General features: G+C 40.1%; 4 protein-coding genes and 2 non-coding genes across 11 annotated transcripts in view; 2 read left to right on the top strand and 4 right to left on the bottom strand.

Annotated features, from left to right (window-relative positions):
- atf4a (activating transcription factor 4a) overlaps positions 1-1,092 on the top strand; it is a 4,542-nt gene extending 3,450 nt beyond the window's left edge. For both annotated transcript variants that reach the window (XM_084932013.1, XM_084932012.1), the window contains exon 4: positions 1-1,092. This exon is cut by the window's left edge. In XM_084932013.1, coding sequence (XP_084788139.1) covers positions 1-340 — 340 coding nt within the window. In that variant the 3' untranslated portion in view covers positions 341-1,092.
- A 13,802-nt stretch (positions 1,093-14,894) lies between these two features.
- Positions 14,895-17,372, top strand: LOC146386000 (uncharacterized). 2 transcript variants are annotated; one of them, XM_084932010.1, is made up of 3 exons: positions 14,895-15,122; positions 15,768-16,032; positions 16,189-17,372. In XM_084932010.1, exons 2-3 carry the CDS (start codon positions 15,769-15,771, stop codon positions 16,858-16,860), a joined length of 936 nt encoding a protein of 311 aa, XP_084788136.1. In that variant the 5' UTR covers positions 14,895-15,122; position 15,768; the 3' UTR covers positions 16,861-17,372. The 2 variants fall into 2 exon arrangements, with proteins under 2 accessions (XP_084788136.1, XP_084788135.1); XM_084932009.1 differs by having other exon boundaries at positions 14,895-15,184.
- A 1,504-nt stretch (positions 17,373-18,876) lies between these two features.
- LOC146385999 (G-protein coupled receptor 4) lies at positions 18,877-19,651 on the bottom strand. Its single transcript, XM_084932011.1, has one exon. It carries the CDS (start codon positions 19,640-19,642, stop codon positions 19,076-19,078), a length of 567 nt encoding a protein of 188 aa, XP_084788137.1. The 5' UTR covers positions 19,643-19,651; the 3' UTR covers positions 18,877-19,075.
- A 4,853-nt stretch (positions 19,652-24,504) lies between these two features.
- On the bottom strand, positions 24,505-42,563 carry sun2 (Sad1 and UNC84 domain containing 2). 4 transcript variants are annotated; one of them, XM_084932006.1, is made up of 17 exons: positions 42,256-42,562; positions 36,233-36,294; positions 33,708-33,822; positions 33,486-33,589; positions 32,848-33,228; positions 32,705-32,764; positions 32,449-32,523; positions 31,934-32,073; positions 30,592-30,642; positions 30,352-30,390; positions 29,683-29,877; positions 29,438-29,575; positions 29,237-29,333; positions 28,745-28,860; positions 28,448-28,621; positions 26,907-26,996; positions 24,505-26,714 (listed from the first exon to the last, which is right to left on the bottom strand). In XM_084932006.1, exons 3-17 carry the CDS (start codon positions 33,818-33,820, stop codon positions 26,598-26,600), a joined length of 1,890 nt encoding a protein of 629 aa, XP_084788132.1. In that variant the 5' UTR covers positions 33,821-33,822; positions 36,233-36,294; positions 42,256-42,562; the 3' UTR covers positions 24,505-26,597. The 4 variants fall into 4 exon arrangements, with proteins under 4 accessions (XP_084788132.1, XP_084788131.1, XP_084788133.1 ...); XM_084932005.1 differs by lacking the exon at positions 36,233-36,294; XM_084932007.1 differs by lacking the exons at positions 36,233-36,294; positions 42,256-42,562 and adding an exon at positions 35,711-36,203.
- Positions 42,564-64,975: 22,412 nt separating this feature from the next.
- trnac-gca (transfer RNA cysteine (anticodon GCA)) lies at positions 64,976-65,047 on the bottom strand. The gene has a single exon. It is a non-coding gene; the product is annotated as a tRNA-Cys (tRNA).
- A 2,592-nt stretch (positions 65,048-67,639) lies between these two features.
- trnac-gca (transfer RNA cysteine (anticodon GCA)) lies at positions 67,640-67,711 on the bottom strand. The gene has a single exon. It is a non-coding gene; the product is annotated as a tRNA-Cys (tRNA).
- Positions 67,712-71,774: the final 4,063 nt, after the last annotated feature.

Genomic DNA, 71,774 nt, shown 5'->3' with positions numbered 1-71,774 from the left:
CCCACCCCCTGCAGCTGGTTCCTCTAGGACCAAACCCTACTCCAAATCTGAAGCTTCCACCTCTCCCAAGACCTCCAAGGTCAAATCAGTGTCTGGTGCTCCCAGAGGGGTGGAGAAGAAGCTCAAGAAAATGGAACAGAACAAGACAGCAGCCACACGTTATCGGCAGAAGAAAAGGGTTGAGCAGGAGGAGCTGCACAAAGAGTGCGAAGAGCTGGAGAAGAAGAACCACGAGCTGGCGGAAAAAGCAGAGTCCATCAGCCGAGAGATCCAGTACCTCAAGGACCTGATGGAAGAGGTTCGAAAGCACCGCCGTGTAAAGACCAACTCAGTGGCTTAAAAAGAAAGTAGTGAGAGAGTGGTGTTCCTGCTTCAGTGATCACATGCTTAAAGGGAATCCAAACTAGTAATTGAAGAAAATTGTAAAAGAGCTGCGCGTGAAACCTGCCACTTGGTGGAATAGAATGAATAGCCAGATAAAAAGTCAAACTCGTATAGAAGTTATAGTAGTGTAGATTAGGGGGCTGGGAGTTTGTGAGGTGAAGCATCTGTACATGCTTGTCTCTCAGTCCCCTGTCTTATTCCTGGTACAAAAAACAGGGTGTAAGTTTGTCTTTGTAGACTAGGCATGCAAAGCACGAGTCACCGTAGCTCCTGGTATTGTTGTAGACCTGTAACTCATTGACAGAGATCCCCTTGCTCCAGCACCACTTCATCACCAGACGTCGAATGGGCTTAAATACATTTAGTCAGTAAAATTAAACACCACTTCTACCCCGTTCCTACTACCTTCTAACCCCATGCAACCCTATTTTGACCTTCTTCTTAACATCTTGACTTCCAGTAAGGGGCCTCAGCCTACTTATGAATCCGTGATATTACACTCGACTCACTTTTATGTATATAGTTTCTCCTCATTTGCTTGCAGATTGTGGGTATTTTTCCCTTTTTTTTTGTTTTTTATTTTTTTTATTATTATTTAATGCTGGATAAAATCTTAGCACATCTTTGGTAGCTCTGTCTCCTAGCACTGGTGTTTGGCTTGTAAAAAATGCTTTGCTGGTCTTTTTTTCTATTAAATATCTATCAGTACTCCAGTGATAATCTGTGTCTTTTTTAAATTTATTTATTTTTGAGTACATTTGATAGTTAAGTCTGTCAGGCTTTTCTGGAAAATTGATACGACAGACTGTAAAACACACATTGGGTAGAAAAAAATGAGATTTTTAAGATGAACCAGTTTCAGTGACAAAAATAAAATCTTAACACAGATCCTTTGTATTTATGTTTATAAAAATGCTGAGTCATTTGCAGAAGGCAATGAGACGATGAAAAATTAGTCGTGTAAGGATCGATTACTAAGCCAGAGACTAGGACTTGAACTTATAACTCAAGGTTATGAAAGTGACTGTTGTTATTAATAAACATGGTGCCTTGTATTGGTAAAAGTTGTGCACAAATGTATATTTAGAAATTTTCCTTTCTGGGTACATTTGTACCATACCTGGTTTGTATTGCCTTGTCACAGACCAGATCTGCTAATGACTCAAACCTTTGGAATGAAAGCAAATCTCTTTCCACAGAGCTGCGTTACAGTAGTATTTACATATTCTGTGTTAGTCAGAGTTCCTCTTAATGTTATTGTGTTAAAGAAGTCTGGCTGGTTTACTACTCAGTAGAAATATGTGAAGAAGAGTGAGGGCAACACATTTTATCAGTTGAAGGCCACGATGCATCGTGTTCAACATAAACCCCATGTTTGAGCAGAGGTAAAAATTGCTTTATACAAAGAGTGAGTGTGTGCAACCTTCCCTTGACTTAACCTGCTAAATAAGTTTAATCACAAAAACTGAAACTCGTGTCACCATCTGGAGCTGCAAAAGCAGCTTTTCTATCTGGAAATGAGACAAGAACAGAGAAAGAAACAGATGGGCCAAGGTTGTATGGGAAAGTCCTTGTAAGTGTGAAACTAGACAACACGCCCCAGGCATGGTGTCAGAGTGACTCGGGGGGGGGGGTTTGCACAGTTTGTTCCAAAAGAGTGTGTGTGTGTTAGGGGCCACATTTGGAAACTTTTTAATTTGATCATACCTTGTGTGTTAAGCATGAATTAGTATTTGAACTTACAGTTAAGTCGGTGTAAAGTGTGTGTGGTTTAAAGCCAACTCAGTGTGCTGACTTGTGTTGACCAGCTGTGTAAATTTAGTCTTGTCAGTAAAACCCCTCAGGCGCACACACAGACGCACACATGCACACTCCTCCTTAACAGATTCCTCAGTAGCAAGGCCTTGCCCTCCTGCGAAGATAGCGATAAGAAGAGTGGCTACGCTGGAAGGAAAGACAAGAAAAGAGATGAGGAAAAAGATCTGCTTTGGGATTATGTGGACCCTGCAGTCCTTGTTAAGGATTTGCTCTCTGATGTGTTTAATTGTTACAGTTAGGCTTTTACCTGAAAACTTTCAAAGGGCCTTTATGTCGCTGTTGTAGGCTGTTATAGAGTCATTCTTAAAACATCTATCAGTGCTTCCCACTGAGTCGCTCAGAATCAGCGCTTTTCTGTCTACAGTAACCTTTGCATATTTAATGAAGTTAGGCAAACCTGTACCATCAGAGTATGAATACTTTTCTAGTTACATTTTATTTTTATTTATGAGACAAATAATAAACTGAATTCACATTTTTATGCCCAAATTTGAGCCCACACACTGGCATTGGTAAATAAGTGTCACTTATCAAAACATAACAATAATGTGTTTTCCCTGTTCGTTGTGTCTCTTTGCTTAATGGTAAATTTCAAAATGAACGGTGGACAACAATAATTAAAATTTAGCATTAAAATATCATTTCAGTTAAAGAGCTTCTGCATGCAGGTGGATTAACTAGTACAGAAACAAAGCAGTGTATTTAAAACTTAAAAACTAGAACCAAATCAATTTGACAACTCAAATCTAAGCATCACAACCCACAACCAAATTGTTGTTTTTATCACTTGTGGAGGTCACATGCACCTCACCTCTCTGCTAACACACATGAAGAATGAGGCATCACCACATTCCTACCATGCACATGCTGAAAAGCAACTTTGATTTAGTATGCGATATGACCCATCTAGTGAGCATTTACACACAAAATTCAATTCAATTCAATTTTATTTATATAGCGCCAAATCACAACAAAAGTCGCCTCAAGGCGCTTCATAGATACAGAGAAAAACCCAACAATCATATGACCCCCTATGAGCAAGCACTTTGGCGACAGTGGGAAGGAAAAACTCCCTTTTAACAGGAAGAAACCTCCAGCAGAACCAGGCTCAGGGAGGGGCGGCCATCTGCTGCGACCAGCTGGGGTGAGAGAAGGAAGACAGGATAAAGACATGCTGTGGAAGAGAGACGGGGATTAATAACAGATATGATTCAATGCAGAGAGGTCTATTAATACATAGTGAGTGAGAAAGGTGACTGGAAAGGAAAAACTCAATGCATCATAGGAATCCCCCGGCAGCCTACGTCTATTGCAGCATAACAAAGGGAGGATTCAGGGTCACCTAATCCAGCCCTAACTATATGCTTTAGCAAAAAGGAAAGTTTTAAGCCTAATCTTGAAAGTAGAGATAGTGTCTGTCTCCCGAATCCAAACTGGAAGCTGGTTCCACAGAAGTGAAGCCTGAAAACTGAAGGCTCTGCCTCCCATTCTACTTTTAAATACTCTAGGAACAACAAGTAGGCCTGCAGAGCGAGAGCGAAGTGCTCTAATAGGGTGATATGGTACTACAAGGTCATTAAGATAAGATGGGGCCTGATTATTTAAGACCTTGTATGTGAGGAGCAGGATTTTGAATTCAATTCTGGATTTAACAGGAAGCCAATGAAGGGAAACCAAAACAGGAGAAATATGCTCTCTCTTTCTAGTCCCTGTCAGTACTCTTGCTGCAGCATTTTGGATTAACTGAAGGCTTTTCAGGGAGTTTTTAGGACATCCTGATAATAATGAATTACAGTAGTCCAGCCTGGAAGTAATAAATGCATGAACTAGTTTTTCAGCATCACTGAGTGACAGGATATTTCTAACTTTAGAGATGTTGCGCAAAGCAGTCTTACATATTTGTTTAATATATGCGTTGAAGGACATATCCTGGTCAAAAATGACTCCAAGTTTCCTTACAGCGTTACTGGAGGCCAAGGTAATGCCATCCAGAGTAGGAATCTGGTTAGATACCATATTTCTAAGATTTTCAGAGCCAAGTACAATAACCTCAGTTTTATCTGAATTAAGAAGCAGAAAGTCAGCGGCCATCCAGGTCTTTATGTCTTTAAGACATTCCTGCAGTTTAACTAATTGGTGTGTGTTATCTTGCTTCATGGACAGATAGAGCTGGGTGTCATCTGCATAGCAGTGAAAATGTACTATGTCTTCTAATGATGCTGCCTAAGGGAAGCATGTATAATGTAAACAGAATTGGTCCTAGCACTGAACCCTGTGGAACTCCATAATTAACCTCAGTGTGTGAAGAGGACTCTCCATTTACATGCACAAATTGGACTCTATTAGATAGATATGATACAAACCACTGCAGTGCAGTACCTGTAACACCTGTTCTAATCGCTCTAATAGGATATTATGGTCAACAGTATCGAACGCAGCACTGAGGTCTAGCAGGACAAGCACAGAGATGAGTCCACTGTCAGAGGCCATAAGAAGATCATTTGTAACCTTCACTAAAGCTGTTTCTGTGCTGTGATGAGCTCTGAAACCTGACTGAAACTCTTCAAATAAACCATTCCTCTGCAGATGATCTGTTAGCTGTTTGACAACTACTCTTTCAAGGATTTTTGATATGAAAGGAAGGTTGGAGATTGGCCTATAATTAGCTAAGACTGCTGGGTCTAGAGATGACTTTTTGAGTAAAGGTTTAACTACAGCCAGCTTGAAGGCCTGTGGTACATAGCCGATTATTAGAGATGAGTTGATCATATTTAAGATCGAAGAATTAATTAATGGCAGGACTTCTTTGAGCAGTTTTGTAGGAATGGGGTCTAAAAGACACGTTGATGGTTTGGAGGAAGTAATTATTGAAGTTAACTCAGAAAGATCAACTGGAGAAAAAGAGTCTAACTTAACATCAATGGTACTAAAAGTAGCTGTAGATAATATTACATCTGTGGGATGATTATTGGTCATTTTTTCTCTAATGATAAAAATTTTATTTGTGAAGAAGTTCATGAAGTCATTACTAGTTAACGTTAAAGGGATGGTTGGCTCAAAAGAGCTCTGACTTTTTGTCAGCCTGGCTACAGTGCTGAAGAGAAACCTGGGGTTGTTCTTAATGTCTTCAATCAGTGATGAATAGTAAGATGTTCTGGCTTTGCGGAGGGCTTTCTTATAAAGCAGCAAACTATTTCTCCAGACTAAATGATGATCCTCTAAATTTGTGACACGCCATTTCCTCTCCAGCTTACGAGTCATCTGCTTTAGGCTACGTGTTTGAGAATTATACCACTGAGTCAGGTACTTCTGATTAGAGACCTTGGTTTTCACAGGAGCTACAGTATCCAGAGTCGTACGTAGTGAGGAGGTGAAATTATTAACAAGATAATCAACCTCTGTTGGGGTAGCGTTCAGATAGCTGCTCTGCTCTGTGTTGGTACAGGGCATTGAAGATGATAACAGTGGGTGGATTATATTCTTAAACTTAGTTACAGCGCTTTCAGAAAGACATCTACTTTGATAAATAAATAAATAAATACATTTTTATTTATATAGCACCTTTCAAGACAGAATCACAAAGTGCTACACATAAGATTACAAGTCATAAAAAGATTTAAAAAGAGAAAATTAAACAGGCAAAAAATAAAGTCTACTCTCCACTGCTGTGTAATCAATTATTGTAAATGTAAATGTTATCAGGAAATGATCAGACAGGAGAGGGTTTTCAGGAAACACTGTTAAATGTTCAGTTTCTATGCCATATGTTAACACAAGATCTAGAGTGTGATTAAAGTGGTGGGTGGGTTCTTTTACATTTTGAGAGAAGCCAATTGAGTCTAATAACAGATTAAATGCCATGTTGAGGCTGTCATTTTTAGCATCTACATGGATGTTAAAATCACCCACAATAATTATTTTATCTGAGCTCAGAACTAAATTAGATATAAAGTCTGAGAAATCAGACAGAAACTCTGTGTAAGGCCCAGGTGGACGATAGATGATAGCAAATAAGACTGGTTTCTGAGTTTTACAGCTGGGGTGGACGAGGTTAAGCATCAGGCTTTCAAATGAATTAAAAGTCTGTCTTGGTCTTTCATTAATTAATAGGCTGGTGTGAAAAATTGCTGCCACACCGCCCCCTCGGCCTGTGCTTCGAGATTTCTGGTAGTTAGAATGACTCGGGGGTGTTGATTCATTTAAACTAACATGATCATCCTGCTGCAACCAGGTTTCTGTAAGGCAGAGTAAATCAATTTGTTGATCAATTATTAAGTCATGTACTAACAGAGACTTGGAGGAGAGAGACCTAATATTTAATAATCCACATTTCACTGTTTTACTCTTTGGTTCAGATGTGGATACTGTATTGTTCTTTCTTTTTGATTGTTTATGTTTAAGTTGTTTATTGCTGGTTTTTAGTTTGTTTTTTGTCTTTTTGGGAGCTGACACAGTCTCTATGGAGATGGGTTTTTGGGGGGGTAGCAGGGGTAGCAAAATCAGGTCAGTGCAAATGACAAGGATATACCGAGCATGGCATGGTCTATTGGTTAGCTGTGAACATGCTAAAAATCTGTTAGGGACTGATATACTTTAATGCTATAAAGAAAGTTTAAGAGTTATTAAGACTTTCCTTTGTATTTTCCACTATTCCTGCTTGTTTAACAACAGCTGAAAAAAAGAAGACATCACTGGTCCAGCTAAGAGGGATTTTTATGTGAGCAGTAGCAGGAGCAAAGCTTTGCGCAGCCCCTTCTTGGTGTTCTGGAGACAGAAGTTACCATATTTGGACGACAGGTTGGAGTGCTAAGTTATCTGCTTGGCTGGCAAGTTTGGTTAACAAGCTGCATTCATAAATCGTATGGTTGGAATGAATATTGGGTGTTATCTAGATATCTGGATACCGCACACCTGACGTACATGCGGAAATTCAAGAATGCTGATTTATTTACTTCTTTTATCTTATTTCTCTTTATTTTTTCACCTTTGGTTTAAAACTCTTATTCCTTTAGTTTTTATCTTGTGAAAGCTTGTGATTTGTATTCCTCTCGTTCAACTTTTCATTGTAATGTTGACCCTGTGCTGACTTTCATGTGACAAAAAATCAAACTGATCCTGAACTCAAACTTATTGGATGGTCTGTAGCAAACAGCAAGCTTATTATTTGTAAGACAATCCCATTACAAAAGCTTCAGAAGGTGCCCACAGCAGATAAGAAGGAGAGAGTTCCAGTTCAGTGACTCCAATTAGCGGAGGTGAAGCCTAGCAGATGGTGTTAGGAAACCTGTCACTAAAGGATGACCATGCTCTGAACTCCATTATCTGGGTGGATGTGTTATAAAAACACATTTATTTATTTATTTATGAATAAGCTTTTTAATGCATTTGGACATTTCTCTGTCCAATAGCATTGGCTTATTTGTCTGATGTTGGACAATTGGACGCTATCCAAAACATGACCTTAAGAATCCAGACCTGAACTTCATATTTGCATGTGGTCCAGATAAGAAGGGTGGCTGAGCTGAAAGGAAAGACAAGAAGAGACGTGTTGATTCAACGTCATACTGTGAGGTAAAACTTCTGAAATGATAAACAAAGGTTACGATAGAAACATTTGTTTTCTATAAGCAGGTGATAGCTGTACTGGCTCTGAGCAGAGCACTGGCCTATATTCCTCTGTTCCAGTTTCAGTTTTATCGCTGTCATCTTGCTGTTTCCCAGACTAACAGAGTCAGATCAGAATCCGTGCAGTCATGTGTCTCCATTTGCGAGATTTTCATGCCCGAGCTGGTCTGAACTGAGGCCTTGTTTTACATATGTCATGCCACAGGTTGTAGATGGGAAAAGGACATACACTGGAACTTATATACAATCGTTAAATAGATGCTGATATCTCATACTGTGGGCCTTGTTTTTGTTTGTTTGTTTGTTTTGCACAATCATATTTTCGTGCACACTTATCAATCGGACTAATGAGAATATGGCCTTGCGTGGTAATCTGTGATACTGTTGCAAGCCCGGATAAAATGTGACACAACAAAATCTTTTGCAATGTTCTATTTTCTATTGCAAAAGACAAAGACAGAGCAGGAAAGCTGCTCTGTCTTTGTCTTTTCCTTTATTACTAACCCGGGCAGGTTGCCAAAGTGGCCTTTTTTTTCCTCTGTTAGCCCAGACTCTCAGTTTGGTAGTTTAAGCTTTTACAAAACATTGTCACATTCATGTTTTATCATCAATGCTTGCATGTGTCAACTGATATGATACACTTAAATACACTTAAATAAACTGATTATGTATGTCTGGACGCTCCTTTTTTGTTACCAGTTTGAGCCAAACTGATAACATATTTGCACATACAAGGACGGCTGCAGACACCAGATGTCATGGCTGTGTGCAGGCAGGCAGGGAGAGAGGACCCAAAATGCAGGACTCACAGAGGCAAACGTAACTCAAAACAGCCAGCTTTATTGCTGGAAGGCAACTGAACAGAAAACTAACTAAACTGAGAATACAAAAGCAAACAAAACACACAGTGAAAGTGAGGGTACAAGAGGACACTGACACAGAGAAACACGGGGCTGAAATACACTGAGGCGTAATCAGGGAATGGGAAACAGGAGGGAGACACAGCTGGGAGAGATTAGGGCTAACCAGACAGAATGCACTCACAAGAGACATGGGCCTTCACAATAAAACAGGAAACAAGAAACTAAATGACTTGACTAGCTATAGTAAACACGAGGTTACAAGAACAAGAAACAAAGACTAAGAATAATAATAATCAATCAAACAAGAGATTAAGAATATAACCCATAATAAAAAAATCTAACCAAAACATAAAAAACTCAAAATGCCGGGTCAAAATGACCCAGAACAGTGACACCAGAGGAGACAAAACTTTGGCTGCAAAGGCTAATCCTTGACAGTCCAAAATATGAAAAGTAAAAGTCCAAAGAGGCAAAATGAGGGAAAAACTGAAAGAATAAACCCAGACTGAACAGACATCACGAAAAGGGTAATGTCTGATTGAGTTACAAAATAATGAGGGCAGGAGAAAGGAAATGAGGAAAGCAGAAAACACAGACAACCACATAAGGAACCTCCAAAGTAAGTCAGTAAGTACACATTGACTAAGTGTACACAAGAAGTGGGCGGGTGAGTTTCCAAACACTCCTCCAGTGTCTTCTTAGCCCCGAGGCCTGAAACTGCAACACAAAAAAGACACTTCTGACCTGGACATTTATACAGCCCGCACTTTGAATGTTAAAGTGCAGGTAACTCTATTTCACATTGTATCACAAGACTTCATGGTATCTGGCTGACCAAAGGCATGAAACCTAGTAAGGGTTTAAGGCTATTCATAGTTTGACTGTAAGTCAGTGACAGCCAAGCAAACTGACACATTCGTTCACGGCCCTATTTATGGATTATTACTCCGCTCTGAACTCCTGCAGATATTTGGATTATAAAATGAAATCTGAAGGTGATCTGATTTGGAGCAGTTGCTGTAAAGCATTAAAATGTTTTTTTTTCTTTTAGATATGAGAACCAAGCAAAACAAACTGAAATCCAGAACAAAGGATTAAAATTCAGTTTTGTTTTCTTTTCACTTCAATACATTTCAAATTCATTTAATTTATGTAGCACCAAATCACAACAGTCACCTCAAAGCACTTAATGGTGTAAGGTAAAGACCCTACAATAATACAGAGAAAGCCCCTTCAATTAGATGATCCCCACTGTGATCAAGCACTTGGTGACAGAGGAAGGAAAAACTCTCTTTTAAAAGGAAGAAGCCTCCTCAGAAGCAGGCTCAGGGCGGGGCAGCCAAAGGTGACAGGACAAAAGAAGCAGATATTAATATTAATCAGTGATTAACCTGAAAGTCATGTACAAACATAGAGAGTGAAAAGATGACATTTCCATTAGTCAACACATAAGCAGACAATATGACAGACTCACTTTCCTTATCGCCAACAGGAAAAACATCCAGCAGTGGAACGTGTCAGCGAGGCGACTCCACCATTATATCTTCCCCCGAACCTGAGGGTTGTTTTCAGGATACAGTTCATTGCAGTTTACAGTAAATAAAGTCTAACTGGCCAACCACTTGACACTTACCTCTTACCACTATCCATACAGTTTTGCTGTTGACTAAAAGTTTAACCAATCAAAAACAGAAGATGGCTTAGAAACCAGAGGTCCTGGAAGCTGTATTTTTTATCTTGTGCACACAGGCTAACATGTGCACGCAGGTGAATGCCCAGTGACATATGATCCACATAACTTACAAAGAGGCCTCATCCTAATTTTCAGTTTCTGCTGTTTTTGCATGTGTACACAGGGTGATCACGAGCCAGAAGCACTTCCTGCGCAGCTGTGCATCATGCAGTTTTAAATGCTGTCCTTCAGTATGCACAGGTGATGGTGGCAAAGGGCAAGAGCAGCAAGAATAGATGAATTTATACTAAATTATCGTTGTTGTTCTTGTTGAAACAAATATATATATATATATATAAATCACTTTTTGACACTTCGTGTACGGGGGGGGATCCTAAGAGGACAAATGCACTGCAACCTAGGAAAACACTGACAAACAGAAAAATACAGAATAAACCAAAGTGGTAATAAAAACAACATCTGCATTACCTCACAAGACAGACTAATCCTCTGCTTTTTAAAAAAAAGTGTGTCTCTGTGCAGTCCTCCACATGTTTTGTGTATCTGTGTAGCTGGTCCATTAAATTGTGTGTCTCCAAAAGCACTTTTATTGTGTTTTATGGCCTTTTACCCTACTTTTGTTGTTTCTTATTTAACTTCTGTTGTGCTTTTCATGTTTTTCTACTTGCTGGTGTTTTCTTAAGTTGCAGTGCATTTGACCTCTCAGGGCCACCGTATCCAAGGACTTTGTAAATTCATGTAACATAACCATAAGTAAAATCTATACCTTAAGATTATATAGTTTTGCTTGGCTTGAAAACAAAATGTTGCCACATTGTTTTATTATTGTACATTTACAAATTCTTAATTCAAAAGTAGTCTGATTTTACGGCCCACACTAAAGACTTATCTTATCTTATTATCTTAAAGCTCACTGATCTACACTCTGCAGAAATGTTTTATGTAACTCTCTTATTTTACCATATTTTTTACATTGACATCAAAATTAAAAATGGGATGTTAACTGTGAAGTGGGGAAACAGTTGGTAGCGTGACAGCTACACTGCGTGTGATGGAGCCTCACGCTTTAGCTCCTGCCATTTGTGAGCAGGACCAACACAGCTGAATACACACACAAACCACATGTGGGTAAATCATTAAACATGTCAATAAATTGCAGTTACAACTGAAAACAGTACTGTGCAAAAGTCTTGAGCCACCGCTCATTTCTCCATATTAAGTTTCCAAGGAGCCGAACTTTCTTGGTTTAAAGTGGTCTTAAGCAACATTTCTCCAGAATTTCTGAGGCCTGTTCAAAAGCTTTTGTTGGCCACTGTCTGCTTTTACACTTTTTCAGTCCAGTCCTTGTACCTGACCATTTGCTGAGGAATGTCAGCACGGTGGTTAGCACTGTTGCCACACAGCAAGAAGGTCCTTAGTTCAAGTTCCACCATCAGGCCGGGTCTGTCTTTGTAGAGTTTCCATGTTCTCTCTGACATATCTCTCTCTAAGACACCAAGATAGGCTCCAGCCCCCCAGTGATTTTGGAATCTTGTCAAAATCAAGGGAATTATGAACACAGAAAAATGCCATTGGATTGGACCATAAAACAACTGAAACCGTGTTTTTTCATCTTGACAGAAAAAAGCACAAAAGGCAGCCAGCATCCAAAGAAGAGTTTTGAATGTCCTTCCAGAAGCCTGGAGAACTATTCCTAAAGACTAATTAAAAGAAAGCTGCCTAAGAGACCTCAGGCTGTGTTGAAGAATAAAGGTGGTCATACTAAATACTGACTGTCAGGCTTGTTAGAATTTTTACAAACTCTGTTTTTGCTTCATGTACTGGATGTTTTTTCATGTCAGCTTCTCCTCAAGATTTAACACTCGTCTGACCCCAGTGCATTTTTGTTGGCTTATTTCCTTTTTTTTGACACCTCTGCCTTGTCGTAGGAAGCGAGAAAAGAAACGGTGACACATACAGCAGAAACTTAGTCTGAGTTCATTTAAAACCAACTTGCATCATATATAGTATTTTCTACTGTTTTGGTGTTTTCCTGCTACACTTCGGTGTTTCACTCGGGCTTTAAATTCTGCCCCTTCTGTGACTCATTGTACTGGTCTTCAGCTGACAATGCCCACAGAGGATCCCCGAGCAGCTGAGCTCATTACTGAGGTCACGGGGTGCAGATTAGGACAGATTTACTTCCATAAAATGGGACGACACATTTGTTCACCGTGCCTCACTGTCTATCACAGGAAACCACATGCAAACTTTCTGAAAGTCTTCCCGTATGAAGTAGAGCAGAGGGAACTGTATTTTGCACACCTCTGAAACATATAATACCACCACACTCCACAGCTGCTTTACAGTGACTGTATTGAATGAGAGAGTCATGCTGTACCTTTACATTTTTGTGCACTTTTTTTTATACTTTTACATGGAGCAGTTCAAGCTCAGTGGAATCTTTTTGCTACCAGACATTCGGAAATCTATGATTTGATTTGTCCATGTCTGTGAGGAACCTTACAAGGTTTATAGGGCATTTGAGGGAGTGATTATATTTTTGTCTGCTCCTCCTTTCTTCAAATCACTCTTTCAACATTAAAACTTCCCCTAAAGGTTAAAGGCAGAATTAAGATTAGGGCGTTAGGCTAAGACTAAGGATTAGGGTTAGGTGGTAGGTGATATGAAAAGGGATTTGGATTAGGGATTAGGAATCCAATATTTCAATAAGGATCCCGTGACACCTATCAACTGCCATGCCAACATGTTCATTTAGAACTTAATTAGGATTAGTTTGTAATCATAACCTTAATTCTAAAATCCACACTTAAAGTTTGGTGACTGCGCCTCGTACTGTTGACACGGAGTCACTCATAGAGACAAAGAAGCACGTGGCCATGTTTTAGTTGTAATACTTTTTACCACGATGGCACATATATACACGCACAGAGACTACAGCGCTACCCGCCCTCTCGTTGCTGGTAAAGGCATGTATGTGTATAGTAAGTGTGGAATGAGTCATCTGACAGTATTTCGAGAAGTGCTCTGTGGGTTTTTGTCTGCTGACATTCCTCGGAAAGAGGAAGCGAGTTGACACTGCTGGCAGTAAGCCAGAAATGAAGGTCAACACACTTGTGATGTGTGATCTGATAAAGAGGTGTTTCCATAGCAGACAGTTTGTGCTGTTTATAAGCAGTTTAAATGTCTGTGGTGTGTGATGGTGTTTGTGTATCAGGCACTCACATTTGTCTGCACTTCATTGGCGCCCTCTGCTGTCTGTGTTGAAAACCAACAATCATCAGGCGAGCACAGGTCACAGGACCTTAAGTCAGAGACGTAACAGCTCCTAGGAGAAAATAAAAGGATAAGTCAAAGGAGGGCCTGGAAAACATAACATATTAATTAAAATTCTGAATTTGAAGTTATTTTTTTGGTAACATTTTGTGATAACATCACAAAACACTTCAGGCAACATGAGTCTGCAGACTCATCCATTAAAAATGTCCTCACACAGTTCAAATGTTCTCAGCTCAAGTACAGTTGATTTGTTTTACATGAATTTACATACATTTTCTCCCTTGTATAATTTATGTTTGTGGAATTCTTCAATCATCTCAAACAAGCCCTGTATGCAAGTAGAACACTGCAAAGAGTTTTCTGTTCATTTTTACATACAAGATGCATCAGAACATATACATGCTTTTTTTTTATTATTGACCAACAAAATTAATTAAAATACACAGTGCTGCTGTTAAACTATTTTTTAAAGCTCTGAGGCTGACAGAGATGTGAAACTGCTAGACTGCAGGCTAAAAATGAACCCCAAAGTGTGATCTGCAGCATTCTCGCCAAAGCTGCACATTTACTATTGCAAGCACTTTTGTCTCAGTCACACTTTTAGCATTGATGCTGAACTCAGATAAAGCATTTTTACTTTTCAACTTTTTATTTAATAAATGCTGAAAATGCACTTCAATTACGCATCAATATATTAATTATTGATAATACTGAAATACTGATTTCTCTCAGATAGCACAGTGGTGTGGTCATTAGTGATGTCACCTCATAATAAGAAGGTCCTTACACCTGTGTTTGCATGCTGTCTGTGTGGCTTCCTCCTGCAGTCATGCCTCATAGGTTAAATGGTTGATCTAAATTGAGTATAGGTGCCAGTGTCTGTATTAGCCCTGAACTGGACAAATGGCAGACAGAATGTCCAGCACTTCAGCACTGGGACATTGCTTATTCACTTTAGGGCTTTATTTATTTTTCATATAATAATCTAACCCCTTTATTCATTGATTATATTACGTTGTTAGAAATATGGGGCTGAAAGAAAGCAAAGAAGGAAAGATAAATATAGATATGTATATGTGGATCTTAATGACATCATACAAAAGTGCTCTCAGCACTACAGAAAGAGTCAGGAAGCAGGTGTCATAGATAGACGGGCTGTTGCAAACTGTCTCCAGGTGGTGGCGGTAATGTGCCGATTTGTTGGAAACTGCTAAGAGAGGTGAAAGAAGAAGAAGCCGCTCCTGTCAGCTGAGCGGAAGTTTGAGGCATGAGCTGAAAATGGATGAGTTCTAGTTCTTGTGTTTTTCTTTATTGTGTAAAAGTTGGTTTCAAGTGTCCCAGTTTCGTATCGTCGGCACGTCTGACTGATGTGGCTAAGTGCTGCCGCTGCTTTCGTCGCTGTTTGTGCTTATTACATGAACTTTGACAAACCAGCTTAGAGGAGAAGAAGAAGAAGGCAGGTCGGTGTTGTCCGCATGCCCTTCTTTACTACAACTTTATTCACAAGGCTTATTATTAGAAGGTATGTTGATTCAAGTTACGCAAACATTCATGTTAATGGCAGACTGTTAATCCAAACTCTGTTCTGAAAGCTGTTGTTTTATTCCAGGAACATGTTTTTATCTCAGTGCAAATGACAACATTCATACCTGTTTGTTTGAGTCAAAGGTTTCTATCGGCATAGCGTTTATTTGCATTAACGAAATAATTTAGCGAGCGTGGCGCTTACTGACACGACACAGACATTACTTCAGGGTTTTTGTTTGTTTGTTTATTTATTTTATAAATGGCATGCAGCTGTCTGATACAGAGTTAAACATAAGCTATTAAAAGGATGACTCCATTAAAATCATGCGTTTTAATTTAGTGACTAAATTTCACAATGGTCACGTGCTCCAATACCCAGCACGTGCGGCTGAGTCAGATGTGTAGTGTAGTCAGAAACAGCAGTTTTCACTAAATTCATCTTAGACTATTGGGAAGAGCGTTTTTGTGGCTTGAAAGATGAGGGAAAATGTTATATGTGAAAGATTATTTAATGATGCAAACTTCATCTATAAGTAAAAAGACGACTGATTCATATTTCTCTCCTTCCCTTTACTCAGCATGTCGTCCGCTCTTCAGCGTCACGTCATCTGGGAATCAGATGGGCTGGTAGCCTACCTTCACCCTCGGCCCTGGACCCCGGGCTCTGTCATCCTGGAGAGCAGCACCCCCGGGACCCAAGGAGGCAGCATTTTCCACCTGGGGGAGCCAGAGTACTTGTCCTGGCTGCTTGGGGCGAGAGCTGTGGCAGAGCTGCTTTGTGACAGGCTGGGAGTTCGGAGGTGTGCGCTGGTCAGCAGACCCCACAGAGATAGACCTGCTCAGGTGAGGGTCTGAACATTGGGTGGACTTGTTCACTGTAAAGTGTAACCAGTGGCAATCTGAAAAGCTGATGATGCATTTTAACAGCACGTGTAAACGCATGTAGACAGCTCCCTCTGTGTAAATATCAGTTAGCAAACACACGTGTCTTCACTACAGATCCGTATCCTCCCCCTGTGTGGTCTGGACGCAGAGTGGCGCCCTCATCTGGCTGGGGAAGAAGAGCACAACGCCCATGACCCGGGATACTGCACTTCCAGGACCGCCCCACGATGGAGTGACTCCAGCCTGACTGAAATCCAGACCAGGATTCGAGCCAAACTGCCGCTGCCTGATGCCCCCCCTGATCTGACCTTCCTCGGGGACGATCCGGCTCACCCTTCGCTGTTCTCACGTATTGTTCGTGGTGAGGAGCAGCAGTGGCGCGTGTGGGAGGACAAAGGTCATGTGGCTTTTCTCACTCCATTCCCCAACTCCCCTGGATTCACTGTGTTAGTCCCACGCCGACCTTTGACCTCTGATATATTCAGACTGGAAAAAGAAGATTACGAGAGACTGGTGCTGGCCGCCAAGAAGGTGTCGTGGCTCCTGGAGGATGGGTTGGGCGCTTGGGGGGTGGGGCTTATTTTTGAGGGTTTTGAGATCGACTACGCTCATGCCAAGCTGATACCACTATTCCTGCCGCCATTGTCGGCGGGTGAAAATAAACCAGATAAACCACCGTCTCCCCAGTTTTACCCCACTTACCCGGGATATGTGACATCAGAAGATGGGCCTGAAGCCAGCTTAGAGAGTCTGAAGATAATGCACACTAAAATCACTCAAATGTAATGCTCTTTGATTCTGACTCTGATACTGTTTTTACCAAATAATCACCATTCTCTTTGCACAATCATGACTGAACGACTACACCCGAGCTGGTTATCTAAGTACTTCTAAGTGACTCTGTTCATTTTTTGCAAGACAAACATTTGATTCAGACATCAAATATCTGATTAAAGTTTACAAATTACTCTAAATCACGTATTAAATACATTCTTTAAAATCCAACAATGTTAAAATTAAAACATCAGTGTCATTGCACACTTGTACTCTGCCAAAAACCAGTAAACATGTACAGTTTACCTCAGAAATACAGAACAAAAAGCTCAGTTATGTCATAGCATCATTACACTGTGCTATTTATGTTCCTGAATAATTAGATTGTTATGTGTTTAGTTCGTTTGCTTGCATAATCTGTGTGCTCGCTCATTACACATCTACTAATTGGTCCCTCTGTGTGATTCTGTTGTAAGACTTAATTAATAACTTAATTAATAAAGTGCTTAATCGGTGCTCTGTAATACAGGCAGTGCCCCTGGCTGTCATTATAATGGTCCAAAAGATGTTAATGAGGAGGGTTTCTGCTGCTGGTTGCAATGGGGAAAAAGCAGAGAGCTAGCTAAAGTCTTCAAGGAGTAATCTCCATGGTTCAAAGTAATTTATTTACTCATCTGGTGTGCTCACGTGCCAACAGCTTCTTTTACTTCTTTAACGATCGCTTCTATGTGCACCTGGCAACTGTAGGAAGGAAAAACTCCTTTTTATCAGAAAAGACACCTCCAGTATAACCAGGTTTAGGGAGGGGCAGCCATAAGCTTCGAGCAGCTGGGGGTGAGGGGAAAGGGAAGAGAGCAGATGGGAGACAGGACAGCCCTAACTATATGTTTTAAAGTCTGATCTTAAATGTAGAGAGGCTGTGTCTCCTGAATCCAGGCTAGGAGTTGGTTCCACTGGAGAGATGCCTGCTAGATGAAGCCTCTATCGCCTTTGGAACGAAGTCTAAGAGTGAAGTGCTCTATTGGGGGGATATGGTTCTATGACGTACATGGGGCCTGATGATTCAAGTCCTTGTATGTGAGGAGCAGAATTTAGCCTGAATTTACAATTTACTAAATTTAAATTCCTGACACAAAAACAGCTTAACTACATAAAAGTAAAATGTCAACAGTTCCATTAGAGGCAAAGCCAAATCTAAGTGATGATAATAAAAGACCTGTAGGTCCTCTTAATTCCACTTACCTTGGTGCTCATAAGCTAGTCCTGGGATAGCTGAATTGTTATCCCATTAGCCGATATAACCCCTGAAACACTAGCCTTCTGCTACTGAATGCAAATGAGGATTTATGAAAGAACACAATCGTTTCCAAACAATAACTACGATAAACCTTCAGAGGATAAGTAGATGAGAACACAAACTACAAGTGTGAATAAGAAACAACTGGTTGTGGTGGATGTTGTTTATTTGTTTATTTATTTCTAAGTAAACCCCATTAGCTTCCACAACAGTGGTTGCTAGTCTTCCTGGGGCCCAACCATCAAATACAATCAAATAAAACATTACACAATAAAGTGGATGCAAAATATCTATATAATTTGGCTCTTACATCCACAGTAAGGTTTTACAATTGTGAAAATATGAGCATATAAATATCACAATATGAAAATGAGAACAGCAGGTATTGGAGAAGGGGGGGTTTATAACCTCAGGCCGGAGGGGGCGTGAAGGAGGAGTGGTCCCGCTCCTGAAATTCAGATGATATCGCCGCTAAAAGCTGCCTAAATAGGCTTTTAAGTGATTTTAAAATTTAAAAATCACTTCTTTTCATATTTTTTTTAAAGCCCATTCTCTAATTGCATGAGGCAACTTATTCCAGTTTTTCAAAAAGTTGCTTTTAACTCAAGGAATTACTAAATTGTGGTTTGTTGAAAATCGTGTAGTATGATTATGTATTTCTTCTGGATATTGCAACTATTTAGCAACTATTTACTAATTATCATATGCATGGAGTAAGAATTACAACCACATAACAGCTAGTGAAAAAGATAGTAATTAGGTTACATTTCAACTAAAGCTAGGTTTGTCCACCAGCTCAAGAGCTTTGACGTTGTTCTCTTACCGGCTCTCCGGATCACACAGGACAAAATTCTTCAAATAAAAGTATAACAGTGCATGCACGGTCTTCTCTGAAAAACTTTTGTGATGGATTTATGACTAGAGGTTCAGTTATGTGGTGACATCAAGCGGCTTCTCACAGACACTCTTTCCACAGCATGTGCCTTCCACACGCTCCATCTTTGTGATGTAGAGCAGAGGCTCAATGCTGCAGCTCAGATCCATGATGGAGTACACACTGACGCGGATCTGACATTGAAACGCCACAGCCGTGTAGTATGACGCAAAGGGCATGAGCGCCACGGGCGGCAGGTAGTTGACCACGATGATGGCCAGGTTAATCAGCACCATCTTGAAGGCCCTCTTCTTCACCGGGTGCATCACCTCTTTTCCCGTCACAGAGTGCCGAAGGGCCCAGATGATGGAGATGTTACAAAAGATCATCAATGCAAACGCAAAAAGGATGATGCCACTGAAGACGCCATCGACAGGCATGCGTCCCAGGATGCACTTCACCAGGGCGTAAGCCAATATGAGGCCCCACACCACCACAGAAATCCCGATGCGGATTTTGTTGTCACGGATGCCAGCGAAGAGCACGGGGTGGACCACAGCCATGTAGCGGTCCAGACAAATACACACCTGGGTTGTTAGACAAGAAGAAAGACTGTGTTTCATGGTGCTTTGAAAAATAACGAAATTGATAATAATAATTTTATAGCTTTAGCTTTTTATTGAACTGGGAGAGCAACAAAACAAAACAAAAAACACTCCAGTGGTCTGACTTCTTCGCACATCAGACTATCTGAAAACATCTGATACACTAGTGCAACAAATGAAAAACTCACCAGAAAGAGTGGCGCTAAGTCTTTGATTCCATATGCCAATCGCTTAAAGTACCAGATGCCGTTGTCATTCAGCAATAACCCGTTGACAAGGTCGACGGGCGTCATGAGGCAGAAGTAGGCGTCCAGTATGGCCAGATTGAGGATAAAGGTGTCAGATGTGAAAGCGTCGCTTTTCTTGGTAATGATCTGCCAGATGACCAAGATGTTACACGGAGTCCCTACTGCCAGGTTGAACACCTTGACTCCATAGTAGAAAATGTAGCCATAAGGGGCCACGGCGCATATTGGGAACTCGTACCATAGCGGACGAATGTGGACCGCACTGGGGTTGGTAGAGTTTGCAGAATGATTGTAGGCAGTGTTCAGAGTGTTGTTGGACATTGCAGAACAAAGGAGCTGGAAAGTTGTTAGAAAGACCAATTAGGTTTTACTGTTCAGTATTTAAATAAAATAGGCTGAAAACCAGCAGCCAACAAAAAAAATAGATGGAAGAGCATGCCCATTCCACAGATCTGCTTTTTCAAAATGTTTTTGCACCAGAGAATTGTGTTGTTTCAAGAACTATTAGTCTTTATAATGCCCTTCATAACCTGATTAAAAACTCTGATGCTTGAAACTTTTCGTTTGCTATACACTTTAATTTTACATTTAGCACCCAAATAATAGAGCCATGGAGGAACTTATTGCTATTTGATTCCACACAGTGGCCCAATGTCATTGCTTATGGCCTAAATCTAAAGATGAAACATACACAAAGATATCTTACCTTAAAAGGTTTTGATTTGTCTTGTGGTCCTGGTCTTCGCCACTTACTGCAGGATGTTCCCATAATTACCAGCAGTTCACTTATAAACATGCTCCACAAGGACTAACGTCACTTCTGTGTTTGGCCAATCTGGACGACATCTACGACGTCTTTTCAAAATCATGTCATGTCAAGCTGTGATTGGCCAGTGATGCAGAGACAGCTTCAGCGATTGGATAACTCAGATATGTAGCGTACATACAGCCTGTTTTGGCTGAGCTAGATTGAAATGTTATTGTGTCCATTAAAAAGTACTTATATGGGCTTCAGAGATAAAACATAAATGAAATACAGGCTAGATGCAGTGCCATCAGGGGTCTGTAGTTGTTGAACAACTTACCTTATTTTGTACTGTGAACATGATATATGTAAGTTGTGTAGCTGCATAACATATTCCCAGCTGTTGCATTATTATAAAGACATTGGTCTTATAGTTGCACCAAGCTGCCTCTCTAGGTTTGTGCTTTCATATTTTTCATTTATGACTCATAGGGTGTATAAGGCAAGCTGATCCCAGGTCTGTTCCTATGGGTAATTTACCTACAGTAAAACTGCAGTGAAATATTCATCTCACTGATGCAACTGTACACTGTAAACAGGTGATGCAAGGTAAGCATCAATGAGAAATCTAATGCAAGGTGTTACTGAACTGCCTGTACAAAGTTTAAAAAGGGTAACGCTGTAGGGAATATGAGCCTGCAAAGCCATGAAAAACACTCGTTTATACTAACTATCCTGTATGTTTGTTAATGTTTACATATTCAACTAATATATGACATATATGCCAATCGTTTACCTTTATGTAATACCAACATAAAATTATTAGACAACCTCTGTACAAACTGTACAGTTGACACATTTTTTGCACATTATTCTTCGACTCCTAATGACAGAGAAGCTAACGTCATATCTGACTGTTATGTTGAAACACTAATGTGAATAGAAGTGAATGTTCAGTATCGGAAAGACAGTTACTGATGCTCGCCAGTGTAAAATAAGGTTAACAGAACCGTCTCTGAAGAGGCTGGCCCTCAACATCTAGTCTGACAGTCAGTGTACAATCCACTCAAGACCACTGCTACCTCTTCCAGTAGTGATTGACCAAAAGAGATCACACCGATAGGCAGGCTGGGATGACCTTGTAAATTGCTGACTGAAGTGTAATCTTTTTAATTTGGGAAAATCTGATGATTTTTTATGACATCTTTGTCACGGTCCTGGGTCAGTGACCCAGTGTTTTGAGTTTCTTGTGCCTCTGAGTTTTTTGTATTATGTTCTTAGTTCTCTTTGTTGTCTCAGCTTATTCTTTAGTGTAGTGTCTTAGTTTGGTTTTCTTGTATTCTGTTTAGTTCTCTGAGTATTTAGTAGCTGCCCTCTGTGTCTCTTTGTTCTTAGTGTTGTCTGTGTTTCTTAGTTGCTCTCCCCTAGTCTAGTTTGCGTCTGTGCTAATTCCTGTTTTACTTTGAAGGTCCATGTCTCATGTGAGTGTATCCTACTTTGCTCCCTTGTCTTGTCAGTTCTGATTTCTCCCAGCTGTGCTCTCCTTCTGTGTCTCATTCCCCTCGTTACTTCCCAGTGTATTTAAACCCTGTGTTTCTCTGAGTCAGTGTCATGTCGTCCCTCATGCTGTGTGTGATTCTCCCCGTGTCTTCTGGTATGCATTATGATTAGCTTTTCCCAGTTTAGTTTTGTAGTGCTTGTGTTCTATTTTCCAGCAATAAAGCTGTGCTTTTGAGTTCAAGTTCTGCCCCCGTGAGTTTGCGTTTGGGTCCAATCCCTGCCTGCCACACAGCCGAAACATGACAATCTTTATGCAAAAACATAGAGAACCAAAGAGATTACAAACTTTAAAACAGCCCTTCACTTTCATTAGTAAGGAAGGAAGTTTTGTATGATGCCCCATCTGCCAGTTCTGGCTGTGGATATTCAAATGAATATCCACGAAGAGCGTGGTTTCAGTCAGTTTGTCTGTGGCTTGTCATAAAACTGATCCAAGTTTGAATTAATGGACTTCTGGAGAAAAAAAAGGGATTTCTGAAAAGTAAAGCAAATGTAAGAATTCTTACAATTTGTAGAAATGTCTTATTTCAAACAAATGTCTGCTGTTGTTTCACATCTAGAATCTATCTATCTATCTATCTATCTACCTATCTACCTACCTACCTACCTATGAGTGCAAGGTATATATTATATTGACAAGGTTGTTAAAATTGTACAAATTCTGTTTTTTTCTTACATACTGCTTGTTGCAGTTCTTTGCACATATATCTATAAATTACTGCACCAATATCACATTTTGCTAGCACAATATAAACAACACTTTGCACAGTTCTGTATAAGACTGTTAAAAGTCTAGATTCTACTAATTAATCAGGATTATTTGTTAATAGATTTCAGCAAACGGTGGGTTAAATCAAACTGTGTTGTTGTTCAGCTCACAGGAGACCACATCACCTAAACAAATGAGAAGCTGAAAACAGAACTATGATAACAGTAGAGCTGGTAAATACGTGACAGATAGAGTGAATTTGCATCATTTCTTTAAACGAAACAAAGTGTGCAAAACAGCACCTGGCATAAGATTGATGTGACATGCAAAATAAAGAAGCAGTGTTTGTTTAGACGAGTCAAAGTCATTATCTGTCTAGAGTAGAAAGATTTGGTTTTTGGAACTGAAGCGAGTGCCCGGTGGATTTCACGCTGTTAAGACTTTGTAAGGTAATAATGTATCAGTGTTGTGTTTTAGTTATTTTTAGTATTTAGTTGAAATTTCAGTTTGTAAAATATCTTCTGTTTTTGACAGAGCTCAACGCAGACACATGGGAAACTCCACGGCAGCGACTGAAATATTTTTGTGGTACTTCTTGCCCACAGTAGTGACTGTGCCACCGCTAGGACTGCCAACTAATGCTTGGGTCATTTACCTCCTGTTGGGCAAACCTGGTATTTGCTCTACCTCAGAGATCTTCACACTGAACCTGGCAGTAATCGATATGCTGTTCTGTATCACAGTCGTGGGTGAATACATTAATCTTTGGTTTAATCAGTCAATGAAGGCCACTAGCTTCCTGGCGTGGGGTTTAAACCAGGGAGGGGGGCCGCTTTTCCTTTGCTTTTTGAGTTTGGACAGCTACGTAGCAGTCTGCCATCCTCTGTTCTTTCTGCGGCTCAAGGATCCCAAACTGCGGCTGTCGTTATGCTTGATGGGGAGTGCCATCACTGCTGCTTGCTGCCTTCTGGTCAAAGTCTCTGCAGGGTATAAGTGGAATGTGATACTAGCAATCATAAGCTTTTCCACTGTGGTCGTAACAACCTGCAGCACCCTGATTCTCAAGTCTCTCCGCCAGTCAGGGCCCAGCAGAAAAGAGGTCCACCCAGTTAAAAAGCGAGCATTCAAAATAGTGCTGTCTGCGCTGGTCATAATCAACGTCCACTACCTCCCCCCCATTGGAGAATACCTGCTGAGGCAGCTTGGTCCCACTTCTTTCAAGCCCTATTCAGTTGTCACCTGTGCGGCCTACTGGATTCTCTCCATGAGCAGCTTTGTTCAGCCTCTGACTTTTCTCATCCGGACGAAGCGCTGCCCAAAATCAGCTGAGACTAAAACTGATGCAAGAGTGCAGAGCGGCTGATAACATGATGGAAAAGCTGAGCTGCAACCTGCACAGTGATCAGCAATATTTAAAAATTCATTTTTAACCATAATACTAAGTTGTTGGTATTTTCTGCAGTTTAAAAAAAATCTACTGGTAGCTGCTTTGTGCCTCTAAATGCTTGAATGCAAACCTGACATTTTTCTCTCTCATATCTTCGACCCAGGAACCAGGAAGTAAATTTGTCAATAACCACGATGAGCTTCACAGGATGTACAATAAGTACAACAAAGACATATTGCATTGTTTTATTTTAGAACTCAAATATCCAAATTTGGCTTACAGACAAAAATTTTGTCAAATACTCTGCAGAACACTTTAGGGCTCCGTGTGAGACGAGATTTCTAAAATCCAAATAGAAAACAAACGTTTTTATTGTTTTGCTTGATCCAAAAACACAATTTAACATTTGAGGATAAAGAAAATGAACCTGATTGATCTACCTAAACCTTAACACTGGTCAAATAAGAGGAATGATACACTCTGAGGTGTAGGCTCTAGGCTCCCATCAATACTTACATTTTTAAACAATGCTTCAGCAAATGTGAGTCTATTAGACACATGTTGGAATGTTTAGTTATGCAAAATCAAGCTATTTAAGGATTAAAGTGAAAACTGTAAGTGAACATGTTAAACACATTTAACAGAATTAGCGTGTATTATTGCGTGTATTGTATTGTCTACAATGTTCAGTTTATCTATAGCCTGCAGTACACCAGGAGAGTGGTTATTAAGCTTTTTAGGAATGTAAACAATCATTTATAAAACAGCCATCAATGCAAAAATATATCTTCATTTCACTTTAACATTACTTTTTGAAAACATGTGTTAATGACACTGTGTCTCCTTTGTTTAACAACTTGTATGTATATCAGCATCTATTAAATAGACAAAACACAAATAATAATACTTCTGAAAACCTGACCCTTTGTTAAGTTATCCAAATCTGAACTGCTTGAAATCAGGAAGAACATTTCATGTCATTCTGTAAATGATACTTTCTCTCATCTTCTGTCTAAATGTACAACAAATAAAAACAAAAATTCTGTCATTGTGTGAAATTGTGTTTTCTGGGTTTTGAATGACACAATCCAAAGATCTGACATAATAATTGACAATAATTCAAAATGATTCTCGAGCTGGTCCTACAAAATGGACGGAGGAAAAAGAATTTGTAAAAGAATTTCTGTTTTATGCATAAATAGCACTTTTTTCTATCCTGGTTAAACATTTCATACAAATGTAAGCATTATGTACAGAGTAAAAAACAAAGCTGTCATGGCTTCAACACGACGTCAGTCAAAGAGGTTAGAAAAACAGCTTTTCAAGTATTCAAGTACCAGAAGGAAAATCCACACTGATGTGTCAAAACGTGCTGAAAGGAAATGTTACCAAGCTGCATATTTTACCTTTCATAGTGATATGAAATTACATTTTCCTTTAAGAACATCAAGCACTGCTGATTAGAAAACATTCACTGCTGCCCTCTGTGTATTTCCACCAAATAAAAAAAGAAGAAGCACAAAACAAAACAAAACAAAACAAAACAAAACAAAACAAAACAAAACAAAACAAAACAAAACAAAACAAAACAAAACAAAACAAAAACAAAAACAAAACAGTGTTTTCAACCTGTTCAGGTATCAGGCAACATATGTGACTGAGCGCTAGACAAACTAGATTATTTTCTGTTTTAATTGTAAAAACATAAAACACTGAGACTCATTTAAATACCTATGAATGAACAGAGCGTGTTAGAAACGAGCTTTCATTAACGTCACTTCATTTCTTTTGTGGTCTAAGATGGAAAGATGAATAAAGCTAATAACCAGCTATAGAAACCAGGACAAGTAAATAAAGTAAGAGACTGTTTCTATGACTTGTCACTGTGCCACTGAGCAAGGTGTTGAACACTCATCTCCTCTGTGGCTTCCCAGCAACAAAACGGAAAAAGATGTTATTTTACCAGAGAACTCTTAGGTGGGATGGAGCGCTGTACACATGCAAAGTAGGAAGAAAAGATTGTTAATAATAATAGTTTGTAATAAGAAAAGCTTTAAAATGATCTTGTGGCACAATCATATAATTGAAAGCAAGTTGCCAGAACCTTAAACTTCCATGTAGACTTTTGTCAAAGCAAAAGCATATGTGCACTGCACAACAAGGATCTTACACGTTTTTATCCTTTAATATTAAGAGGTTAGAAAACCCCCAGTAAAACACAGCTGAAACAAAGAGGTGTGCGTGTGAACACTAAAACACTTTTTCAGTAGCATTTGGCCCTGAGACCAGCAAAGCTTCAAGTCACTCCGAGTGAGTCTGAAGCCTCACGTGGTGGCGATCTTTCCGTGCACGCGGAAGCGGTAAAGACACGTATACTCGACGTGACCCCAGTTACTGAGAACTCTCAGCTCCACGACTCTGTAAACCATGTCGCTCGGATTCTGTGTGAGGCGGAGAAGAAAAGAAAAGATAGGAAAGAAAGTTAAACAACAAAATCTAAGTGTAAGGGAGAGCATGCAACAAACACTTATGATTACTACACTTTATACAGAAGCAGAAGTAGTCTGCTCGTGGTCTGTGTCTCTGTAAATATAATGAGCGGTGAATATTAAGATGGGCTCATTTGAACTCACAGGAATCTTAAACGTCTGCGTTGGCTCTCCATACTCATCGTAAGTGAACGTCCCCAGCAGTGTTCCTTCTTCTGTGTCGTTTTCCATCCCCTGGAAAGAGACAAATGGCACCTGGGTCAGATTTCAAAATTAAAATAGTCTTTATGTCACTCTCAAAGTTTTTCTTTGAGACTTAATTCCATACAGTACTCCTATATTAGGTCCTACAGTTGATAAATGGCAGATTTAGATCATCCACATTTAAAAAATGACAAGTGAAATAATAAACAAGTCAAATTCATGAACTACAAATATCAGAAAAGTTACAATTTGTAGCTATCACATTGTGCCGAGGCTTTTTAATAGGAAGTGGAAGAAAATGAATGTAATAACTGGCAGGTATGCGTGTCTGTCAAGCAGAAAACTCTGCTGTGGGAAATTCAGTAAAAAACTGCATCTGCTCAAGGTTACACTTGAAGCTGGCTCCTGTGCTAAAAAGCGCAAATTTACAGCACAACAGTACAAAGGTAGTTCTGGCCTGCAGCTACTTTCGGCCTTTACAACAAGTGTATGGAGTGTATTAACCTTTAACTGTAAAGGCTTAAACTTAGAGATGTGTGTGCTCTTTTGGTGCCTTTGGTGGATTTTTCATGGAATTATCTGAGCTGCACGGTTACTTTTACAAACAGCTGTGGTCCAGTTAAGGTGAGTGAAACAGTCTTAACAGTGTTAACCTCTACATGATCAATGGGATTTTTGTCTTCAAACACCTGAATAAATTGTCAGACAGAGCAAAACTGATACATATGAAAACTCGTATATGCAAACTGATATTTCTCTACTGTTTCAATTCATATTTCAGAAGATTTAATATCCATTTAAAAATAGATAAATACATAAATAAAAAAATATGTCATGGTTCAGGCTGTACAAGGTTAAGATCCAGCTTCAAACCATGCTTGCTAGCTTTCATCCACATACATTTACTTCTGACACCAATAATGCAACATGGCAGAGGCCAAAATGCTAAAGCTTTAAAATCCAGTGGTGTGCTGTCACTGTGGACAAATGCAGAGTGTGCGTTGTTACTTGAGTTATTGCTGGAAAAGTGATCACATGTGTACTGTGTGCAGTTCATTCTGATGTTTTGGTTAATTTGTGTAAGCATGTGTACTTGAGAACCAGCATGACTTAGCAGCAGCTTTAAATGTCTCAACCACAAATGCTGCCTCGGAGGTATAATTTCACATCTTTACGTCTGACAGATATTGTAGTACATCTGTATATCCTAAAGGGTACGTGATGCTCTGGCTGAGGACAAACAGACGTGGTGGGTTCGCTCTTTCCTTACCACGAGTACCCTCCCTGCTCCCTCCACGTATCTATGTTTGATCTGAGTCATTAAGACCCACGAGCTCACAAACTCTCATTAATGATGAACTGACTGCTAGCTACTGGTTATTTTCCTGCTTCATGTTGACTTGCAGGCAGCTTTTTTTCTTTTTAAAGCAAGCACAGGCAGTCATGTGTCCCCACACTGTTTCTACACTGGAAGCACTCACATAGACTTCAAAGTCTTTGGGTGCTGAGTCAATTCGGCCAGTGGGAGAGTTGTAGCGTGGCAGGTGGTCCAGTGTCACATGAGTTATCCGTATGGGGTGGGACAAAGAGATCACAAGTGTTCCCTGGACACCATGAAACGCCCAGCATTTCCCTGGAAGCAGCACTGGGTAACCCTGGGGAGGAAGACAGCGGGAGATGTAGTTAGTAAAAATGAAAGGGCTAACAGTCTAAAGTGAAAAGCCCTGAGGGTAAAATGACAATAAGGGGACAGATAAGCAAACTGATGGTCATTATACCTGAATGACAGTGCGCGGGCTTTCAGATGGATACCAAAGAGGGAAACCAAACAGGGTCACACATGCTGAACGAATACGGTACGTCTCTGAGCACCTGGTACTGATCACACTGGCACCTACACACACACACACACAGACACACACACACAGACACAGACACACACACACACACACACACACACACACACACACACACACACACACACACACACACACACACACACACACACAGAAATGCTTTTTTTAAATCTTCTATATGTTATGGAGTGTAAGATTAAATGACAACAATCTTTGCTGATGACTGATGACAAGATGCATGAATGTCATTTAGAATAATTGCAGAAGACAAATCAACAGGCAAATAAATTAAACAACCAATAACTAAATATTTATGATAAAAAGCGTTTTTTTGGGTGCAAAAACAGCAAACACACACATGCACACACTGAATTTTAGCAAAAATAATTTGATCTTTATCCAAACATTCCTGACCTTGAGTCTCCAGGGCAAAGTCAGCCACTTTATCAGCCATGGGACGTCCACAGTCTGCGCAGCTTCCACTGCTGCTGAGCCTGATTGCATCCTGCTCCTTATTCACATTCACAAACAGAGTATACTATTAAGTATTGATGGGTGTAACAACTCATATCTAGCAGCATAAGCACACACACACATACAGTTACTACTAGTTACCTTGATGCGGTCAGTGAGCCACTTCTCCATGGCCTGTTGGAGCTCAGGTGTGAGGTGATTGTGTATGGGTGTGTTGGTAGGATCAGGGCAGGGGGCTGGAGGAGGCATCACCTGGATGGATGACAACTCCTGGGCCAACTGCAAGAGAAAAGACTATGCATAAAACCCAGGCAAAGTTCCAGACTGCATTCACTAAGCTTCGGTTGCTTTAAATATAGATAAGTTGAACCTATCAGGACTTTTACCTTATTATTCTGATCCTCTAAAGCTTGGATTCTGAGGGTGAGGCTGGCAGCACCAGTGCTGCTGTCTGACTGATAATCTGCCATCTGCCTGCTCAACCTTGTGACCTCCTGCTCCAGCTGCTGCCGACTGTCAGAGTCTGTGGCCTCAAGCTTGGCTTTCATATCGCGCATTTCGAGCTGGAGTCTCTCCTTCATCTGTTAGAAAAAACAAGTCGAGTGGACTTTTATTCAGAGTGAAGGAAAACATGACGTGCTGATAGGTGAAGTGAGCTCATAGATACCAGGCTGTCTCTTTCATAAATTTTAGATCTTATGTTTTAAAGCCAGGTTTTTAAGTCATACATGTTCATCCTAAAAGCTAACCATGGTTAACCATTTATCAGAAAGCCTTTTTGTTGTTTCTTCACCTTAAATCAAATTAAAATTTCTTTAAAATAAATTCTCTTCAAACCAGAAATTATGCCTTTGGGGAATTATTCAGCAACTGCACTTCCCGAGTGCTTGTAGGTTAGTAAACAAACCTCTGCATTTGCTCTAGATGTCAACCACTAGATGTCACTCTAGCATACCTGAGTTTTGACCCTGTTACTATTAGCCTGTGTTCCTTTCTGACATCCGTGGGCAGAAGCTCTACCACCCACAGGGTTAACCAGAAAGAGATTCTCTCACCTGGGAGAGAAGCAGCTCCTGCTTCATCTGCAGCTCCACCTGTAACAGATGCAACACATCACTTTCACCTCAAAATAGATCAACATGCAAGGTCTCAAAGTAACACCAATGCATTTATTTTAGTTTTCCTTTGTTTTATTCTGATATGGTTAGACAGCTTAATTTTTGTTTGTGCATGTGCGTGTGTGGAGGGAGGGTGCAGACTTTTTTACTTCTGACTGCAAGGAAATGGTTTGTTACCAGAAGACGTTGCATCTTTTCATCTACTACAGCAGACACAATGGTAGGATCCTGTTTGAAAATACAAAAACAACAAACTATTACTGCAACAAAAAAAGAACCCAAATTTTCATACAAACATATTAAGAGTCTCATAACAGCAAGCGTAATCAGAACAGCTATTACATTAAATATATTTTTGACCTTTAAAAATGCTTCAGAATTGACTGAGAGGTCCCTGAACCGGTGAACTTCTTGAAGGACTTACAACTAAGTCTCAAAGTTTTCATCATAAACATCATAAATCCCATCCCTTGTTGACTCTGTTTAGCTGGTTAGAGAACAGTGGGGCTCCAAAGTGTAGCGCTTTACACATTTGCAGGTGGCTGCATTTGGGTTTGTGTCAGGACGGGTATCTGGTGCAAAATATCCTGTGAATCAAACATGTGGCGCTACCTGCTGACGCAACCCCTTGTGAATAAGAGGACAACCAAAGGTAGCTCGGTAAGAGAGAAATGACATTGATGAGAGTGTCATTGTTCTCAAACTGTAACTCTTTTAACTGAGAACGTGATGTGCTTATAAAGATTTATAAAGAAAATACAGTAAAAAGCACCTTTCAGCAGCTCTCTTATTTCCAATTCATCACCACCACAGCAGGTAGCTTTGCTGGCTGATTTTTGATCCGTCATGATCCCCCAAGGGATTTGTGTCTCCTCTCAGGATCAAACTGCTGATCTTTCACTTTCAATTTGTAAACCACCCACAGTGGAGCATTATGAAGAAAACAGACTATGTGAACCTTTAAAAATCCACAAATGTGTGCTGGGAAAATACTACACTAGCAAATCTCAAGCTTGGGGCGCCATAATACCAGGTTACACTGAAGAAAACAACAATGACTGCTAACAGTCAAATTCATCTTTAACTCATTGTCTGCTTTTTTTTGGATAAATGAATAAAATTTAAAATACATGTGCACGGATTATAGTGAGACAGGACTATCAATTGCATATAAACAAACAACTACACAATGATTTATATCATTATTACCATTATTTAAACAATATCAAGATTTCATTTAAAAAAAATATGTATTGTATTAGGAGCAAATGGCTGCCTCTGCCATCTGTTGGAGTTCTCTCTGTATTATTGGATTTGAACTTTACACCTTGACATGACTGCTGCTGTGGTTTGGCATTGTTAAATAACCCCTCGTGCAGGCCTTGAAGATTTGAGCTTGAGCACTATTATAAAAGTTTGTCATTTATAATTAATCAATCTACTTAGTCACTCAGACAGTTAGATTGATCCAGCACCCATCAAGCTAACCAGCAAGAAACAGTCAGTTGCAGAGCCCTACCACCACAGGTTTGGAATAGATGTTGTTGGGTTGGGCAGGAGGAGGAGTAGCAGGGACAACGGGCTGTGTCTGTGATGGGCTCTTTGTGACATTCATGCGGGTGATGAAAGAGGTGAGCAAGGGAAGGAACAACCAAAGACCTGGAGAAAACAGAAGGGATAGTTCCTGAACAACAGCAGTCAGAAGCACACAAAGCAAAAAAAAAAGAGATCACCCAACTCTAATATTCAACAGTGAAAGCCTCTTGTAGTGACTGACATTTACAGTGACTCATACAGTCACAATGAGGTGGAGAAGGGAGTAAAACCCCACCACATGATGCAGGGAGCAGACTAAGCAGTGCTGCTTTGCAAGTCTAAGAACCCTCTGTGGCAGAACCTACCACACCTACTTTTGAGTGGAAACCCCAAGCTCATAGAAGATTACTGTACTGTCTTCAGGAAAGTAGATCAAGCAGAAAATACAGCGGCTTTCTGAAAACACAGAATATATTCGATTACGTTTATGTTACTTACATAAAAGTAAGATGAGGAGGAGGAGGAGAGCCACACCACAAGCCTTCTTCATGCGACTGCTGATTAGAGAATTAGCTGCGGGGAAGAGAAGGAACGTTGATTTGCATGGATTTTGATAAGCTAGAGCCAAATCACGTGCAGCAACTAAGAAAAAACACTCAAGTATGTAGGATCTGTATATAATGCACAGGCACACGTAGATGCATACCGAGCTTCAGCTACAAGAAGTAACAATGATCATATACAAACACCATACCTAACGCTGCCACGTCATGTGTTTTTGCACATACTGTCGCACCGAGCATCAGGGCTGAGTCTGCCAAAAGAACAAACAGGAACAAAGAGATTATTACATGGCAGCGCAAAGACACGCAAACACAAGCAAACTTCAACACTCACCGCTAAGGCTGTTGAAGGCACTTTTGATTCTGCTTCTGTATCCGGTATTGGGATCCCCAGTGTTACTGCTGACTCTACCAGTGCTGCAGGGGGCGGCCATGGGCTTCCTGTAAGTACCCTCAGAGGACGAGTACCCTGAGCTGTCCACGCCACTCTGACTCAGCTCCTTATGGCTGGGTCTAAAGTGTAATCCTGGCCTGCTAGAGCTGCAGTGCCCTGCAGGAGAGCTGTTTCCTGGAGATGCTGGGTGGCAACAAGGGGGTGTCTGCCTCGGGGTTGATGATGATGATGGGGTCAGGGCAGGCCGCGGGGTGGCTGTGGATGGGGTGAAAGGTACGGTCCTCATGACAGGTTGGCTCTCAATGGTTAATGGAGATGGGACTAAGAGCCAGATGAGAGAAAGAAGCAGAAAATGAGATAAATAAATTAGGTTCCTTACACCAATACGCCATCTGTGTCCATTATTACAAAGAGTAACTAAATAATTGACAGTCAGTAAAATACAGATAAGGCGTTAGAAGTAATCCAGAGCTTTGTTATAGGCAACAGTTTGGAAACTTTCTCTTTAACCTACTCTGAAAACTCTCAGATTGTGATATTATGTCATTACCACTCATGCACCATCACAGCATACTGACCTGGAGTGACAGGTGTGTCAGGGGCAGCGGAGCTAGTATTGCTGTTGGCTCTGCTGGAGGTACGGGAGGCGGGCTTGCGGGTCCCGGCCTTCTTCTTGAAAACCCTGAAGAAGAAAAAGTTGGTAAGAGAGAAAGGCAGGGTTACATTACAGACTGACAATCAGAATGTAGAAAAAAAGCTTCAAGCACCAGGGCACACCGGCACAGAAACCAGTAACTTACTTAACAGGATTTTCACGGTAGGATATGGATATGTTGGTCACGCTGCTTGAGTCAGATTCTTCATCTGAATTATAGTAGCCACCAGAAACCAGGCGAGAACTTCTGCGAGACATGACTGAAACACACAGACAGGGAAAAATAGTAAGTCTCAGTTTACTCAATATACATAACAGAGTTACTGAAATTGGATAATCCCTGAAATCAGCAGACCTAGTCAGAGCAGTGGAATAGGATTTCAGTGTGGTGTTTTGAAGTCCACAGCAAACACTGCTGCATTGTGTTTAGATTGCTTTCAGCTACTCTTAATACATAATCCTTAGGCCTACATAAAACTGCAGTTTTCACCTACAGTAACCTCATTTGCCAGCTTAATTTAGATAGAGTGAATACACCATCGCTAACAAAGAAATTGCCCAGAATATAATTAGTAATATAATTAGTAATTGTGCCTCTTCTATATAACTTAATATGCTTGGCTTAAAAGTTAGAAATCATCTGCAAGAAAAAGATGAGATAAGATAAACTGTGACTGTCAATGTACAGATGCTGTGGAACAAGACTTCAGTGTTATATGTGAAGGTGTAGAGTAAAGCACAATCAAACAGTTTCAAGAATTAAAGACAGTTTCAAATATGAAAGACATATAGAACAGTGATGTAGTAGGGGGCTAGTAGCTTTCCGCTAGGAGTCACCTCCCACCTCAGGTCACTGTGACCCTGAGGTGGGAGGTCCAATTCTGAGCCACTGAATTGGACCTCCCACAGAAGTCTGTGGTGTTGTTGCCCTTTGGAGCATTTTTAATTCAACTTTCTGACAAACAACTTGCTGCGTGGTAACCATCAAATAATCTTTACTCCAATACGCCTCTGGGCACAGCTTACTAATGAAGCTTGCTGATAAACTCACCCTCTTATTCAAACACACTCAATTCTAGCTCCAGAACACACAGAGACTGAATACTATAATGCCAATTCACATTCAAAATGGGACTTCACAAACCAGTGAATGACTGCAGTGACTATTTCCATCTGCTGTGTCTGAGCAATATGTTTTCTTTCTTTTTTTTTTGCCTCGGTCACATTTTTTCATTTTCACATCAACTTTTCTCTCGTTCATTTCATAAATATCTCTACAGGGAGTCAAGAACTGGTGACCCCAGTAAGTCAAACTGGCAGCTCAGTGCATCTTTTAGGACTTGCATGTTTCAGTAATGATATTTCCTGTAATCACATTAAATAAATAAGACCATATGTTCACCTTTAAGAATGTGGCATTATTATTACAATAAAACAGTAAAGCGGCAGCACAGTGAAACACACAGTAGCAGTAATAGTGATGCGGTAGTTGTGGTAGAAGTAATATTAGTAGTATGTCACTGACAGATGCTCTTTTGGTTAATCTTGGTTGCCTGTAATCCAGCTAATCGGTCCTGCTGCACAAACACTCAACAGCACCAAGATTTACAGAGTAAATATAAACCCCCCAAAACACCATGAAGGCATTTGTACATGCAAAGCTTAAAAAACAAGGACATACACTTTCATTACGCTACAGTGCAGACACATTTACAGTATAGAATACATGATAGACAGACACACATGTACACACAGATGCATACCTTAACAGACCCCGCATACTTAAAGTTCAGAAAATCTTCAGAGACTATCACAGGTAGCGAGAAGGATCTGAACAGCTCTATGTTGTTACAAAACATCTATGAGGTTAACTTTCAGCACGGCAGCCATCGTAAAGATTATGTAACAAGCATCTTAAGCTAAGTGATCCCATTGGTCCACGATGTGCTCTTACACTGTGGATAATTAGCAGCAGCTTTACTGCCTGACAGCTCCTGCAGCAAGTTTATTGTTACACATTCAATTCATTACAGAAACACAAAACACGAGCAGTGCTCTGACGATGGGGTCAAAACATTCAACTCCACATTAACCCTCTTTCCTGCTGCACATCACTGATAAGACCAAATGAAGAGCACCAGTACATACCTGCAGCTACAGTGCCAGACAATCTGTTGAATAAAGTGAGGCGTTCGACAGTAACAGGACGCTGAAAGTTAGAAATGCTAGTTGCACGGGGCGTTTCTCAGCTCAGTGACAAGTAGAGGCCCCCAGGAAATCCACCAGCCTTTAGATTCTCTCTGCGATCCTTTCTTTTAGCTTCTGACTGTTCTCATGAAAGCAGCCTTCCTGTCTCTGAAGTTTTAACGCAATCAGAGCTGACATCCAACAAAAACCTTGATGTCATTAGCCGGGGATGCGATCACTGCAGACTTGTGCAACTGAAATGAGCGGCAGAAGATGACAAAAAGGGAAGCTGCGTCTGTGCATCTAACAGACAGGAAGCTGATGCACGAGGACACATGCGCGCCGAAACCCTCACTTTAAAAAAATGGGCGATCGCCTTGTTGTTGTTGTTTAATATAATTACTTACAAATCATGACCTTGCTTTACAAACAAACTTTGTCCAGCAAACATGCTCAACAACACCACACAAACTCTTTACATACTTTTCCTCTAGTTTTGTCACCCTCTGCTCGTCTGTTGATTCAAGACTCGAGGGGGTGAAAGACTGAAAGAGAGAAAAGAGTAAATATCAGCAGCCACACTGTTTTGATGTAAACAGCCAATAACGGCAACACTGTACTTGACGACGCCCTGCAGCCCCTGCGGTGGTTGCTACAGCCAGCCTGTTCTGTTTATTGTGAATAAGGAAAACACACCATCATACTGAAACTGCTCTGTTGCAGAGACAGCTACGTTTCCAATACATCTTTACTATGAAGATGCATATTAAATCTGTTTATTTTTTTTGTAACTTGCACCTTCTTCTCTCTATCAAACAACCAGGCTGTTTAAATTTAAATTAGATGGAGGGGCTCTTGTAGCACGTGACAGGTAAGAGCTTTTTTTAAATCCCATCATGTCTAACAATCTAATCTGCAGATCCCATCATTAGAACAAAACAGAAAAACAAGGTTCATGTTTATTTAGACTACACAGTGCAAGCAGCCTGGACCTGCTGCTGAGGAAACACACATTTACATTTCTTTCTTCTTAATACGTCAAGAGGCTTAAGCTAAGAGCGTAGAGAGGGGAAGCATTTTGGACTTAATTCCCCTAAAGCCTCCCTTACACTTTAAGTGGCATCTCAGTGGAGCCTAGCTCAGCACAATTCTCCTCCTGAACATCACCGACCCCCACCCCACACAGAGGACACTGCTGCACCAAGATGTCCCTCCTCTTTTGCTCATTCCACTGAAACACTGCAGCCGTGTTTGACTGCGTCCCACATTCTTGTGTAGGTTTACTTTCCTTATTTGGGGCTTGTCGTCCAGTCCGCTTGATCTAAAACCCAATTACATCTTACAATAGTCTGTTCATGCTGTAAACTGAGAGAGCTGTTTTTGTCCTGGAATGCCCGCGTGACTGATTTGAGGCCTTTCATTTAATTTCTAAGCATCTCACTTCTAAAGAGCTGCTGAGAAAACATGTTCTGCCTTGGTCACCCTTGCACTGCACACAGGATCTGTCATTGAGGTCTGATTCCTCCACGAGAATGTGCAGTATGGAAAGCCAATAATGTACAAATGTGAGGATGAGAACATCCCCCCCCCTGTCAGAGACAGAGAAGCCTGATTCAGGTCCTGTGGGAATCAGGTGCAGAAAGACACAAAAGCGGCTTTTCATCAAGAATAGGCAGCACAAACTGCACAGCTCCCACAGAAATAAATCTGCCTCAATCATGAAGAAGGACAACAGTGACAAGTGCATCACATTCAGCCATTTAGTCCAAATGAAAGATGAAAAAGTGAAATGACAGAGTCTCCCAAACAGTGTGGAAATCCACCAGTTATCCATTTGGTGTCTCACATCCCATCACAGGATTTACTGTACTGGAATCATTTATAAACAGCTGTATAAAGAATTTGTTTTGGATGATTCGACACCAACAAAAATAATTCAAAAATGTCAGAATGTCAGAGTAAGAAATTCCCATATAAATATACTGACTCATATAATTAGTATAGTCTCTTAGAGTGTAAAACAAGCCAAAAGAAGCAGAAGAAGAAGCAAATTTACTGGAACAAAGCTCACACGTCGCCTCGCCACAACATCACCCTACTCGGCTATGATGCCTGCTGTGCTACATGTAGTGGAGACAGCGGCATGAAGGGTTTGATATCAGTAAAGTCTGAATTACTTATATTTTTATAGTGTTCCTTGGGTCAACAGTGTTGTGGAAAACATAACACAGGATTTGATGATAGTAAACAGGGCTCAACAATATGAGCATTTTCGCTTTCACAGTTTTATCTAAAAGAGACATCTGAGCAGTAAATTGAATTAAGATCTGGGCTGTAAAAATATACCAAGGTCACCAAACATCTGGTTCAATAGATGAAAATGTGGTTTCCTGGATATGGCAAAACTATTACATCTGTGATAGGCCAGTATATTGATTAAGCTGTAATAATCACACAAGCAAAAAACAAAAAACAACAACAAAAAAACACTTTTGGTATGTGCTTCAGTTTTGGGATCATGGCACTGCATTTTCACTGCAGTTGGCTACTCCAGTTCTTCCTGTAACATTAAGGCCAAATAAAGCTGCTACTTTCCATTAAAACAGGTTCAGATACTATTCAAAACTAAGAATTATTATCAGGTTAGACACCCATTTGCGACAGCAATGATAGCAGCAGACTTGACACGGTACTGCTGCAGACACACAGCCCCTCCCTCACTAACAGTTGAACCAGCTGACGTTCACAACACTGAACAACTCTTAAAGAGGAATTGAAGAGGCCAGTAAATCTCCTGTTACATCAACACAGAAGTATTAAACAGTTATTGTAAATGTTAACACACCCAGTGCCATGCTTTTGGCATGACCTAGGAGAAATAATTACCCATTTATAAAATATCAGTAACCTTTCACTTCACTAAGCCAATGTTTTAACCACTACACTATGGAGACACTAATGACCCTTTTTTAAAATATCAAGTATTGTCTTGGGTGCAGGTATTTAGTTTGTCATAACAAGCCTACTGTTTATAAGAAAGAACTCTAAGCTAGTTAGTGGTTCATAATCAATAATCAGTGTGTTGCTTGAACTTTTTTCAGCTTCTGAAGTGGGGCAGGTCCAAAAAATTTTGAGAACCAAATACACACACACACACACACACACACCAAACTTGTTTGTGTGTAAATGAAGGCATAAATGTTCAGTAAAAATGGAAGTACTGTCCAGCTTTCACAATCACTCCTGTTAGCATGCTAAGGCTGTCTATCAGCAGCTGATAACAGATGATTACAGATAAAGCCTCAAATGTCTGTTCCAGAAACCCAAGTATGCCGGCAAAAATAGACTTCTATATTTCAGTAACAGTATGACTCACAGGCTGTATAAAAGCGAGGAAATGTCATACCAAACTGAACTGTGCAAGCCAAATGGTTCAGGACCATTACAGCCCAAGCACAAGCACATGTAAAAACACATGTGAGCCCTTAAAGCTGACGGCAGGAATCTCTATTGGACAAAATCAAAGAGCGGAGATTGAGATGTAGCAGCATTATTTGCTCAGGGCTGGGCAAAGAGGGGCACTGTTTCACTGTCAGGACAGCGACAAAGAAGGAAAGCTGACACAGCCTGTAACAACAAAGATGTAGAGGGTGAAAGGAAGAGTAAGAGCTGATGCAGACTGAGACAAAGACACTGAGACACTGGAGAGAAAAGAAGAGACAGAACGGGCAGAACAACAAAGATGAAAGCTTGGCTGGTGATGGAGAGGGTGTGAAATCACTTTTATGATTTCACACTTTTATGAATGACTGAAACAATTCAGAAAGAAGAAGAAGAAGAAGAAGAAAGTGTAGAAATGAAGGGAAAATGGTACGGTAAGAAGGAGTGGGGGAAGAAAGGAATGCCGAGAATTAGTCTTCATCAAACCAAACCAGCCTGGCACATGGTTTGTGGCTAACATTAGTACCGTGCCAGTGAAATATGACTCACTCACAGAGAGCGGATGAGTCATCAGTGTGCACTGCCTTCTAACAAAAGGACCACAATCTCTTTGTAAAGTTTAAGGGGAGAAAATAATTAAGCACAGTTTTTTAGCTAAGTTGCTACCTAACCAGGTCTGTTTACAACAATGTGACCCAGTTAATTAATGTTCATTCTCTCAGTGTCTCTCTGAATAGTCTGCTGCATGAAAGAAACTTTATTGTCAGGGCTGCGAAGCTGTTCTACCATCCCTGCCCGAGACTCTCAGGCAGGCCCATCTGCTTTCCTCCAGCCTCACACAAAACTCATTTATTTCAAGTAATGTGTTGAAACAATCTTTATTTTAAAGATCTTCTGAATTAATCTCCTTCCATTTCCATACTAATAATTCCAAATCAAGCCCTTGATTGCATAAAAAAAAAAAAAAAAAAAAATCACAATTTTAATTTTAACTGTAAAAAAAGTCTAACTTCCCTTACACTGAACAACAGCTGGATTACATGAACTGCGCTGATCCAAATTTGTCGAAATTAGGCTGCAACCGTTTACAGAGTTTTCCTGCTGCCCTGTTTTTACTCGTGTCCAGTGCTGGATGACTTTTTTGGTTAAGCCGAATTATTGTTATCTCAGGATGGTGACATGACCCCTGTTGTTCATAGTATTCCCAGAGTATTTAAATTTATTTAAGAAAATATTAATATCTGGTGTCCCTGTATTAATTATTGATACAATGTTGCCAAAATCTCCCCCCATTTAATAGTAGCATTTATCTGTAATATAGACCGCTGCAGGAATGATGTGTTTTTCTACCCCACCCTGATTTTTAACACATAATTGCAATCCCCAAAGTAAAAGACCAATGTTAGGTTAGAAAATTACTACATGACAGTTGTATGACTTCACTACGACCCTGTGCTCAATGTCTCCATGGTCCTTTGTTAGTGAACGCCTTTACAAAAACACTTAAGGCTTCAATATTCATGATTGTGTATTTATTGAAATACATCCTATAGATCAAGATATTGTGTGTTTTGATCACAAAAGTTAAAAGCCTCTAAAAAAAAAATCAAAAATGTTAACTTCAGGCTAAGGAAACCAGAAGTAGAAAATGCTAACTCATTTTGAAGCATTCTTCTTAAACTCCAGCAGGAGACAACAGCTCTGATAGTAAAAAGAAATAAGACTGTGGAAAAGTCTATGGTAAACATATCTCAAAGATGCAACCACAGTAAACACTACACGCATATACTAATGATCTCAATCTGCAGTTTGGGGACTTTTTGAATACAACACGATATTCATTTTGTAAACTACACTCTAGTTAAAAGCGATTGAGGATGATGAAGCAGGGTGTGCTTTAAAGATTGAGGGGTTGCTACCCTAGCAGAGTGAATGGTCCCTTGATTGCTCTGTCGGATCAAGCCCTCACTAGTCACGTCTAACTTAATAGTGTTTACATCTACTTTTTTACATACAGTCTATGATCCTTACATGAAATAAACAAAAACAAAAAGAAAATTCCGCAGGGATGATTTATGCACTTCATTAGATTTTGCAATACCTAAACATACCTTTACAAAAATGAATACATAAATAAATAAATTAATTAAAAAACTGTGGTTACATATTGAAAGACAATAGTATGATACCGTAACGACAGACAATCCCAGTAGTTTTTTTCTTTCTGGTGTTGTGATGTGGTTGATGTGAGACAAAAGATAAACACCTGTTTAGCCAGTACATGTAACAATGCTTCCCTACACAACACACTTAATATGGCAATAAGGTTAAAACATGTTATTTACAGCAAAACAGTTATCGCCAGTTTGGCCAATTTTGCACTTGCCTTTCTTTGACACACCCTCCGAGGGCCTTAAATATTCCCTGGTGGTCCCAGCATGCCCTTCGTTAATCGAAGTACAGAAAAATAATTGCTTTTTGTGAAATTTAACCTTTTGTGCACCTGCACCAAGTTCAGTATGGCTAAAGTAGCCCTCAATGCCCAAGCTCATGTCATGTATTGCTGTGGACAAATAAGACTAAATGCTACTTAAGTAATATATGGCAAATAATAATAATAATAATAATAATAATAATAACAAAATGGTAATGAGACATAAACACTCCCTCATAAACTTGTTAAGTAGTGGTCTTATGGGGACTAGCAGAGCAGCCTATGCAGAAAAGTATGGCAGGTTAGTTAATCACCCATTACAACAAACCAGTTCCGCCTACATATAACACGCTGACATTTAACTTCGCTGTTTAACTACATTCATCGCTAAATTAACACACATTTCCAGCAGACAGCTAACCCCACATGCTTTCAGAGTGAGCAGGAGCTGCAGGCAGCTAATGTTGACAATAAACTGTAGTCGCTAAACTCAACGGGCAGCCAACGGACAAAAGCATCCTGAAGCGCAGCTGAGATGCAGGGAGACAAGAAAAGTCCAAAATTCAACCTTAAGAAACTGAAAAAACACGAATTACCACTTGGACTCCTTAACCCCGTGCCCGTAACTTACCTCGTTAAACTGTGAAGTCCGTCGCAGATAAATAATAATAGTACAAAAAAAAAAAAAACACGCCAACGAACAGCAAAGACGGTTAACCAGAAATATTAATCCGCACGGAGACTGAATTTAAACAAACATGCCCGTTTTGTTCAACTCTGTTCAGTTAGTCCCAAAATAGCGGCCTGGTTCATGACGAATTCCACAAGTAAAGTCTAAACCTAGATGGCATGACTGGGCTCAACAGACGCTTACTGTGACAGCTCGGAGGTTTCACCGCAACAAATGTTGACAGCAGCGGAGTCAAGCTAGAGCGAAGAAGAGAAGCACTTCCGGTAAGGGTTTGCAAAATAGCGGTCGCCCACGCGATTCCTAGCATTTGAACAACGAAAATAAATGTAAATTCATTTTTTTCTGCATATCTAACTTCCGAAAGAGAATAGTTTGACAGTGGGCTAAACATTGAAATCCATTTAAAGTGTGGTTTGAATAATAGACACCACATACGTCTAGTTCTCTCAGAATTGAGAGACATATTATTCTATGCATCCAGATTATCATTTATGTTCTAAAATTAATAATAATTAACCCAAACTCGTGTTTCTTCCTTTTGTTGTTTCAATTATTTTTCAAAAAGAAAAATGGCAAGATTAAAGAGATATTTTGACCGGAAATTTGTTCAGAGAGTGCCTTTTTAAAGCTGTTTATTTATTTATTTTCTGTACACGACCGCAGCTATGATGCAGCACACTTTGAAACCGTTTCCGGTTTCGTTCCAGCGGTAGCAAACAACAGATACACGAATGGCTCCATCTAGCGGTGACAAGTGTGCTCCTTCGGGACTATTTTTCCATAAGCTGCTATTCAGACATGCTGCCACACGGTGGCGCCAGTTCTCCGCGAGTAACTTACGTGCTGAGCAGGCCTGCCGCAAGTTAATGTCTCTGTTGCACCATCATGTTGCAGTTTGCAGCGTTTAGAACAGCATTTAAATCTATACTGTATCATGCATTATGCGTTTGAATTGAATAGCAGACTGAAGACTGAAAGCTGAGTTTAAAGGAAAAGGACACATGGAATCCAGATTTCCACTTAAGTGAGAACGTCAGACAAACTACTCATAAGCACACACGACTCTCTGTGAAATCTTTAATCTCCAAAATATTCTTTCATGTTTTATTACAGGTTATTTAAAAGCACACTAAACTCTTTGATTGCCTATCACAGTCGATTTATTTGTTTTGGTTAGGTGTGAGGGCAATTCAAACATTTGATAACACTTATCTATTATCCATGTGTAATCTTGCATCACTGCATCTATTTCCCCTGCCTTAGTTAGAATAATACATTCTGCTTTATACCAATTCAGGTTAGAATGGCTGCTGGTATAGTTAGAAATGCTTACTGGATATGTGACACTAATTGGTACTAGTCCTCTTGATTTAATGATGCAGCTTCTATTTTGTTCATTTCTTTTAAAATGTACACACAGAAGACTAAAAGACAATATGAGAGAAAAACTGCAGCTCCAGGAACAGGTAATGCAACCAGATCAAGGTGAAACTACTCAAAAAAAATAGGCCATTTTTTGGATTTTTCTTTTTCTTTTTTCCCCCTCTGAGTGTCTTCATCACACGTGACAGGCAAAAAGTCCCAAAAAACACAACAAAATGCTTTTAAGCGAAACCCTCAGGGCTCTGGTACTGCAAGGAGCCCAAAAATAAATCTAATCTGACCTTATCACTGGGCAGACCAGGTCCAGGCAGGGGAGGGAAGGTGGGAGAGGGATAATTCTTTATTCCAACAGTCACCTAAGGAAAAGTGACCAAAAAAAAAACAACCTCAGAAATGCTACTGGTATGTCCGGATTGTTCCATATTTGATAAATAATTTCAGAAGGTCTGAAGACTATCAGGAGCACAGGCCCGACCCCTGACCCTTGAGCTCTGGCAGTTATGGCGCATGTTTACGCGTCTTGCACGGGTGCGCACGCGTGCATGTATTTATGCCAGTTGAACCCATTGTCTCAGAGTGTGTTCTCATTATGCAGCAGTTTCCTTTGGCCGGGGTGAGAGAGCAGGAGAGACAGAGACATGGGAATACACTCAATCATCAGTCGCTCAACAATGAAGAGTCCATAAAAGTTGACAAGCCCATCACTCCTGAGGCCAGCCCCACTCACTTTAAACAAAACCTTTTTTATGCGCACTTTCATGTCTGGCATTTCCCTCTTTCCCTCAATACCCTACCACACACACACACACACACACACACACACACACACACACACACACACACACACACACACACACACACACACACACACACACAGACTCCCACCCTGCTTATCTACCAAGCTGGTGCCCCAGACACAACCACAGTACGCAAACAAACAGCTGACGTCATGGGCATACACACACACACACACACACACACACACACACGCACACACACATTTCACTCACTCTATTTCTGATTGCATTCCAACTCAGTGACTTCAGCCAGAAGTGTGTGTGTGTGTGTGTGTGTCTGTGTGTGTGTGTGTGTGTAGGGTGGGTTTGTTTTCGAGAGCACGACAGTGATAGAGGGATGACTATGAGAGAAAAGGGGGACATGATGGAGGGAAGATCTGGGAGGGGGTGTCACATGGGCAGAGCCAAAAAGGGAAAGAGAGAGTGAAATCTTTAAACAGACTTGGGGCACACCTATAGGCGGTGACACACACACACACACACACACACACACACACACACACACACACACACACACACACACACAGTCTGAGTCATCACCACAACTTCTTATCTAGATCCGGGCATTAAATCCATTGCAGGGCATTGGATGCACAGACTGTACTCTTGTGATGCTGATTACATGTTGCGTGTGAAAACTGCTATTTTTACCAAAACATGAAATTTACTACACAACTTTGTGGACTTGTTATACCTTCAATCCAGGGCAAAATATCTATTTCTGCAATGCGTTTGATATCCATCTCTTCTGGCACTTATACAGTGATGTCCAGACCTCCCTCTCTCCTTGCACTTCCTCCTGGTCTTTCAGGGGCATTTACCAAAATAATCATAAACTCTCCAGCATGTCCTAGGTCTGTGCTGAGGCCTCTTCCCAGCTGGACTCACCTGAAACACCTCACTTGAGGCACCTATAGGAGGGATCTTAGCACCCTGAATGATCTCTGATGCCTGTTTGCAGTTTAGCACAGTACAGCACACCTACAAATCAAGAGGATTTAGAAACCTGCCTATACGCAGTAAGGGAGTGGGGCATCATTTTGAAACTGAAGGCGAACTGAAGAGGGACTGCAGCTTGTACCCAGCAGTGTCTAAGCACAGCTGATTGAGGACACCTTTGCTGAAAATGTGCTTTGGACGTACGTTGCAGTGGAACAGTCATGTGAGTGTCTGCAGCTCACTGTCTGCCTGAACTGGCTCACTGGCTTTGCTCCATTTATTCTGGGTCACATTCAGTAAATATTTCATGGCACAGAGTCTGGTGAGACACTTAAATTTAGATGGTTAGATTTGGGATTGAGTCTAGACCTCTTTGGATCCCACCTGTGTGGCAGCGTTTGCAATGCTGGAGTAAGAATTTGCAGCACTGACTGCACACATATGATTAAGAGAATATAAACATCCCAACAGACTTGTTTTTGGCTGTTTTTTTTTCTTTTTTGTAGCATATATGAAAAAAAAAGCCCAATTTAGAAAAATTATCCAGAATTCAGCCAAACACTGATGTTCTCTTTGAAGTTATGTTTACTTCATTATCAGAGGAATTAAAAGCAGGTGATTACTGCACTTGCATGGAATGCTATCAGAAATAAACACAATGATAAATTAACATGATTGCAATATTTTTTCCTGTCCTGTCCCATGACTTGCCGAAACTGCTTCATCTCCTGCGTCCGCGATGATGACCATGAAACATCGGTGGAGTTTCCCCTGATGGAACAAACAATGAAACATAAAAAGAAAAATCCGATGCATTGTTACTAGTGTTGCCATGTTAGCATCTGCTATTTTCTTCTTTTTTTCCCCTTGTATGGTCTTTCCTGAGAAAACCAAGGGGCATTTCCATCTCCCAATCTGTTTTTCTGTGAGCGTAATGACCAAGTATGACCTTTGGAATTTTTGGAATGTGCAAAAACAGGATGGATTTTCTTTTCATAGCGGCCAACAAACAGTTCTCACTTAAAGGGATCCCTTCTCCCCACCCCATACCCAAAAACAACTGACTTACACATAGTGGGTGTTTACCCCGCTGTGTGTTTTCATTTGAAGTTGTTCAAATTAAAAGTGTTGACAGCACATTATGTAATGGGGACACACAGTAATGCAAAACTGGAAAATAACATTGACCCTTATTTTCATATGAAAGACTTTAACTAAGATGTTTTCTTAAAAATCAGTTTTTTTTTGTTTTTTTGTTTTTAAACAGATGACTTTGGAAACTGTGCAAAAAGTAAAGAAAAAGGATGTTAGGTGGTGTGGCTCAGGTGCAGGGCTCAAATTCATGACATCACCAGCAGCGTGGCACACATTTTAATCTGCTGAGCCTCACAGAGTGACCGCATGTAGTCACACTTAAGCTACCCTGAGACCTGTGCAACAACAGCCACAGGCCACCGATTTAATCCGCTCCCAGCCTAGCAGGACACTGACCTCACTGCGGTGATGTCATCAAGGTGAGTCAGACAAGTCTGAGAGTAATGACGGCCAGGGAGAAGGAGGAGGAGCAGTGTTAAGGTAAAGGACTTACTTTCCATCTGGGGACAGATGGATGGTACAGGATTAACAAGCTCTCATGTTTCTGGTTGACCTGAAATAATCTGTGCTTTTGTATCAAAACTGGATCAAATAAGGTCCTCAGAGTTGGTTTTACAGAGCATCTTTACTTTATTTGTATAGTTTTTCTTTAGCTGACTATTCGAAATCTAAAATTCAATTTTGGCCGTTTCTCTAGCCAAAAATGAGAAGACAAGGAGCTCTACTGAATAACAAGAAGATGAAGCACACAATGGGTAGAAAAAAGCCTAATATAAGTTAAAAACCAAACTGAGGCCTAAAAAAGCAAACACAGACAAAGCGGTAAATTAGGGGGAATGAATAAGTTGAGCTTATTATGCAATTTCTGTACTTTTTCTAACCAGCTCTTTCTCTTGACTGTAATTTCTTTAAAGATATAACGCATTTTGGGGTCAACTTGAAAAACAGGCAGATGAGAAATGTAAAGTGAGCTCAAAGATCAATAGAATCCCCGTACAACACTATCATTTCCTAAATGTTGCCAACACAAAAACAGTAGAATTTTAAACTCAGTTTTAAATATAAAAGAGATTTTATGAAAGGTTGGCCTTATTTGACCTTGAAGAAGAGGAAAAAGGTCAAAAACATGATATTAACATGATATTTAGAGTCTTCATATATACCTCTGTGCTATCAATACAATCAGTGGCAGAAAGAAACAGATAGCGAATAGCTACTTTAATACATCAATCTAATGGCCTCTAAGGAGAGGTCAAAGGTCAAATGTGTTATTTTAAATCATCATACAGTTCTTTCTAAATGCTCCCAAGACACTGCACTTGTAAGAATCATAGTTTCTATTTGATCAATTGATCAAATTTCTGTGGATTGTTAACATGACCCCTACAAAGTTTGACCAGATTTGAACTTTTCAAGCTATCGCTATGCAAGCGCTATCAAAAACAAAGGTCCCTTAGCAGAGGTAAAAAACAACATAAAACCCTAGGACCATGGTACATGTAGACCAGCAGTTCCCAAGCCCCGAGCCATGGACAGGTAGGTCTATGAGTCATTTGGTACCAGGCCTCGAGAGTTGAGGCTCGGGTGTGTTTATGGTTTTCAGGGATTTTATCGTTAACTCGGTTTCCCTGGGTCTTTTCCCATGTTGTAGTTGTGTGTCTTATTTTGAAAGAAATATTTACACGTTACTAAAGCAACCAGAGAGCATTAAGGGGCAGAAAGGAGGATGTTGCTAATAAAGTTACACCGCGACACCTTAAAGGCTTGTCCGTGAAAATATTGTCTGACATTAAACCGGTCCATGGTGCAAAAAGGTTTGGGGACCGCTGATGTAGACCGTGTTGGATTCAATAATTCTGGTAGGCTTTTAATGTGGTTAACATAGTGAAAAGCTCTATGCTAGCCCAAACTATGACCTTCCTGTTCACCCAGCTAAGTGATTTTAGTTCCTAAAAAAAAAGCAGCAAATGAAGTAAATACAGAGTGAAAATACAATGTTTGAAATCAGGAGGAAAAACAAAAAGCAATGGTTCCATAATGGAGTCTAACCCCAGTCTGCTGAGTGAAACTTGAATGACACACAACTTTATGATAGTCTTTATGAATGTGTCAATGTTACCTTTACTGCTTTAAAAAGGTCTAATGAGCAATGAGGAAAGACATTACTCACTGTTATGTGTGTGATTTCATGTGTCTAAGTAAGACAGACCTCAGCGAATGAGAAAAACGAGACACTGTCTGTTTGTGTGTTTTTGTGTTACAGGAGACCAGTAAGTCCTTTCCACATACTGTCACTTATTAACCAGAGCCTCCCTGCTATCTCACCAGTGGGGAATTTTCTTTATCACCGACACCACAGGTAGTGGACAGACCGTGACAGAAAAGCGGCACAAAGGGTTTCACGCAATAAGAGGAAAGAATCCTTAAAAGGAGATCAGTGCTGTTATTTGTTTGGACCTACCCCCATTAAGAAACACCATCTCCGCTTCCTCAGATTGTCCTCAGGATGAGTATACCGGAAGAAAAGTACAGGTCACCTCAGTGTTATTTCAAAGTTACTGACTGTGAAAATAATTAGCTTCATTTTTTTTTAAACTGAGGGAGAAGGTGTAAGCATTTCCTCTCAGTTTGACTTATTTTACAAGTCGCTACACGTATGTATCTGCAAGCTACGCCGTCAAGAATGGCTTAAACATTTAAGTAATTGCACCATCAATGTCACAGTAAATCATCATTTAGAGCTAATGAATTTTTTTCAATGTTTTGTTCACAAAAAAAGAAGCTGAAAAATGGAAAATACAGAGAAAGGTGAAAGGTAACGACAGTTACATGTAAAACTCATAAACCCGTATTTTATTCACAATATCAAGTTTGTAAACTGAGAAAATGTACCATGTTAAAGCCATTATTGGCTCACTGCCTCAGCCTATTTGGAATAGGTTTGCATTGCTTCTCTTGTTTCGTGGGGTATCATTCGTTTCTTTCAGAGCTCTTCTTCTGCAAGATTGACTTTTAGATAAAAGAGGAAAAAGAAAACTGCACGCTGCATAAGCCTGTCACTCACCTCCTGTATACAGAAGGTAAAAGTCATCTTCAGATTCATACTTGCACAACTCTGCAAATAAAGACGGGGTGTGAACAAGAAACACGGAGTGCATCACAATAAGCCTCTTCTAATCTATGAATAGCTGGAGTAAGATGTACCCTAATGACAGACACAACCGCATCAGTAAACATACACAGAGACGGCGATTTAGAAACATCAAGGGGAAGAGTGGGTTGTAAAATGTGTTGAGACAATACCCAGGGAAAATTTGACATATGTCTGATGATTGCATGAGAGAGTGTGTGACTAAGAGGAGACGATTTATTATTATTTTTTAACCATAATGACTCGAGGGAGTATAAATTGGATTCTACCTGGAATTTACCTACGAACACCACAAGCTTGCTGTTGGAAACTGGGCAGCTGCAGGTTTTTGGGGCTTTTGCCCAATGTGTGTTTGGGAAAGTGGAAAATATTGTCTATTCACGACACACATTCCTTTAGAACGGTCAGCATTCAGGTCACCAAACTTTCCTCCACTTTTCCACTGTGTTTGAGTTACCTTTGCACACATGAAGTACTAGTTTATGGATGAATGCAGATGTGCAAGTGTATGCACGCATAGACCCCGGTGGGTGTGTTTCTGAGCGTCACCACGGTATACAAGTTATTAAACTGTGCATCTCCACCTGGGTGCTGCAGACACCACAAATCTTCACCTCTCACCTCCCCACCACAACAAAGGGAGTCTCCTTATGAGCTCATGTCTGGAGTTCTGCCACAGCCTGCCCAATAAAGGGATAGAACAGCAACGCTGTTTGTATTTAGAGGTATCATTTGCAACAAAAATAAAAATAAAAATAAATCAAATGGCTCATCGTAAAGAATCATAAACATATGCATTCATTGTTTGCGATTCTTGTAACAATGTTTGCAGTTTTTCTAACTGCTCAACTGTATCAAAAAATTCAGCTATTAAGTATGTATGTAAAAGCAAAATACGACAATTTCACTTCCCAAACTGCAGCAAAGATTTCTTGCGATTCATGCTATCTTTGTGTATAACTATTAATATTTACATTTGTCAGGAAATGTGTTCATTTCTACTGTAGAGTTTGGCATTTTAACAAAGGAGTCCAAAGGGACTCAAACCTCGTGTGGCCGTTTATGGAACTGCAGGTTTTATGACTTGGTTTTATCTTTTGGACATAAAAAGTGTGCACTTGCATTAAAACCCAATGACTGTAAAGAAGAATCGTTGATTTTGGTAGATAAGCACAGGGACAGCGTGTGTCTGTGTGTGGAAACATTAGGTAAGGATGTCTAACAGAGGACTAAAATCCAAAAAGCAGGATCCACCCAGACAGACTCATGCAGGCCTATCAATGGAGCCATTGATACATGAAAGGCCACGACGGATGGAGGGAGACTATGAGAGGGCGCAAGTGTCTGAGTATGTGAGGGGGAAAGATTTACAAGAACAAATCCACCAGATGTGGAGTGCGAAGCAAAGGCCAGACATTCATGTTTGCCTGGGTCACGACCTCAGAGAGAGTTTGATTTTTCCATGACCTCCAAACATTGTTCACATGTTTTGCTGCTACTTAAAATATTTGGCTGACTTTCATTATCTTGACACCACTTTTAACAATTCCTTCATTTAGTCTCTTTAAATTACAACTTTAAATGGCATAAAAACCACACAGTCAAAGCCATGGAAACAGCCTTCAGTGTTTTGATTCATTATCACAAACCTTAGACTGTCAGCATTTTCTGAAGCATTCATGTTGCTCATTACAGGAATCACTCTGTGAGAAGCCCATTGCACATTGCACTAACTTGAATGTAGAACATGGCTTACATTTTTCCTTATAAAAGAAAAAAAATGTCAGCTATTATCCTGTCTTCCCTCTCATACGTCTGATCTGAAGAAGTGCATCTCAGCATGACATGTTGAAGGATGTCTCACTTTAAATCTAGAGCACAGGACAGAGAAGGTTGGTTGGAGGAGCAATGAGGCAGAACACATTAGCGTAGCTGGTCTATCATCCACACTAGTGATCATAAAAGTTATTTCTGCTCGTCTGACAAAGATTGCAAAGCACAGCTGTAGCAGCTGGAACAGAATGATGTAGCAGTGCCCCACCCCCAAATTTGCCTCTTTAAAATGACAGCTCACAAGAAGACGAGCCTTATTTTGTTAAATGTCTGTTGCCATGACTCCTTCACGCCCCCCGTCTTAAGTGGGAAAGACTGAGCTGCAGACAATAAAAGCTGTATTGATCCCAATGCTGGTATTGGGATCAGATAGATATGAGCATAATAGGATTGATACTTTCGTTTGTTTCTGTCATCTTAGTCTTAAGTGTGTGGAAACACAGCTCCTCTCATGCAGTCACACTTTAACATTAATTATTGATAAGGATAAAGTATCATCCTAGTTTACTTTGGCAGATGTATTACCTATAGGCTATATTCATTCAAATAACATATTCAGACCATTGAATTGTGTTAAATAAGTTCTTTTACTGTGAATGAAAGAAATCTACCTTTTTAAACATGAAGTATAAAAATGTCTAAATCGTTGTGTGTTGACTGTCAGCTCTTTTTATAGCACATTTAAAAAACATCAGTAGACCCAAAGTGCTTTAGAGAAAAGTTCAAAACTTTCAAAATACATGAAAATCTGAGAGGTTTTATAAGCTGATGACTCATCTCATAAGTGATTCCACTCTGCCCTGCCCTACATAAGCTGCCTTTGTAAGTTCAAAAGTATCAGTACTGGCCCTGTATTTACTTGGCATAGGATCGATACTGACATTTGCAGTATTGCACAGCACTAGCAGAGAGACGAATAGGTGCAATTAGTAACTGAACTCTTTTTGTACCTCCTGTTTGTTCCTGTCCAGTCTGTCACCTCCACAAATCTATCTGCACTGCTTTGCAGTTTCCAATTGTCCGTGCTAACTGTTCCACAGTAAACTGCCCGCTCTGTGTGTGGGACCACCTGCCAGTGTTTTGATTTTCCCTTGTTGCTCTCTTCTTCAGTGTTACCTGAACTGTGGCTGACACTCTTTTATCTCACACCTCAAGGACAGCACATGCACATGCACACTCACACCGTAACCCTTACCCTAACGTTAAACACTTTTGTTCATAGAGAGCGCTGTCTAATATGTGGCACAAAATCTCTCATGTGTTTTCCGTTGGGTTGAGATCTTGTGACTGTTAAGATGATAGCATATTTACCCAGTGACCCCTTTTTGCCCTACGGATGGGGACATCCTCGATCAGACCGCTCCCATCCCGAAGGAACATTTCATCAGAAGAGAATGGTGGTCATTCAGATCGACTTGCAGTGACCCCTTCTCTAACTTTGAGCTCGCTGAGCTCACTCTAGAAGTGAGTTTTTTTTAATAAAAATAAATTGAATTTGACACTTATGTGTATCTCAACCCCGAGGAATGATTAGAGGAATCTGTATTTGTATTTTAGTTTCTCTTTAAATGTGTATTCTCTAAATATGACACTGTCTTGCCCAGCCTCTTTGTTGATTTTTAACTCCACTACACATTTTGCAATAATGCAGTAATGTAACACATTATTGCACAGTTGTTCAGTGACATTTAAGTTACAATTATGTTGTTGCTTGTGTTATTAAGGCTCTTCAATTGTCCACACAACAGGCAGATAGAATGAAAAAAAAAAGTTAAACATGTCTCAATGTGCCATTGCACTCAGCTAATTTTAGTTCCTGTATATGAATTACAGAAATGCTGATGTGGTCTTCAAGTTTTGAGAACGAGAGATACGGATATTTGTAATATTCTTATTCCACAAAACAGTAAGAGGGTGTTTTTAAAGAGTAAATTGCCAATAGGACAGAAACAACCATGTTATACTAGTAGTGCAACTTTGCCTTTTTGCAAGCATCTGCACAGACAGCATGCTAACACAAAGCTAGCCAAGAACCCAGAGTGATGATAAAGCTAAGTGAATGCAGACTCCAGTCCAGCACCTAGACCCTGATCCTGAACAGGTAACAAAAGCAGCGAGGAGCAGTCAGTGTTCATGTTTCTAAAGTAGAATCATGGCAATCGCTTTAAAGTCTCTTTGTGCTGTTTTCATCTTTGCTTTGTGTTGTCCACTTTGAGTTAGTATGTAGTACTGAAAGAAAACTCTTATGTATGGTCATTAAGATGGAGCTTTATCAGTGTGTGGGACTGCAGCTTCAGGTTTATAAAGTTCTGATAATTATAAGAGGTTGATATTACAGAGTAACACAAAAGTAATGTAACAAGTAGCATCATGGTGCAATTCAATTGTTCGAATAATTAAATTGTGTTGCCTTGTGTTGTGAACACACAGAACTCTTTGCATATGATTTCTTCTTGTTTAAAGTCACCTGCACTAAATCCAAAGTATTTCCAAACAGTGGATGAAGATCCACTTCAAGGGAGAAGCTCTTCACCTTAATTGTCCACACTAGTCCCGAAATATTCACACTGCAGGGTGCAGGGAACAGCTGTGATTGGCTGATGCAGGCCCACTGTCAGGTGTTGATTCAGAATTGTTATGTTTTATTGGCATAAATGCATTTTCAGTACTGCAGACTCATTTAAATTTGTGATTCAGATTCAAATTACATGAATATTGAAGCTTTCCAGTGAACACCTTGACCATCCAAAACTGTGCTGAGAACGTTTTTTGCTGACTCATGACACAAAGGTTAATAAGTGTGAGAAGAACAAGCAGTATGCTGGCGTAAAACGAACAACCACGCTGTGGGTACTGTAAAGTCCAGTTCTGGCTAAGTGTAATGTTAATTAGTGTACTGTATTTGATAATTACATGGCCTTTTCTCTAAACCCACCCTCAAGGAAAACTTCAAATATTACTACTTTAAGCATAACAACTCAGTCGATGTTAAATCTTAACCCCTAGATCATCAGCTGTAGCTAATTCCAACCCCTAACCCCACCAATGTCACATAACCAGGACCATCACTGTTTTGCTAATTTTCCTTAGAAAATAGGTGGAACAGAAAGGTAACAGTGTGAAGGCAGGAGATGCAGGTGATGGTGTTGTAGGAAATGGCCTTGATGTGAAAAATGCAAGATCAAAACAGACATCATAACATCAAACTCAACATTTCAGAAATATTTTCAGGGGCTTACCTGATTAAAACCCCCCAATCTTTTTTATTTTAGTAATATAGTTCATGTGTACTCCTGCTACATGTCATGCTCTTCCTTGAAATCGATTGCAATCACATATTGCTCCCTCCAAACTTGGCGTTGTGTGACTAATGATAAAAGAATGGCCTGTATTTGTATAGCGCTTTTTACTTAGTCCCTAAGGACCCCAAAGCGTTTTACACTACATTCAGTCATCCACACATTCACACACTGGTAATGGCAAGCTGTAGCCACAGCTGCCCTGGGGCGCACTGACAGAGGCGAGGCTGCCGGACACTGGGGCCACCGGGCCCTCTGACCACCAAAAGTAGGCAACAGGTGAAGTGTCTTGCCCAAGGACACAACATCCAAGACTGTCGGAGCCGGCAACCTTCCGATCACAAGACAAACTGCCAACTCTTGAGCCACGATCACCCATAGAGTTTCACTCCACATCAAACAGAGGAGTCAGCAAACTACAAAAAGCTTTTATTTGTGACATCAGAGGTAAGATAACACTTTAATGATCCCCATAATGAAACTAAGCTGTTGCAAAAGAAAACAAAAGAAAAGAGGCTACATCAAAGTTCTTTTGAATATTGCACTACAAGATGACAGCTGTGAGTTAACACCTTGCTGAACAAATAGTGTGTGTCAGGTTAGTTATTCTGAGCTGGATGAGCATGGGAATGGACTGAGAAGGCATGGATACGCGGATGGATGGTGTAATGTAAGTACAGGTCAGGGATTAGGGAAAAAGAGAGAAGGATTTTCAGACGAGCGAGTAATCTAGACGTGTCGATAGTCATCCTCTGGGGGGAAAAAATACCAGGCCACAGAGATTATCCTGATGGCGATTGCATAATCTCGTTGTGTGTGCATGTATGTGTGTTATGCTAAGCAGACGGCACAATTAGTCACTCTCCCAGTCATGCCTTCAGGCTGTGACTAAATACACGTAACATCAGGCATGCAGCTACAGAGATACGCACACGTTTACACACGGAAACGCACACCAAAGCACCGCTGAAAGAGGTGCGGTGTTACTTTCTCTGCCTTCACTTAACCCTCTCAGGCTCAAATTAAGTTTTTGTTGCTAATGCACAAAAGAATACCTGCAGTGGTACTTCTGAGTAAAAAAAATATGTATGTGGGGTAATCAGGTTGTTAGCTTTTAACTGTTGCAAATCTGCAACGCCTGCCTTGAGAGGGTTAATGAGCAGCTTGTTTTCCCCACTTTTTCACTCCCTCCATTTAATTGGATTCTTTTTTCCCTCCCTACATCCTTTATGGCCTGCTTCCTTTCCTCTCTTCTCTTTGCTCTTCTTTCCTTTCACCAACTTTTCCATCTTTGAGAAGCAGCTGTGTTTGCTGAGACATCTCTGCAAAGCTATGCAGAGAAGGCTGCTAAGAGTTGCAGAGAAGTCATTGTACATAACCATGGAGTGACTGACAGTCTGGTAGACTGGGACTGTGCCTTTTGGACTGGCATCACTATTTGGTGATGGTTAAGTGGGATTTTAAGAACAAGACAGATAAGGGTGAGATTAAAGAGAGTGTAGACCCTCCTGTTTCAAGTGTTATCAGCACACAGAGTGGCCATTATTAGTTTTTATCAGTACATATTACCAGTACATTGCCTCCTCCTTCTATCACTAGCAAGTAATCTCTTCATTGAATGCTGCCCACTGAGAGCTGCTGAGCAGAAGAAATGGGTGGTGTGTTCAAACATTTGGAAACCAAAGCTCAGCTGTGACATTTCAGCACCCGTCCTTTGTACTCAACTGTTATTAGAACTCAACCATTGGCTCCATTTGCTAGCTTACCTTGACAATTACTACTAGAGTTTCACTCCCACTTATTCCCACAACCCTAGTGTCTCATGTATCATATATTCTTGGATAATAATAACCTACTGCGCTGGTTAGATGTTAGAACAGTGTTCTTAATGATTATATGTACAGGACATATAGAACAGAACAATCATATAAGAACTTGGCTGCTGACTACCAGGACAGAGACATGGTGATGATGATAGAATATGCAACTCGTATTGTTAAGAAATCCATTAAAAACGTTGATAGCATTGTAATAAAACAAATTATCCATGCTTTGCTGAACTTAATTTGCTAAGTTGCTCCTTTTTTGTAAGTTGTCAAGTAGTTGAGAAGCTTCAAAAACTCTAACCCCAAAAAGAGATGTGCGCATGTTTCTGCTGACCTTTTCCCTGACTCTGATTTCCTGTGAAGAATTGTTCTCAAAGCATAAATTCAATATGAAAGCAGACTTAGAGGCAGGATGTCGATAAACAGACTGGAGTAGTTTGAGTTGATGACCACACTGGCAAACATCTCCAAGGCACTGCACTGCTGTAAGGTTCGCTAATCAGATCACGAAGACCAGCATGTTATTGTAAAAGCTGCTCTTGTACTCAAATAGGTTGAGATGATGTTTGATTCACAGATGTAAAAAGATGGATTGCTAAACATTGTTCTGCTTCCACTACACACTATACACTGGATATACACACTACTTTTATGCATTTTAATGCATCATTTATCATCATCACTTTGATCTCTCTTTTCCTTTAGTAATTTCCACCTTCCTTTTTTCTTCTAATTGTAGGGTCTTTACCATAGCAGTAATATAGTAATATAACACACCTGTTGTTGTGATTTAGTGCTATATAAATAATATTTAACTGATTTTACTGACTTCTTTTTCATCTTTTTATCATCTCTCCATCACATCTACTGTCTTCTGTCTAACCATTCTCTTGTCCTATCCTTGTTTAATCAGCACTATTTTGTCACTCCGTACTTTGTAATGTCACTCAGTTGTTTTGCTCATATTCTTATCACTGTCCTCCCAGTTTCCATGATTTTCACTTTATAATAAATGTATTATTATATTTTTCCTGTGAGATGTATGATATCATTCTTCTTTGTTTCATCTTCCCTCTTTCTTTCACACGTTGAAATATTTATGAGGTTTAGCAAGTGATGTCACTGCCTCTGATTCTCACCTTTTCTTCCATTGTCTCAGTGCTGTAATTCCCCCCCATCTATTATGAACAAATAGTCCTTTCCATACAGTAGGTCATTGCAATTGTGTGTATGTGTGTGTGTTCTGGTAATCATGACATTATGGGGACAAAAGGCTTCTAGAGAAAGGGTGGTCCTCAAAAGTGATGATTAAAAAGTTCACCAGATGGAAACTTGTGTGTGTATGTGTTTTCTGAAATATGCATAGTAGGTGTGCAGCATAAATGTCTGCAAATGTTGCTTGCGACTTTATAGAACAGCAATGATACTGATGGCGTAAGAGGCTGTTTCTTATTTCACCTTGTTCGTATTTTTTGCAGATCTCACCTTCATAGAGAATTATTCACATAAAAATGATCCAGTTTCTTGTGAAGCAGCGTGGGTTATCTGCTGGAAGCATTTTAGATCTAAAAATACAGCTAAAGATGACCTTCAGTCTTGGGAGGGGATTCTAGTTTAATTCAAGCTTTACAAAACTTTAGTTTATTCTACTGGTCAGTCAGTAGAATAAACAACTGCACATTAACTGATGATATTATTGCTATTAGTATAATACTATCACATTATTAAAAAAGGAGTCTTCTGTTAATGTGAGACAGTTTAATGAAACACTAAAAAGCCTGTAATATAAATTCCAGTATAAAAGGAGCTAAATTGTCTTAAAATTAACAGATTATGAAGACAAAAAAGGCCCCACCTCTCTTTCTAACATACTCTTTCTAAGATGGAGCGCACACATATAAAGTACTGTATTACAGTACTTTATATGTGTGTGTTTTTATACCTTTGTGTGCCTATTAATGTGTAAACACATACTGTACAGCTGCTCCACTGATCCCGATCGGCTCATATGAAGATCAGGACTGCCATTATTATTGGATTTAGAAGATTAACACACACCTGCATGGCAGGACATTAGAAGGCTCTCATAATAGCGTGTGTGTGTGTTTATGCGCATTACGCACTAAACCATTATGAAAGGAAGCTAGATGAAAGAAAATTTGGCCATTTGAGCTGCTTTAACTTTCAACTTCCTGCTCATTGATCAATTCTCTCAGGGGGACAAAAGAGCCAGAGAATAGCCTTCTTACTGTAATCAACCTTCATTATTATTAAGGGACTTATCTGGATCTAAAGAGAAAGAGAGAAGAGAGGTTCTACCAATGTTCAGGCGGAAGTCGCCTCATGTAAACAGGAAAGAGTGAGGGCAGTGGATATGACAGGAACGGAGGAAGTGGAAGTCAATCCAACTTTAAACACACACTTACACAGAACTACATCCAGCCTGAAAATACAACCTGACTGAAATTTGAACTCTTCACATGCTATTTCTGATGATGCTATTCCACCACCATTATAGACAAATAGTATATAGTTGTATAGAGCACATTCTTAAGGAAGAGAGATCAGTGGCAACAGGTCTGATTTAGTGGTTCCAGTTGTACATATGTATGAAAGTGGTCAGGAGGCACGCACAACCATGAGTGTGACTCTATGTGTTAAACACAGCAGAGGATATGTCATGGTTTGTGCTTGCATTTCAGCCAGTGGGGAGGTGGTGTTGGGGATTGTGACAAGACTGATGGAAATATGAATCCAGAAATGTTTCTATCAGATTCCACCAAAAGTGTGCGGTTTGCAATGGCTGCATTTTTCAGCACAACAATAATTACGACAAAATCACAAACACACTGGCAGAGCGGTAAAAACATACCTGGATAGATAAAGAACTAACAACAAAGCTTCAGGGTGTGTTGAAGAATAAAGCGTCATACTAATATTCCTTCCAAGCTTGTTTGAATTGTACAGGCTCTGTTTTTGCCCTGTGTTTCATTAAGTCGCAGCACCTATTTGCCATTTTCCTAGGAAAATATAAAGAAATGCGGGGTGTCTAAGGCACAATAACTTCTCTAGTTTACTTTAATACAGCAGCATAGGCTCTAACTGTGATGCATGTGAATGAGGTTCATGCTGCTGGATTGATCTTTTCACATAAAAGTGTGGCTGCTCCTCTGTAGCAGCTGCAAGATCAGCTGCAAAGCCAACAAGCTGTGAGTAGCATTTCTTCAGAGATGACCTTCATATCAAGGCTTTAGCAGAATGTCGCATATAGCAGCCCCGGGGCATCACTGCAGTTCAACAAGTTGAAATAAGACTTTGCAGATCTCCCCTTCATAAAGAATTCACTATTGTGTATGTGTCACTATTTTTTCTTGCATCACAATATGTCTAAAAGATAATGATATGCTAATTTGTAAGAACAAAAATTGTGTAGATCATAAATTGTTATCCACTTGACTTATTGTGATCTATCTATCTATCTATCTATCTATCTATCTATCTATCTATCTATCTATCTATCTATCTATCTATCTATCTATCTCATAAATAAAGCAAGTCATCCCTTGAATCAGGTGTGTGTGCATTTACAGAAATGTACACACACCCGGCTCACTGACACACCTTAGCGCAGGACTGACTTTTATAAGGTGTATATTGCTTTTGGCATGGACACATGTGCAGCAGCACGCAGCAGCATGCACTGTGAAGTATAAATATCAAAGAGTGAAGGGAGCAGGAAGCCCCCTAAATCAGATAATGTTTGTGGGGAAAAGAGTGGAAACCTAATGCTCCTATTACCTTATCATATACTGCAGAAATAAGCTAGGTTGTGTGTGTGTGTGTGTGTGTGTGTGTGTGTGTGTGTGTGTGTCTGTGTGTGTGTGTGTGTGTGTGTTTTGTCTGGTTAGACTTTAGGTGAAGGTGCATACCAGAGATACTTTCATCTCACGGTCATTTTCTCCTTTAGTTTCTCTATCTCTGTTTCTTCCTACCTCTGCATCTTTCATCATCCACATCACCTGCTTCCACTTCCAACTTTTGATTCTCTTCTGGGAACCATAAGACTTCTAACTATTGTAAGGCTGTATGAAAGCGAAAACCATGCTAACCTGTTGAATTATTGAGGATTACAATAGTCTTTTTTACAGTTTTGCACATTTGGATTTTGGAAGTGTCCTGCACGGGATAAGGCATGTTAATCAAGCTATGACTGATACACGCCTATATATGGAAAATAAATCAAATTGGGGTTAAGTGAATGAATCCATGCAATGCACATGGAAAAAGAGACTGCACTTACCCTATACTGGGTTTTCAAAAGCAATGAAATACACTCCCAAGTCCATTCTCAATTCCTTTAGGTCATCTTTGAATTGCATTAAAATAAGCCAGGGAGCAGCTCTTCAGCTCTAAAACTACATTTACTTTCTTCTTTATGACAGTGTTTTTAAGATCTTACATTATGTCCTTTCCAAGTCTTGATAATTCAAGATGCAAGACCTGCCTGAACCTGAGTTTATTTGATTTTGTGTCTTAAATCAAGTAGTGTGGTTCAGATGTCTGGGGCAGCAGGTTACTGCTTGTGTTTGCCTTCTTGGCTTAACTCTGAAATCTATCATAGATCTTTACTTTGACCAAATCAAACAAATCTTTTTAAAAAATGCTCTAAATAAACAGAACAAAAAAGTGGCTTAGCACAGCCTTAACCTAAAAAAAAGTTGCATAACAGCTTTTATAGCATTCACTTGTTTGACCAGATGAGAGTCAGCCTGTTAAGACAATGACCCTAACTATACAGGGTCGTACACACCCTTACACACACAGGCCCCATATGCAAGTGCGTGAATGGATGAGCTTGTACTGAGAGGTTAGCATTTCTCCTGTGCTGACGCATTTCCTCTGCTCAACATCTCAGTTCAGATTTTTTTTTAGCAACTCTGTAAAAGCCACAACTGTGTAAATTTACACAGAAAAACCACGAGAACTTCCCCAGATGGCAACTTTCAGGGAAGTGGCTTCCCTTCGAGGTGTGTGTCATATTTATTTGCATCTTCTGTGCGCACTTTTCATACACTGTGTGTTCATCTTTCGCACCATCTTGTGCTATTTCTCTGGCACTCATGACGCTTTCCTTAAAAACTGACAACTTGAGTCAGAGGTTTTTTTTGTTGCTTTTTTTGAGCTCGCGATGGCAAAATAACTCCTAGCTGGAAAGAACTGCGGTCGCGCCTCACTGAGAGTCGTTCATCATAAGAAAAAAAAGAAAAAGAATCAAAAGGTTAACTGCTGGAAACATGGGAAATGCAGGTGCAGGAAAATTTTGAGATATTTCAGATGTCGGTGCAGTCTGCTTCTCATTTTTAACTATGTTTCAATGAATGAAGAATAAGGAGAGGAAAGAAAGCGACTCTGCTGCAGGAGCTTTTATCAGAACAGTTGGATCTGCTGCACAGATTGCACCTGTGACATTTCAGTTATACAACAGTCTCTTTAACCACAACCTTAGCAACCTTAACTTAAACCCGACTCTTGCTATGTAAGGGCTATGCAAGGGCATGATGTTTCACACCACAGCCATTTAATAATGATATAGTACAGGTTTAAATTTCTTCATGCATCTTTGCACAAACGCTGTCTTTGTTAAGTGAGTTAGTGCAAATGTGATTTTGAAAGCTGGATACTAGTTAAGTATTTATTTTAATTTGAAAAGACGGGAGGCCACTGCAGCTAGAGCGTGTGAATTCTTTGCTAAATCTAATTTTGTTGTTCTCAAGTTCACATTTTGGCCTTCGGGGAGGAAATTCTCCACCTGAGGGGAGAAGGGGGGAAGAATGGCGCCCTCTTTCAAGACCATCATTTTGTCTTTACAACAAAATAATCATGTCAAATTGTCACAGGGCTTTGTAGACGAGGTGTTGTAAGCACTGCTCGAATGAAAACTTCATATTCATTACTCTGGTGAAAGACAGTGAGCCTCATTCACAGCTGGCAGCTCCACTTCATCCTATAAGCACTTGTCAGCAACAAAGTGTCGTGGAAGTGCTTAAAGGGGCTGCTTGAAGTGTGACACCGAGACCTTATAGGAGACCAATGGAAAACACTAAGAAAGGATCACAGGACTATGAACAACGACTGGATTGAGCGTGTCTGCAAAAGGGAGGAGAAGAAGAAGAAGGAGAAAAAAAATTGAACATGCAGTGTGAAAGGCTTCCAACCCCAAAGGGCAATCTCACCGAGCTTCAGAAGAGCTGGAAGAAGAAAGCAAGAATAGAAGATGTTTTACTTTCTTGGAAGGTAAAGGAAGAAGAGCCTCCTACAGCGATATAAGGGGAAATTCCCACCTCTCAGATCAAAGTGTCTATGTGTGTGTGTGTGTTTGTGTGTGTCTGTGTGCATGAAGCCACTTCTGCACCTGCGTCTGGAGCATCAGCACCTTAGAAGGTTATTAGAAAAAAAGCTTAAAGGTGTGGAATAATAAGGGTCGTATAAACTGTGGGAAACAGACACCATCATGTTGCACCTTTGACAAGCAGACCCAAAACAATGTGATGCAACATTTTATTTGTATAGCACCAATTATAAACAGCAGTTACCTCAAGGTGCTTTGTACTGTAAGGTAAAGACCCTAAAATAATACAGAGAAAACCCCAGAACCAGGCTCAGGGGCGGGGCCTCCATCTGCCATGACCAGAATTCAGCTCTACCCTGTTCTTGTAAAAACAAAGCTGCTCATCTGGCTGATTTATTTTCAAGATGTCTTTTAAACTAGATTATACTATATGTGAGAGTGATGGTCATTTGTCAACTAACATGTTTTAACCCAAATGCACAATAATTCCCTAACCTTAACCAAGATGCTTTTAATACAAAAACCTAGCACGGGGAGAAAAAAAACTTAAACTCAAAAGGGTTTGAGTTTTTTCCCCTCCCCATTCTCCCTCCCTACACCTCCAACCTGTCAGATGCTATAAAAATAAAACTGAACTGAACGTAATTATCCGTGAGTGGTCAAACAATTTGAAATGTGAATTTCTTTTTATATTGTATCGCATTCTATCACAGCAGGTCCTATATAAGAAACCTGAAAGTTGTTGCTGGTAACATTTTCCAGCTTCTTCTTCTGTTCCATTTGTACAACTGCACTAACTGCAATAGCAGACACACATTAGGGCTAAATCTTGGCATTTTTGACATTAGTGACTCAGTCAGTGTACCGGCAAATGTTGGGTGGGCTAAATGCTGACCACTCGTCAGTACTCACAAGATATCTTGGGTATATAAGGTGGGGCTGTGACTAGATTTGGGCAGGTGGACTCCACCTGACCAATGCCATCATACTGTGTAAAATAGAGCCCATAAGAACATTGCATTAGTGCACTACTGTTTATGTTCAGTGTGAGCACCACACAGTCAGTGGAACTCTGCAGAAGTAGCATAAAAATCTCATAAAAGAGCTCAGAAAATGTGAAGTCAACAGATTGCAACAGATTAATTACAATTGAACTTTCTGTTGAAACCCTTTTCATAACAATTAACAGCCAACTTCAGTTCATTGTAACCAGACTAATGAGTGTTATCACCACTTTCCACTCCCCGATGAGCACCTTAACAGAACAGTTTGTTATAGTTTACCCTGCTGATCTTCACACACTCTGCTTCTGTTTTATTTTGCTCAGTATATTTAAACGCCACTGGTGGTGTGAGAGGCAACAAGGGTGCGGTGCTGCAGTGGTTAGCACTGTTCCCTCACAGCAAAAAGGTCGTGAATTTGACTCCATCATCTAAACGTTTTTTTAAATGTTCAGAGTGCATTAAGATGACCACACAGCAGCCAGCAGATGCAGTCAGTGGCTGATGCCGCAGAACAATGCGTTTAGAGATTCACTCACTCAAATCATGAGGTAGATGGTTTTACTCAGAAGTAGAAGAGAAAAATATCTGTTTTAACATTAGTCAGATGACGGTGGCATGGCACTTCTCTGAGCAGCTTTACAGTTCGTCTAAGATCAGTGGTTGCTCTGCCATTGCAGATTCAACAATATAACAAAGATTCCCCTGTGAAGAGATATTTAACTACAGCACAACATGAGAACAGTTAATTTTTCTTAAAATGAGAATATTTCTTCCCTCTTAATTGAAGCAGAGGTCTTATGTGGTGAAACAACAGTTGTTACTTTTTCCTGAGCAATAAAACCACAACCCATCACCCAAGTATGTAGAGGTTATAAACATTTGATACTCAAATAATTGTACACACTCAAGTCATTGGAGAAAAGTCTTATGAGGAGCTGCTTCTAAGTATTCTGAACAATTATTTTCCCTCCACTGAGATGGCTTAGGGGGCACCCAGATTTGAACTGGGGACCTCTTGATCTGCAGTCAGTTGCTCTACCACTGAGCTATACCCCCAACCACAATCAGCAAGTACATTAACTCTGCCGAACAACTCATATTTTCTCTTCAAGTCACTTTATCACTTTGAATATACTCCCCCACTATAGCCGCAGTACAATATAGGATAAGTAGTAAAACCTTCTGCCACTGAACTAAACCTCATCATACTTAGTGACTGTCAGCAGGTAGCCCAGTGGTTCCATCAGCATGTGAGTGTGTGTGAATGCTAGATGAGATGCTCAGGTATAGAAGAAAACACTGCGATGAATGCGTGTGACCTGTTTAGAGTTAAAAAAAAAAACATGAGGAGAGCTCAGTTAGAGTACAAGAGTGTTGTGTAAGCACCATGTTTAATATAATACCTGACTGATATGAAGGAACTGCAGTCAGCAGATTTCAGATCATTATTTTGCAAAGGATGCAATTAAAAAGTCAACTTTTTAATCCTATGTTTTCATATACTGTTGGGATCAGAGTGGCAACATGCAATTAAGAGTAAAACAAAGTTGCCACATTTGTAGTTTTGGAGCAGTAAAAATGTAGTCCAAGGTCACTGAGCTATACTTAATTGATTTATTCAGAAATTTACCTCAAACAAACAAACAAAACGAGCTCCAATTTAAATGTGTTCATTACTGTACTTTTATTTATTAATTTATTTACTTTTCATTTGTTGTTGTATTACTGTTTATAATAGTAGAACAAAGAACTTTTTTCTTGGTTTGGAAGCCGAGCCAAGAAAAAGAGTATGACCTTCTTATATGTATACTATTTACTGTTCTTTTTTTCTTTGCCCGAGAAAGATAACTGTGATAAAAACACAAAGCAAACACACGACGCTATTAAATATTGAAAGCACACTCTCGTACGTTTAACCTGCCTAATTCTATTTAACCGGCACGCCTTGGAGAAAACCGGCACAGCTGGTGAAGCAGGACCAGCACAGCACTTCATTAACCAGAAACAGCAGAAACATCAGCAGTGATGAGTAAACTGAGCACTGGCGTCTGATCATCTTGCTGAGAGTCGTTCACTCGGCAGGCAGCTGTGTTTGGGAACACAGCGAGTGTTTTCACTCATAAAAATCAGGGAGAGGACTGAAGCAGCACATTTGATCGGACCTTTCTAGCAATTCAGCTGGCCTCAGATGATTACATGGCAAACACGAGGTTTTCACTGCTATTATGGGATTAGGAAGAGAGACTGAGGTGGAACATATGGATAGGCAGGAAACTGTTGGTGGAAACTATTGTTTTATAATAACGCTGCAAAGAGGAGGAGGAGAAGGAAAGAGGAACATAATGAAAAGTTGGTATGGAGGATGTAGGTTAAAAAAAACAACAATGACAACAATAATGATAGCAGTGATGATGGTGGTGACACGGACCATTTCTGAAGGAGGCACCGTCAGGCACTGCAAATAAAAGCAAGCGGCACATATGCGTCAATAGATATGTCACAAGTTTATCACTTATCAGGTAACACAACAAGTCCAAAAATAAACACTAAGAAAAAAAACCCCTAAAAAACAGCTGCATCTGTTGTTGCTAAGGTAATAAGGAAAAATATCTACTGCGCGGCTTCCTTTTGTTTTGTTTTGCTTTTGCCAAGACGACCAATTATCACATGAAGAGACACACAAACACACACACACTCATAATGTATTATGTACTAGTGTTATGTAATTACGCGTTAGATTAAGTACACAACATGTGATAAATCACATTCACCAGTTTACTCATATACTAATGGTGGCAAGCAATCTAAGGTAGGGGGTTAAATGGTAAATGGCCTGTATTTGTATAGTGCTTTACCAGTCCCTAAGGACCCCAAAGCACTTTACACAACCAGTCATCCACCCATTCACACACTGGTGATGGCAAGCTACATTGTAGCCACAGCCACCCTGGGGCGCACTGACAGAGGCGAGGCTGCCGGACACTGTCGCCACTGGGCCCTCTGACCACCACCAGTAGGCAACGGGTGAAGTGTCTTGCCCAAGGACACAACGACCGAGACTGTTCAAGGCAGGGCTCGAACCAGCAACCTTCCGATTACAAGGCGAACTCCCAACTCTTGACCCACGATCGCTCCATTAATGTATTATTGTTACTGTTGCTGCTGTTTTTATATGGGACATTTGGCAGAGATTAAATGTCACGTATGCACTACTTGCAAACTTGTTTCTCCGAACTCACAGATGTCTGATAACAAACAAATATGCTAATAATAATCCATCTGGTTTGAATGTCAGATATGCTGCTTGGAAGCACGGTCATTAGTTCTGTCACATCTGAATCTCCTGGCTGCGTGAAGCCTTTTTGAATGGAGTTTGCATGTCCCTGTGCCTGAGTGGGTTCTCTGCTACAGTCCAAAGCCATGCTCATTAAATTAATTGGTGATTCTAAATTTATTGTGGATGTCTGAGCGGCTGGTTTCTGTCTCCCTGTGAGAGACTGGTAGGCTGTGCAAGAGAAACTGGAGTGTCTAAAGGAGAAACATAACTTTTGTAGCTTGATTTGAGGTACTATCGTCCCTTTAACATCTAAATGTGGGGTCAAAGTGTGCCAATCACAGAAAAGCAATCACACCAGGCCATAGCCTGTCAGGGGGTACCCAGAATTGAACTGGGGACCTCTTGATCTGCAGTCAAATGCTCTACCACTGAGCTATACCCCCTCACATATGCAAGCCTGCAGGAAGGAACAATCTAGAATAAATTTCCCCAAAATTCAACTATTTAGGCTCATCTTTAAATGCCACTGAGACAAATATGAGTTTTGTTGGTGAGAATTCAGTGTTACCCGGACAGGACTGAGTTATACGTGCTGTTTCTTGGCTGTACAAAGACCAAAAGATTCACAAAGGCTCATTAACACAATATTCTCTCAGTAAAAGAGATGCTCAGATTAGGAACAATGTTATCTATGTGGGGTTGTTGTCTGAAAAGCAGTGTGTATGCTCTGTCAGCTCTTCCTGTACAAAGCGAAGGCGGTCCTCAGCATTTCATACTCATGGACCTGGCGGCGGCTGTGCTCTACAGCTGCTTCACACTCGCTGCCTCATTGTGCCGTTTGCATATTTAGCTGCTCTGTTCCACTTCCTCTGCTGTTGATGTTGGGAAAACACACACAACAATACAGCTGTGTGGCAGCTGCCCGCCCTCTCTTTTCCTCTCTTCTCAGCATCCCCCTGCCTTTTCCTTCTTCCCTCGCTTTGACTCAGCGGTCTCTCATTCGCTTTCGATCTCATCAAAGCTTGGTTTGAGAAAAAAAAAATTGTAAAGTGATTCACAGAGCTGTGACAATGTCAATGGGTACGCTTTTTTTCCAGAGCACACTTAGTATTTGATTAACACCAATTCTAATACAAAGTAGGGACCCAAAATAAAATATTTTCCTTTTGTTCTTCATGAAAACCTTGAAAAAAATACCAGATGTGACTCATACTTACCGCACAAGAGAGGGTGAGGTAGATGTAACACTAGCTAGCTTAGTTCTCTGGGAAGTTTAGTGTTAGCAATGCTAACACTTCCGACTTACAATCACTCACTGCTAATTGCTCACACAATGATAATGACTTGCTATATTATTGGAAAGATAATGGAATTAAAAATGCTTCACAAGGCACAAATACCACAGACATGGGTGAGAGGTCTTTTTCAGTGACTACAATTAGCTAAAACAATGTCTAGTAGAGAGCTATTAGCAGCCACCTGTCGCTTATATCAACCTTACCCCTAAGACTGCAAATTATTGTAATTTCCCCCCAAAAGATAGCTGACATGCAGGAAAAATTAGACAAAGAGACCAAAGCTGATTCTGTACTAGTCTGTATAAAACGTAAAAGCTTATGGGGATAGGCTTTTATGTTTTATGGCTAGCTGTTTTATGGCTAGCTTCAAAAGCTAGCCATTCGCTGAAGTCCACTTTGTGACATTTCCAGTTTTCTTCCATTTTCATCCTATAACGCAGTCCTCTGGCTAATGAAACACCATCTGAATGCATCAGTTCATCATAACAATAATTATAACATTTTATTTACTAGAATGGAAATACATCAGAATATTTCACTGTGCAGGATGAGTTTATGGAGTTAAAAATGGAGCAGATATTAGAGCAGATGAAAATAAAGTATTATAAGTCTTCAGTGATCCTTAAATGCCTACTTCAGAGTTTATCTTTGCCCATTTTTCTTCATTGTGACCCTACTTGGCTTTAAACAAAGGAGAGATTTTTAACAATAACTCGTGTATCCCAAAAAAACTTTTCAACTTTTGATCCTCTAGGATATAACAGGAAAATCACCTTGGTTAAGATTCAATAAGCCCTAAATGAGACAGCCCGCCAAGGTAGCAGCAGGACAAGCTTCCAATGTTGTGTGTTAAATCTTTGACACGAGCTTGAACTTTGGTAGGAGCGCAGCATTTGTTTTCTTCATTCTACAACTGGCTGTGGTGAAAGAGGAAGTCAGCAAGAGGAGAGAGGGGATGAAATTTCCCCTTTTAATTAGATAAGGATATTAGACAGGAAGTTAATTAACGCTCTTACACAGACTCACATGTGCAGCAAGGTTTAAAAAAAGAAAGAGAGTGTGAGAGTCAAAGCAAATGAATGGTACGATAACCTTCATGTGGTACAAGCCAGATATGCTGTTTGAATTAAACCAACTTCAGCTATGAAATTTGAGGCTGAAACCTCCTTTGATTACTTGTTTGTTGCCTCTGGTCAAAGGAAATGAATTAGTCTTTTTTGTCTGTATTCAGTTTTTTAGGGGTTTTCTTTAGTCTGATCTTATTTTTGCAACCGCTTGAATGTGGATCCTCCAGTAAACATATTTATTTCCAATTCATAATGAACACACAAAATGCTAAAATGTCAAAAAGCTGCAGTACCTTGAATGTCCACTTGAGACTTCTTTCGGAGATTTTGAGGTGACTGTCGTAATTTGGCACTATATAAAAAAACTGAATAAATAGAATTGAATTGAGTATATTTTCAGTGCAGCTATTAACAGCTCTGTTGCTTTTGTTTCACTGTCTTGTCAAAATGACTTTGCAGGTGAGTTTGTGCCTCCTCTGGCTTTGAGATGCCACGAAAAACAGAGGCTGTATTCGCACATCTGTGTCTCCCAGTGTCACGGACAGCTGTGCAAGCTGTTCTGCAGTAGTTCACCTGCTCAAACACATGTGCGAGTGTGTGGTTTGTATCCTTCCTGTCTGACATACCAGGAATTTTATGCTGAACCTTCAGAACTGACAGCAAGCAGCGCTGTAAACGTGATACGCTTTCAAGTTGATACATGCACACAAACTGTATATGCACCATGCTTTCATTATTACATTTGAAAGGTCACACTTCATCCTGTCATTGACAGCAGAGTGATCCCAAGGTCTGCCAATTTGCTAGTGTGTAAGTATACGTGCATGTGTGTGCATGCGGTCTAAGAATAGCTAAAGAGGGATGCCTGCTTCCTCTGTCTTTCCTCAGCAGTGAGGAAGAATCTAATGTGACTCCCGGCTTCCATAGTGGTCCATCAAGCCATGACCCCAAAATGAGCTTCCTGGAAAACATTCACTGTCTACAGCGAGAGTGCATTTATCTTCAAGTCACCAAGCTTCTCAGTTCAAAACAAAAATAGTTTTTTCTCCCCAATAGAGCAGGATGACTTTCTAAAGGCCAGTAAAATAAAGCCCTTTGATGCTCTTTTTTAAAAAGAAAAAGAGAAACATGCCATAATAGTCCATCTTTAAAGCCTTGTAGGTAAAGTTCTGTACCAGAGGATAATGTAACTCTTACTAGTACTTTTAGATATTCAAAGTGCTGACGGCTTATCTCAGCAGGATGAAAAATAATTTTCCTGCAGTCCTTTTGAAAACATGTGAAACAAACGTGATAAGAATCAGCTTGTCGTGATGCTGCGGCGGTGTGTGAGGACAAACCAAGCTATTTTGCATATTTTGCACATTCTGACATTCTCGGTAGAGCAAGAAATCTAAATTTGTCGTTTTTTTAATGTGTCTGACAGACAGTCCATCTCTATCTTGGTAACAGGTGGAGTTCACCTTGTCTAAACAACTGAAGCAGCGCAGCCAATGAAGTGCTTTCAAAATGCAATCAAAGGATTGTCTGGACTTTCTGCTTCTGTTTGGTTTGTGCTGTTTGCTAACCCCCACTCCCAATCGTTCAATCTAAACTATAATCCAACCAGATCACAGCAAATACTTAGACTTTTTAGTGAAACTGTTTGTTTGAGCACTGACTCTTAACTTTATAAAGCGGGCTGAATTTGCTGAACACATCTCTTTTCTCTTTCTCATATTCTAAAAGTGCCGCAGTGGATTTTCACTGAGATGAAAGGAAAAATTCCCCAGCTGAACCACACAGCTGCATTTTAATATATGGCGTAAAGACTTTGTCACCAAATATGACAGTTTGACATTATGAACAGAGACAGAGACTGAGACTGAGATTTATTCAGATGGAAAATAATATTCGATCTATTATAGTACAGACTTTCCCTTTAAGAGCACCCACAGGCTCTTGGGTTTCCTTGCGACTAATAAGAAGGTGGCAAAAACGAGAAAACTGAACCCCCGGAGAAAATTTTACGACTTTTACGTCAATTGCAACTTGGCAACATAAGGATACCGACTTCCGCAGGGAAACCTTCAAAATAAAATTTTCCCACGCCATATATATTAATAAATGAAACGCTGTGTCTTAGAATTTAGTGGAAATTC

This window comes from Perissodus microlepis, chromosome 6, assembly GCF_051167445.1.
Source record: "Perissodus microlepis isolate ML-2025 ecotype Zambia chromosome 6, ASM5116744v1, whole genome shotgun sequence".
NCBI lineage: Eukaryota > Metazoa > Chordata > Actinopteri > Cichliformes > Cichlidae > Perissodus > Perissodus microlepis.
Note: the sequence above shows the minus strand (reverse complement) of the source record. Positions and strands in the feature narration are given on the sequence as shown.

Coding starts and splice junctions, on each gene's coding strand:
- LOC146386000 (XM_084932009.1), top strand. CDS start 15,138: ATGCCCTTCTTTACTACAACTTTATTCACAAGGCTTATTATTAGAAG. Junction 15,185..15,767: donor ACAAGGCTTATTATTAGAAG/GTATGTTGATTC, acceptor CCCTTTACTCAG/CATGTCGTCCGCTCTTCAGC. Junction 16,033..16,188: donor ACAGAGATAGACCTGCTCAG/GTGAGGGTCTGA, acceptor TCTTCACTACAG/ATCCGTATCCTCCCCCTGTG.
- LOC146385999 (XM_084932011.1), bottom strand. CDS start 19,642: ATGAAACACAGTCTTTCTTCTTGTCTAACAACCCAGGTGTGTATTTGT.
- sun2 (XM_084932006.1), bottom strand. CDS start 33,820: ATGTCTCGCAGAAGTTCTCGCCTGGTTTCTGGTGGCTACTATAATTCA. Junction 32,524..32,704: donor ACATGACGTGGCAGCGTTAG/GTATGGTGTTTG, acceptor TCTTCCCCGCAG/CTAATTCTCTAATCAGCAGT. Junction 30,391..30,591: donor AAAAGATGCAACGTCTTCTG/GTAACAAACCAT, acceptor CATCTGTTACAG/GTGGAGCTGCAGATGAAGCA.